Here is a 72,089-nt window from a genome sequence, read left to right on the forward strand (position 1 = left end):
CAATCTTTTCCAATGAATATTCCAAAAAAAATATTTCAAAAACTTTAGAGTTAAATTTTTCAACATATCCAAAGTTATCTTTGAGCACAAAGCATTTGCTTCCAAATACATATAGATGCTTGACAGTAGGCTTCCTTTTTGAAAAAACTGAGTAATGTGACTTCCCAAGATTTTTGTTGATGAGATATCTATTTTGAGTGTAGCATGCAGTGTTGACAGCTTCTTCCCAAAAACTTGTTAGCAAATTGGCATTTTGCAGCATTGTTCTAGCAGCCTCAACTAGAGTTCTATTCTTCCTTTCAACTACCCCATTTTTCGGAGGTATCCTTGCAGCTGAGAACTCTTGAACAATACCCTTATCTTTGCAGAATTCATTTAAAATTGCATTTCTGAATTCTGTACCATTGTCACTTCTCAATCTTTTCACACAATTATGATCTTCAGCCTGCTTTTCAATCTTCTTGATGTGTTCAATGATAATGTGTGGAGTTGCATCCTTTGAATACATAAATTCCACCTAAGTGTATCTTGAGTAGTCATCCACCATTACCAATGCATATTTCTTCCTTGAGATAGACAAGACATTGACTGGTCCAAACAGATCTATGTGAATAAGTTGCCATGGTGCACTGTTTGAATCTGCAGTCTTGCTCTTGTGATTGGACCTTTTCATTTTGCCTTTTTGACAAGCTTCAAAGACTTCATCTTGAGCAAATACCAGAGTTGGCATATCCCTCACTAATTCCCTTTTCACCAGGGTATTGATTTCCTTGAAATTCAGGTGAGAGAGTTTTTTGTGCCACAATTTGCTTTGCTCAATGGATGCTTTGGTGTAGGAGCAAAATATACCATCCTTATTTGTTGAGTATAGATCTGCAACAAATAAGCTTCCTTTCCTTGCTCTTTTTAAAGCAACTTCACCAGTCTTTTTGCTGATAATTGAGCAGTCTTCTTTGTCAAATGAAACATTAAATTCTCTATATGTGAATAGACTGACACTTAGGAGATTCACCTCAAGACCAACTACCAGTGCTACATCTTCAATGACAACATTCCCAGAAATTAATTTGCTATATCCCATTGTAAGTCATATGTCATAGGCCTATTTGTATATTCGAGGATTCAACTCAACTCAAATAAGAATGTAATAAGTAAATAGTGGATCGACCGTCAGAGAGATCTCGCAAAGTAATATCTGTCAAAGGATTCAGAAACAAGGTTCATCTATAGACTTGAGGAGTTAATTCACTGGAAGAAGTTCAAGAAGTTGATCATGCCTCAGTGATATAAATCAAGATCGTGGATTTAATCAAGTGACAGAGATCTCATCAGAATATCATTAATTACAAGGATTTAATCTGAAGAAAATCAGAGTATCAAAGTCAACACATGAAGAAACGTCACGGAAGTTAGTCACTCATGAACCAGACAGTACATCGAGTGTCAACGTTGAAGTGGTGAAATTGATTCATAATTGACTGTGATTATCAGAAGATTTTCAGAAGAATGGTTGCTGCTTAAGATTAGTTTTAATTCTCTATTAATTAATTAAGTCATATAATTTAATTAAGAAAATAAATTATATCTGCAAAGATTAATTTATTGATTAATTGAATTAATTGATTAATTAATTCTGAATTAATATTAATGATTTTCAAGATTTTAATTGGTTTAAAATCTGCTTAAATTCAAAACAAGACAATTCATTTGAACTAGTATGACAATCAGTATGACAATTGATAGTCATACCGAAAGTCATGCCAATACATTTAATTGTCTTATTAGAATTTCTGTTTAGATTAAAATCTGTTATTAATTCAGCAAGACAATTTATTTGAACTAATATGACAATCGGTATGACAATCAATAGTCATACCGAAAGTCTTGCTAGTTCATTCTGATTGTCTTGCTAGCTCTAAAGATAGTCCTACCGAAAGTCTTTCTGAGCATAAGAGATTGTCATTCCAGTTCTTTTCTCTCGGTTGGATTGTTTAAAAAGAAGCACAAGCAGCAATTCAAAAAAGCAGAACACAGAAGTCAAGAAAAAAAAGCAGAAAAGAAAAACAAGAAGAAATATTTCATCTTTTCATCTGCATACTTCAAGATTAAATTTCTAGATTGTAAAGTTAAATCCAATCCACTAGAAATCTTTATCTTGCTCTTGTGTAACAATCTAGCGGATTAAAATCCTTAGAACTTAATCTCAAATCGCGTTTAGCATTTGATTCTAATTATTGCAAAAATAGAAAAAGTTCATGTCGAATTTATTCTAAATTTGTGATAATTAATTTGAGATTAATTCCTTGTAATCGATACAGTTGTTGTAACACCTTTCAAGTTTAATAATATTCTTATTTAACTTGAATTTTGTTTCACATTTTTTATTCCGCATTTATTCGATTATTTGGTACTGTTTGTATTCAACCCCCCTTCTACAAACACATTGGGACCTAACAATTGGTATCAGAGCCTTCTGATTAACGAACAAATCAAGATCCTAGACTTTTGTGATTTTTCAACTCCTTGAATTTTTATTTATTCAAAAATTCATAATGACTTCACATAAAGTTGGAACCGTTAAAATTCCACAATTTGATAAAGAGAATTATATCATGTGGAAGAAGAAGATGCTATTATTTTTACAAGTTGCAAATCCCAAATATTCAAACTTGTTAAAGAAGGGTATAAAAACTCCGATGGTTATTGAACCGGAGGTAATAATAGATGGTGTGGTGACTACTGAAGCTAGAACCTATCCAAAAGAGCCTGAAGATTTTTCTCCTGCTGAGAAGGAAGAAGCCTCCTTGGATGCCAGCCTTCAATTAATATTAATTGATTCCCTTGATCCCTTGATGAACAGACATGTGATGAACTGTAAAAATTCCAAACACATGTGGGAAACTATTGAGGTGATTAAGAAGGCACAGAGGAAGTTAGGGAGAACAAGTTGGAAATCCTAACCTCTGAATATGAACATTTCAAATCAAATCCAGGAGAAGGAATTACTGAAGTGTTTGAGAGGTACAATGCGTTGATCAACAACCTGAACATCAATGGAAAGTATTATTCAATCAGGGAGGTCAACAAAAAGTTCCTTTTAACACTGCCAGCTCATCTTGAACATAGAATCACTGCCATTAGAGAAGCTAGAGATCTGAGTGAGATTTCTTTGGACAGGCTCTATGGAGTGTTAAAAACCTATGAGTTGGAGCAGATTCAACAGAAGGAAGTCTACGGGAAGGATAGAATGGTCAGCACATCTACTGCACTTGTAGCTGAAGGTCAACAACAACAACAATCTCAACAGTTAGAAAGAATGGTACAGTTTTCCAAGGGTGAGGAAAATGAGTTAGTAGCAGAATATGATCCTCCTACTACAAATCAATCAAGTGATGATTTTTATTTCTTGGAAGAGCTGGAGCAATTGGAAGATGAATCAATGGCCCAAATTGTCAAGAGATTCTCCCATGTCAGATTCAGTAGGAATCCCAAGCTTAAGTACAAGTCCAACTACAACAAATTCCAGAAAGGTGGATCTTCATCCTCTAACACCAGCAGTGGTGGATACAAAACAGGGATGGTTGATCGGAGCACCACTAAATGCTATAACTGCAATGAGTTGGGACACTTTGCCACAGAATGTAGGAAGACAAAGCAAGTAAGAAAGAACTCTGAAAGGGCTTATCTGGCAAAGGGAAGAAGCTGGGATGATACTGATAGTGAAGATGAAGAAGAAGGAAATCTTGCTCTTATGGCTGTTGATGGAAAAGCTTCATCGTCAAGAATAGAGGTAAAACTTTCTGATGCTGAAATGGTTTATCATCTAAGAGGTAACTTAGATTGTGCACGTCGTGATAATGAACTGTTAAGTTTACAGATCGCAGACCTTGAGAAAGAGGTCAATGAATTAAGACTTGTGCACATTAATCAAGACAAATTAAAAGAACAGGTATCTTTTCTAGAGAATAGAGTTGACTGTTATAGAAAACTCAAAACTATTCTCAAAGACAAGATCACCGGTCTTGAGACTAAGGTTAGAGCCTACTTCAATTCTTGTTCGAAGGCTAAAGAGTTCTACAGTAAGCAAGCTGTTAATCAAACATCTGGAATAGGTTATGATTACAATGCTGCTATTGGAGAATTAGGCATAAACTCCCCTCCTCATGTCTGTGCTAAAGGGAGGGAAGTACCATATGTGCTTAAGGGTGTTGATGAACCCCTCTATAAAGCATCAATTGCTGAACCATTTGATGCGACCTCTTCTGTTATTCAAGAAGAAATACGTGCTGAGGATCATGCTAATGAGAAGATTGTTTCCAAGTCAAGTGAGTCGAAAGTTCCAGTCAAAGTTGTGAAAGCAACTGAGACTAACTCAGACACACATGAGTTGGATAACAATAATGCCATATCTACCATGCATAAATTGCCTGCTGTTAATCACTCTCATAAAGCATGTGGTGTTTCTAATTGTATGTCTTGTGCTTTTAATATGATGTATGCTTATTTTAATGGTAAGCATGTATCTAATGATAAGACTACTCCTCGTCAGCATGTGAATAACAAGAAGCATGATAGGTCTAAGACTGCTAGTCCTTCTAAGGCTAGAAAGGAGACATTTGTGCCTAAGCTTAAACATAAATTTGTTAAGGCTGTTTACAAGGTCAAATGTTCAGTCATTGAGAAAGTTGAGACAATTAAAATTAAAAATGTTGTTTTGCCTGACAAAGGACAGTTCTACAAGTATGCCGGGCCCAACCAAGTTTGGGTTCCGAAGAAGGTCTAATCCATTTGAAGTGCAGGGCATTAAACAGGTGTAACCGGTAGTGTGGATTCTTGACAGTGGATCATCAAGACATATGACCGGAGATAGAGCCCTGCTATCAAATGCGGATTGAGAAAGCTGGCCCCCTGGTTACCTTTGGAGATAACAGCAAAGGTTTATCTGAGGGATATGGCTGTTTACAAGCTGGGAATGTTATCATTGTAATTTTGTATATTGTGCTAGGTTATTATCAGGAAGCAGTATCTAACATATAGCACTAGTGACGAGACTTGAGAATATTACGACATATCAGGCACCTGATGCACATTACACTTGGAATTGGACTCTAGTAAGATGTGTACAAGTGTACTCCTGGTTGGTGAGTCAAAAGAGGAAGTCAATGCACCACAGTTCATGGACTTTGCAGCTGCAGATCTATTGGACTATACAATCTCTTCTTCACAGTCTCACTTCAGGTTGGTATGAACTAGTATACTGCTCAAGCAATCGTCAAGGACATGGTATGGCACTCTAACTGCAGTTACAGTTTTATATGAATAAGTAGAGTCGTCATATTTATAACTATCTTATCACTAGGCACAATCATATTGTTTTATATGTGCAGTGGTATATTGATTATGCAACATAACAATTAGTATCTAAAGTACTTGACAAGTATCGGTCAATGATATATTGTTAACATTATGTTGCAGATATTTGTAAGCTTTTGACATGAATGAGAATTACTTAGACTTTACACTAAGTGATCAATGTTTTATCAAAAACTCATTCATATTGAAAAACAAAATCAAACTTCTTTCTACATTAGTGATTTCTTATTTCGTGTAAAATCTTTTGAAATCACTATTGTAAATCATTTTCTCTCTATCACCATATGTTCTGTGTTACAGGTTCAGTCTCCAATGACTTTCTTTCATTGACAGTCATGAGGTTGAAAACCCACAACGTCTATCCCAGACTGTAAAGACAAACATAAAAACAGAACCAACCAACACTCTTTTACCACTAAAAGTAGTATGAATGAGCGTGAGGGAGATAGTGCCTAGTGCACCACATAAGGAAGGTTCTGTAGTCAACCAAGTAGCTCTGTCTCCTACATAGATGAGTAGTATTTAAACCGAGACAACTGCTAGCCCCCATACATCTTCTCAAAAAGATATAATGGCTGAAAAGGCACAAAAACAGTTACTAGATTCATTCTCTCAACAGGGTGAGTCTATTGAATTTTGCCTGTCGGCCAAGGTATCCGATGTAGTGTCACCACTTCAAACATAAACAATTCTTGATGCACAAGGAGAGGTTACACACACAAAGGATGAGTTGACGGAAACAAGAGTTTCGACCATTTTAAGGTCAGATTCGATTGTTCAAGGTTCGTTAGTGGACCAATTGCCTTTACAGGTGTTAGGAGAGGATACTGATCCAAAAGCCATATATCAGTGGTCAGTGTCTACCTCCCCAGGCTTAAATCCCCTGGATGCATCTGCGGATAGTGGATCTGACATAGGCGCAGATCGGCAACTTGTTGACAATGATTCAGATATTACCTGATGAGTCACAAGGAAATGTCTTCACAGACATTAGAAGGGAACTTTGATCTTTATGCTAAATTCGTTGGATCATTGTTTACCTTCCCAGAATTCAAATCTGGAACCCTAAAAGGGAAACTAGCAACTTGTAAATTATGACTCAGATTCATCTGACGAGTTTAACAAGGATGGGGATTTGTGAACTCCCATTGCACCACCTGTGACCTCCTTAAGGATGGCTAAGGTGATTTTCCTTGCAGGTACAACTGGATTATGGAGCTATGAGAGAAGAGTGATACACTTGTGAGAATGAGTGTAAACACGAGTGGAGAGAAGAGTGAAACACATGTGAGGTACACTAAACAGAATCACACACTCACAGTGAGGTAGAAAAAGAAACTACTTGTTATTTCTTTTCCAACCAAGTGAAATATGAGAACTCCTTCAGACGACGGCATACATTCCTTCTTTAAGGGGGAGATAAAAGCTTAAGTAATAGTTTGGAGGATTCCTCAACTAAGGGGGAGAAATAGCAGGGAGGAAGAAAAAGATCCTAAAAATGTATACTACACCACACCATTATTGTTTGTAACTACGGATCCTATTGTACGGGAGAGGTGGTAAACACAGGGTGATTTCCTAGTAAGGGAAGAAGCTGTTAGGGGAGTACCATTGGTTTTTATCTGCGGATCCTATTGTACGGGAGATGTGGTAAAACGAAGGTGATCTTCTTTAATCAGTTGATTCTCATAGGGGGAGAAGCAAGAGAGATATGGGCTTCTCAACAGGAAATGTGGTTGTACAAATGAAGATGGAACTACTTGAAGATATGTTCAGTCCATAGGAACATCTACTTGGAATCTGGAAAATGTTAAATCTAGTCCAGAACTTTTCTACTATTTACTTTGCATGTATGTTTATATCTTTTTCTTATTTGTTAGTTGAGTTATCCTCTAGGTATTTGTGTGTTATTGTCTAACAAACAAATAGGGGGAGATTGTAAGTCATATGTCATAGGCCTATTTGTATATTCGAGGATTCAACTCAACTCAAATAAGAATGTAATAAGTAAATAGTGGATCGACCGTCAGAGAGATCTCGCAAAGTAATATCTGTCAAAGGATTCAGAAACAAGGTTCATCTACAGACTTGAGGAGTTAATTCACTGGAAGAAGTTCAAGAAGTTGATCATGCCTCAGTGATATAAATCAAGATCGTGGATTTAATCAAGTGACAGAGATCTCGTCAGATTATCATTAATTACAAGGATTTAATCTGAAGAAAATCAGAGTATCAAAGTCAACACATGAAGAAACGTCACGGAAGTTAGTCACTCATGAATCAGACAGTACATCGAGTGTCAACGTTGAAGTGGTGAAATTGATTCATAATTGACTGTGATTATCAGAAGATTTTCAGAAGAATGGTTGCTGCTTAAGATTAGTTTTAATTCTCTATTAATTAATTAAGTCATATAATTTAATTAAGAAAATAAATTATATCTGCAAAGATTAATTTATTGATTAATTGAATTAATTGATTAATTAATTCTGAATTAATATTAATGATTTTCAAGATTTTAATTGGTTTAAAATCTGCTTAAATTCAAAACAAGACAATTCATTTGAACTAGTATGACAATCGGTATGACAATTGATAGTCATACCGAAAGTCATGCCAATACATTTAATTGTCTTATTAGAATTTCTGTTTAGATTAAAATCTGTTATTAATTCAGCAAGACAATTTATTTGAACTAATATGACAATCGGTATGACAATCAATAGTCATACCGAAAGTCTTGCTAGTTCATTCTGATTGTCTTGCTAGCTCTAAAGATAGTCCTACCGAAAGTCTTTCTGAGCATAAGAGATTGTCATTCCAGTTCTTTTCTCTCGGTTGGATTGTTTAAAAAGAAGCAGAAGCAGCAATTCAAAAAAGCAGAACACAGAAGTCAAGAAAAAAAAGCAGAAAAGAAAAACAAGAAGAAATATTTCATCTTTTCATCTGCATACTTCAAGATTAAATTTCTAGATTGTAAAGTTAAATCCAATCCACTAGAAATCTTTATCTTGCTCTTGTGTAACAATCTAGCGGATTAAAATCCCTAGAACTTAATCTCAAATCGCGTTTAGCATTTGATTCTAATTATTGCAAAAATAGAAAAAGTTCATGTCGAATTTATTCTAAATTTGTGATAATTAATTTGAGATTAATTCCTTGTAATCGATACAGTTGTTGTAACACCTTTCAAGTTTAATAATATTCTTATTTAACTTGAATTTTGTTTCACATTTTTTATTCCGCATTTATTCGATTATTTGGTACTGTTTGTATTCAACCCCCCTTCTACAAACACATTGGGACCTAACACCCATTGTGAACCCTTTGTTGTTGTCTCCAAAAGTCACCAATGGGTCAGCCATCTCCTCAAATTGTGATTGCGGGGCTTTATCACCTGTCATATGCCTAGAGCATCCACTTTCTATGATCCATATGACTTTATTCTTCTTGCCCTGCACACAATGAGGATTAAATGTGTTTAGCTACCCAAGCAGTGTTGGGTACTTTCTTCTTGTTAAAAGAAGTTGCAAAAGTAGAATTTGATGATTAAAAAAGAACGGTGTTTAATGATTGATTTGCATTTTCCTTTTTAGTTGTAGATCCAAGATTGATTTCTTTGAGATCTACTCTCAATTTATGACAGCTTGTCATAACCTTCATGTTACATAGAATGCAATCAAATTTTTCAGAATAGGAATAGGGATCTTCAGCCTTTGCTTTATTGTATTTGCATGCTCCCACTTTTGGTTCACTAACAGCCTTTTTACAAAGGTGAGTTAGGTGATTGGTTGAACCATACTTTTGACATTGTTTCCTGGGAGCATCTGCAATAAATGCAAAGTTATTTCTCTTGTTCACTCCAATTTTCCCATTTATGTTCTTCATCTTTTTACAAGCATTTTCAGTTTTTATTTCCTTGGTTGGTGTCTTTGCATTTTTATTGACTATGGGCTTCTTCTTAATTTCAGCAGTAGGAGTGGTTTCTTCATTCTTCTTTTCACTATCTTCATCTTTAAGTTCTTGTTTGATGACCAACTCAACCTCACATGCCTTGAACAAAAGTGCATATATTTTTCTCAGCATAACTGAGACATCTTGATCTGCAATTGCCTTACCTTTGTCACCTTCATTTTTCTTGTTACCGTTCAACACATCATAGTCCAAACCAATAGCTATATTAGTCCATGGTTTGTTCTTCTCATGGTATTGTCCAACCAACTGAGATGCATTTATGAAAGACTTCAATTTCACCTCATTCTTTTCCAATTTTCCCTCAACACAGCTTCAATTTCACTTGCACACTTGAGCTTGTTTTTCAGATATTCATTTTCTTGCTTGACTGTTTCAAGTTCAACAAGCTGCAGCTCCAATTATTGCTTTTCAATCTCAAGATTCTCATTAATCTTTGACAGCCTACTAACTTCCTCAGTAGATGCTACCATGCTTGTGTAGATATGAAACATCTCTACACTCATCTTTTCAACAGTTTTTTTTTATATTGGCTTGTATTTAAATCAATGGTAGTTGGAACTGGTACATCTGATTTTGATGAGGATGATTCTCTTTGCTCAAGAGCCATAAGTGCATAATTTCTAAATTCTTCATTATTATCATCTTCATCAGTATCATCCCAACTCTTGCCTTCAGCTATATAAGCCTTTCCATGTTGTTTCATCAAGAGAGCTTCATACTTTGCTTCTAATTCCAAATAGGCTTTATCCTTTTTTACGTTCTTTGGCTTCCCGCACTCAGTTGCAAAGTGGCACAACTCATCACAGTTAAAGCACCTTATTTTTGATCTGTCAACAAATCCAGTTTTGTAACCACCTTTGCTAGCTGAGTTGAACTGAGTTTTTGATTTCCAGTTGTTGTATGAGGACTATCCCTTATTCTTGAAAAACCTTGGCTTTTTAACCCTAATGTTAGAGAATTTTCTAGCCAGGTAAACCATTGATTGATCCATCTCATCTAGCTCACCAAGGGTGTAGTATTTATCTTCCTCTAGCTCCAAAAAACTTGTTTCTGTGGTCCCTTGTTCTTGTGCTCATCAGTATGAATGACTGGAATTTGAGCATCTTGTTCATTTTCACTAGCTACACTGTCATTGACCATTAAGGCACCGGATCCATCAACCACATATTCTTGGTTTGCCTTCAATGACTTCCTTTGTAACATCTCAAGCTCATATGTTTTCAAAATCCCATACAAGACTTCCAGTGTCATTCTACTCAAGTCTCTTCCTTCTCTAATAGCTGATATTTTCTGTTCAAGGTGGTCAGGAAGTGTGAGGAAAACTTCAGGTTTACCTCCTCAGCTTCATAATACTTATCATGATGTTACAAGTCATTTATCAACTTATTAAATCTCTCAAAAACTTCAGTAATCCCTTCCTTTGGTCCAGCCATGAAACCCTCATACTGAGACACCAGTATTCTCCTTTAGTTAGATCTTACTTCCTCTGTACCCTCACATGGAATTTTAATTTTCTCCTAAATTTGTTTGGATGTGTCACAGTTGACAATATTGTTGTACATAACATTGTCAAGTGACTCTATTAGTATTAGTTGCAGGCCACTGTCCAGAAAAACCTTTTCTTTTTCAGGATCTGTGTATTTTGAGGGGTCTTTAGGGGCAAAATGAGCTGGTATGACCATGTCTCCATCAGTAGACTCATCAACCCTTTATATGGGAATAAAAGGTCCATTCTTGAGAATCTGAATGTACATAGGATTGGCCATCCTTATGAACAACATCACTTTTTTCTTCCATAGTGTATAGTTGATTTTATCAAAGGCTGGTATTTTGATACTGCTTATCTTTTGTGCACTCATTCTTCCAAGATTTTATCTGTTTACTTTTAGAGTTTGCTCTGATACCACTTATTAAACATTGAATGCAACACAGAAGGGGGGTTGAATATGTTTCTTAGATCTTTAGCCTTTTTAAAACTTGTTTGGATTGTATGTGAATAAAGCAATTAAGATATTGTAGAGATATTGTGTTTACAGAATTAATCAACAAGCACAATATTTTCAAAACTCACTTAATTTATATTAATTAAGTTTATCTTACTACAAATTCCGTGTTCTTAAGAAAATAAGAACTCAGCTTCTATTTTGAGAGACTACAAGAAAATCTATATCCGTTTGTTACTTCTGAACTAAGGACCCGTGCACTAGCAGCACGGGTTCACAAGACTTGCACTAAAACGTACTAAACTATTTTTAAAGCAACCTTTTTCTATTTCCATTTCTAGCTTAGCAAATCTCTGCAAAATCTTGCAGGTCTGTGACCACCCTTTGTCCAGTTAATCTTAGCCCTTGATCCTGTATTCTTTCATCTACTTTGTAGGCTTTTCAATCTAGTGAGTAGATCGTTTGTTGACTGATAATATTGAATCTTGAACTTGTATGCATTCAGAATTTGAGAAGTATGTCGAGATCTCTAATTTGTTCTATAATGACTTATCGAGATCTCTGAGTTCTCTATAGGTACACTTGACTTGTCGAGGTCTCTAGATCCTTGTATGCAAAATGACTTGTCGATGTGTCTGAGATCTCTACATGTAGAAATGACTTGTCGATATCTCTGAGATCTCTATATACATATTTTGACTTATCGATAGCTCTGAGATCTCTATATGAGAAATTGACTTGTCGATATCTCCAATTCTTCACATCTTCATTTGATTTGTCATTATCTCTGAGTTCTCTATATGTAAAAATGACTTGTCGATATCTCCAGTTCTCTACATCTTCATTTGACTTGTCGATATCTCTGAGACTTCTCTATAAGCCATTTTGGACTTCTCTACAAGTCATTCTCGACTTCTCAAATGACTTCTCGATATAACTTGATCTGCGACTTGTCGATATCTTGACTTAGAACATTTTTCATCGAACAGCTTTATTCAACTCCAAGCTTCTATATCTTTTATTTGAGGCATGATCATGGCCTTATCTTCTTTCAGAGTTTATTCCTTAGCTTGAATATGTTCACAGAAAAACCCCCCAGTCTAATCTTCTAACCATTTTTACAGAATCAAGAAATACAATACAGAATACAGATTTAGATTATCATACAACTTAATCTTAGTGTTGTCAACGTGACTTAGTCTTTTTATTATACAGGCATGTCTTGCACAACAGAAATTAAATCTTGAAAAAGCGGTAATTGCCAAATTGAAGGAATCTATGGATGTAGCACGTAAATTCACAGATCTTAAAAGTATGGAAATATTCTGTGAAAGTACTGGAATATGGAGAAAAATAAATTTGAACAACATGCTTCTACTGATAACTATTCATCAGTAAGGCTCTGTTTGGGATTGCTGTTAAAAAGTGCTGTAGCTGTGAGAAAAAGTGCTGTTAGAAAAAGTGTTGTTTCAAAAAGTTGTTGACTGTTTGGTAAATTTTATATCACATCTGTTGTTGAACAAAAAGCAAATAAATAGGTGTTTGGTAAATAATTTTTATAAGTGCTGCTTAGCAATGTGAGACATGTTAAGATAAACTAACTAGTTTTGATCATCAATTATATTTAACTATTGAGATTTGTCACTAACAAAATCAAAAACAAAAAAGATGAACACTTTATCAAAATTAATGTTATTCAGTTTGATGAAGTAAATTACAATAAAATTATCTAATAAACTACGCCATCATCAAGCTGGAAGCAATTTGATTTCGAAGTAAGTCCACCTCACTTGTTCTATTGTTTGTTTGACTTTGGTCCAGTGATATTGGTATATGATCCGAAAAAATATCTCTTGGCACAAAGTCTGGATTTGCATCAATCCCTTTAAAAATTATATCTCCGCTAGAATTTAGTCTAATGTAATTATGCAGTGCCATTGTTGCGACAACGATATTCCTTTGAGCACCAAACCAGTAGGAAGGCATATTTGATAAAATCTTCCACAGTTTTTTCCAAACTCCAAAAGTTCTTTCGATGCAACTTCTAAGTGATGAATGTGCTTTATTAAAAATTTCTTTGTATCCTTGTGCTGGTTGACCACGCCGAAATTCAGGAAGATGATATCTAACTGCTTTATATGGGCCAACATATTTCACTGATTGATGATATCCTGCATCACCCAAGTAGTATTTACTTGTATCATTCATTAAAATATTAGTTCACATATATAACTTCAAATGTATTAACGTGATAAATCTTACCATGTGGTGGAGATGGAAAATTGGAATTTGGCATATTAATGGCTGCATTAAAAATACGAGCGCCGTGAGCTGTGCCTTCCCAACCTGCTAGAACATATGTAAAACGCATGTCAAAACTATAGGCCGTCATAAAATTTTGCGTTGGTTACAACGCAAACATAACATCATTCTTGGTTACAAGATCAGGTTCCAATCCCTTCTTGCGAAATTTAGCATACTCCTTGTTAATTTGCAAATTAATTAAATATAGAAAAATATATAAATTATATATGAATCAGAATTCCAAACAAGTTCTAATAAGAATCAAAATTAATAAATACTCGAATGAAATTGGATATAATGATGTAGAATACCTTGATTTTATCGTCCCACCAATCAGTAGATGCATCTATCATTTTCAATCTAGGATCCCAACCTAATCCAGTTTCTTTACCGATTAATCCTTTCCACAATTTCCATTATGTCTTTAACAAATCCCACTTATTTTTTAACTTGCCTTTGTCATATTTCAAGCTAGTAATGTTCTGGAAATTAGAAACAACAAATTGCCATCCTTCGACACTGAAATGCGTAGAAGGGCGCATTCCTTTCTGAATAGCTTGTATACAAATATCACAGAATGTGTGTGTAGTACTCATGGTCCATTTTGCTTTAGAAGACCTCCTAGGTTCTTGTATCGACTTTTGGGTTGTGTTCTTTTCATTATTATTTGCCATCTTGTATAGTTACAACCAAGAGAAATTATATATAATAATTTACTATGTGAAAAGTTAGAAAATCATTGGCAGGATGTAAGATAAAACAAATATACCACATGCATAAATTGATAAATTTTATAGCATATAAAAAATTAAAAAAGAAGCAAATTAAAAAACAAGCAAAAAAATAAGTAAATTTCAGAAGGTAACCGCTAACAAATTTAAAAAACAGTATAACTAGCTAACAAAGTGGTTTATCAAAAATAAGCGCACATAAATAAGCACAACATACAAAATGAAAGTGGTTTATCAAAAATAAAGGATTATGCATATTTTTCTTAGGGAAATAATTGTTGCTTGTTTGCACTAATATAATAAAAACTAAACATATGTTACACACTCTAAAAGTGAAAACAAGGAAATGCAGTGTGTAAAGCCAAGTGCAGTGGAGGTGTATTGTATTGTACTCTTACATAATTCTACACGTGCTCTTGCCCCTGCATACATGATGTAGCATTCTGTGCATAACATGCTAAACAATCACTTGAATAAAAATTGAAGCTCAAATCGCACAATTCTTGTATTCTCTGTAATTTTTGTTTTAACAATCTAGCTTGACTACTTACGCCAAGACACCAGAAATGAGTTTGACCCTCTCCGCTTCAATGTTCTAGTCAATACACTAGTTTACGCCCTCTCGCTCATCTCATGCTGTCACATAGCCAACACAACCCACTTGATAACATGTGTTTTTAAACTACTTTATTATTTTAAATAAGTCATGCATTATTTAAGTCTAGGAAAACTGGTGTTTTTAAGTCTGCAGACTCAACTCTCTCTGTTTTTGGCTAAATGATGAAGCAACCATACTAGCTAAGAGTACAATATTTAGATTTTCTAACAAAGTTGTAAACGAATCAAAAATTTTGGTAGGGGTATTGATATTATTTATATATAATATGTTATGATGTAAGGATTGGATGGTCTTTAGATTCTTACAAAGTGATTTAACTGTATAAATTGGCAGAATCAATCTTAGTAAAAGGTAAAGAAAAAAGAAGTATTAACTACCAAACTTTGAGTGTAGTAGAAAATGTCCGTTCATTGTGTTGTGGGGTTTCTGGCATGCCTTTTCAAGTCCGAGTGTGAGCCCATTCAGTCATGAATACTACTAAATTCTTCTTCTTATTCGATTAGAGTGTGATATATATAGACAATTAAGGGCATGTGTTTATGGCTCTATGCATGTAGAGAGAGATCAAAGGGATGGAAGCACCCACACTCCAGTCCATGGACAACAAAGTGAATACTCTCTTTGTGGACTATGCATACATGCATGGTACCACATAAATTATAGATATAGTACAAACTACACATCAAGATATCACATACAAAAATAAAGTCAACAAACATGTTATAATATAGGTGTTTGTATTAACATATAAAAGTAAGAGATGAGCTTGTAATTGTACCTGGAGATAGGCTAATGTTTATCTCTGCTTGTGAACTCTCTGAACACTGTTGTACACCCACTTGATAATCCTAATAAACCATACGCTCATATATGAATATATATATATATAAAGATGTTAGTTGTTTTATATTTATATGTTACTAGTAATTGTTTTTAATGATAATACGTTATATTATTGTACATGTATTTGATAAATCTGTAAGTTGGAACAATTATCTTTTAAAATGTTAATATATAAGTGTTTGCTGGGGTTTGATGGGTGATCTGTTTCTGCTGCCCACACTAGCTGCTGTTTCTAAAAGCATTACCTGCCTGCTTTCCTAAAAAGCGGCTTTTTAATAAAAAACACGGTTACAAAAAACTGCTTTTAAATTTACCAAACACTTCTCAAACCCGCTTTTCAGGAAAAAGCTGCTATTACTTTCTGCAACAGTAATCCCAAACACAGCCTAAATAATATTCATCCTTTGGAGAAAGAGAAATTAAGAGATGAAACTTATTTGTTAAAAGAAAGTATCAGTACTTGCAAACTGGACATGTTAATTGAAGATGATAAACCAGTGAGCACGATCTCTTTAAGGAGAAAAGGCAGCAAAACCAAGAGAATTGAGTAAAGAAACATAGGACACTTATCCAATAGAAGATTAAAAGGTGAACTTAAATCTCATATTTGATTTAGAAGAAGGAACAATATGAATGAAAAAGTAGGGATTAACAAGCATAACAATCACATACCTGACATATTTGTACTAAGAAAATATGTGTCAAGTGTGTCGGTGTTAATCACTTATCTATCAATGTAAAATCATCGTCATTCATGTCATGTATATTCCCTTCATACGTATAGATACCTCACTAAACATGCCTAGAGTGTTTATTCAGAATAAAAGTATCATGCCAACTAATTCTAGTCCTTATCACTCTTCACAGAGTATACAAGGAAAGAACAACATGTTTACATCTTCATTCAATAAGATGAACTCTCTAACTTGTTCATCTGACTTTAACACCATCTCTTTTGCTCAAAGACCATCACCTAAAGTGAAAATGGACCTTAAACCTTCCAATTCTAGAGTAGCAGAGGGGTTCAAGGAAAAAAGGCAATTAATATGATTGGTATAAAAAATATTTGGGGCACCTAAATCAGTTTAAAATGATTTTGATGTGTACAGGGAAAAAGGAAGAATGTTTGGTATATAGACAGTGGTTGTTCATGTCATATGATTGGAGATTTATCCATGCTCATCTAGTTTGAAGAAAAAGCTGGGAGTAAAAAGCATAAAGGTGGCTAAAGTTTTCATAAATTAGCAAAATGTTGGCCCAACTTTAAAAATAACAAATTGGTGGCCACATTTGCCTCCCGCTTTTTAAAATAGTGGTGTCCGTCAAGTGTCGTTAACCAAAATAAAAATACATTAAATTACAGTTTAGTGGCTAACTTTTACCCCACTTTTCAAATTATTGGCAGGACAAAAAAATTATAGAAAAATTAAAAAATACTGTTTATTTTCCTTTTTTAGCAAGGATTCTATTAGGGTTTGAATTCTTCATATTTTTCTTTTTTTCCAATTCATATTATATAAATTTGATTATTAAAAAATAATTTTTTTGTCCCGCCAATAATTTGAAAAGTGGAGTAAAACTTAGCCACCAAACTGTAAATTAATATGTTTTTATTTAGTTAACGGCGCACGGTTAACGGTACTTGACGGTAGCCACCTATTTTAAATGCGGAAGATAAATTTGGCCACCTACTTATCATTTTTACACGAGGGCCAACATATTGCTAATTTATGAAAACTTTAGCCACGTTTATGTTTTTTACTCAAAAAGCTGGCCAAGAATCATCTTTGGAGATTATAGCAAAGGTCGCACTGTGGGATATGGCTTAATCTCACTTGGAAATGTCATCATTGATGATGTAGCACTAGTTAGGGGACTCAAGCATAATCTGCTAAGTGTCAGCCAGCTATATGATAATGACTCTAAAGCCATTTTTGATAAAGAAGCTGTGTTATCATTAATCAAAATGACAACAAGGTCCTTTTATCTGGAAAGAGAAAGAAATATGTATGTAGCCGATCTTATCTTAACCAATGTTGAATCAATGATTTATCTACTCAACAAGACAAACATGGATGAAGAATGGCTAGAACACATAGAGTTGTCTCAATTGAATCTCTCAATCAAAAGAAATTCTACAGAAGAATTTTCAGAATTGAGAGTGTCTAAGAAGGGTCTCAATAATGCTTATTAATATGTTACGAAGAAGAAGATCCTACATAAGAAGAAGACCGAGTCATTATTTGACAATCACCTGCAATTCTTATATGTGAATCAACTAGGATCAATTCATGTCTTGTACCTAAAGAATTTCCACTCTATATGATCACTTATGTTATTTCAATGCTTACTTGGATATTCTTAGAACTCTCAAAGATAAGGGCCAATGAAGTTAACATATGTAACATTAAGGAATTTTATGCAAGGAAATGAATAACTCATGAGTTCTCTACTTCAAGGACTTCATTACAGAATGAAGGAGCTAAAATAAATAAGGGATTACTTTAAAATGCAGGAAGAACAATAGTTGGAGAATCAAATATAGTCACATATCTCTGGAATGAAGCTGTTTGCTACATAGGCTCAACTCAGAATATGTCTTTGATCAATAAAGCATTTGAAAAGAAAATAATCTGGAGATTTCTTCATGGATTTGGCTACAAATTATTCATCTTGAATTGAGGAGTGATTCATGTTAATCTTGAAGTGAATGCAGTGGAAGGAACTTTAGTTACTTGCTCAACAAGAAGATTTTACAAGATCTACAGTCTGACGATTAAAAGGAGAATTGTTATGGAATCAATTCATGATGCATTTGATAACAGGAAGACTGAAGAATTGATAGATCAAATTCTTGAAGATGTTCTCAACATAAAGGATAAGAAGAATGACTGGCAAACTATTGGCTATAATATGTATAGATAATTTAATTTGTCAACGGCTAATCTAAGACATGTGGAAATAGCAGTTGAACAACAGAACAAAATAGCCATTGATTACTTCATCATGACAGCCATTGATCAAAAAGAGCTAGCCATTAATGAGCCTTCAGTCAACAGAAAAGCTGGGATGACATTAACTGCTGGTGGAACTAATGTCTTTAACTAAGGGGGATCTTCAAGAGAATGTGACTTTGTGTAGCTCATAAATGGCTCAATACCAATAGAAAGATTGCCTTATCAAAGAAAAGTGACAATCAGTCACTTAATCAACTTATCCTCCAAACATACATCTATCAGAGAAGAAACTAGGATAATCACTTCAAAAATATGCAGGCACAACAACCTTTTACCCAAGGAAGAACTCGAGAAAGTAAAAAAAATCTTATGGAATTAACTTGATTGCATTCAAGCAGGAAATGTCAAATCAACTTGGAACAAACAAAGTCAAGGAGATGGTGCTTAGATCAGAAGACAATTCAGTTAGAAGAATCGTTTGAGCACTTAGAATCAGGATACATGAAAATGGCATAATTTCAAGGAGTTATTCCAATCTAGCAGAGAATATCTCCAGAAATGAATGATTGGCAGTGATACCTTCATTGATAACCAAAGCAGAAGCAATCAAGATCTTTCATGTATGCTTAGCTCATGTCAATTTCAAAATCTGTCAAACTGCAATGTAAAGTGCTTTCCTAACTGAACATCTTAAGGAAGAAGCTTTTGTACCTCAATCTCAGGATCTAGATGATTCAAGAAATAGATTGGATGGGAACTAGCTTCTAAAAATACTATATGAATATCTTCCTCTGAAAGTCCTCTCTCAGATAAGAGGGAGCAAAGGAAATCAAGGATTAGAGTTCAATAGAAGGATAACAGTGCATCAACAAGGGGGTAACAGATTCAAAGAAAATCTTTCCAAAACTTAGAGGCTATGAACTGGGCTAGGCTAAAGTCTTATAAATTTATTGAGTTCGGTGACATTTAAGTCTTAAATCAATTATTAAAGCTAGCTAAAAGGATAGAGTTACAACTGAAAGATGAGAAGCGGTCAAGAAGTCCAAGGGAAAGAGAACAGATATAGCTGTAAGGAAGAAAATAAATTCAGTTTTTGCAATTAAAACTTCTACTGGATTTAATAAGGATTCAATTATGTCCAATGAAGAGTCTTTCAATTGTATAAAAAGTTTACAATAAACTTCTTTTCATAAAGGGACTTGAAAGCCATAAAAAAACAAGAAAGATCCAGAGAAATCAATCCTCAAGAAATCAAATCTTCTAATTCAGAGAAGGGGCTGAGGAAAATGACTCAATCATACATTGAGCCAACATGGATGAGCATTCTCCTACACAAACTTCATCCGAACAAGATCCAGGAAGTTAGTAGGTTGCATTTCATCTCAAACTGTCTATAAAGTTAGTGTTTGACTTCAAGAAAAGGAATTAGCACCTTCTAACTTCTGCTTTAATTCCCGAAAGGAGGATAATATCCTAGACATAAAGACATGCCCAGACTCAATAAGAGCTGGAAACTGTCAGAAGTATAATACTTTATAAAATTAATGAAGATTCAATAATTTTCTAAAGAGACTAAACTGTCTGGGTGAATGGATATTTTATAAAAAAGACAAATTGAAATATCAAATAGCAAAAGAATCTGGTAGAAATCATTCTCTCACATGCTCAGGATGAAAGAGCTACTTTCAGAGTAACATCTTTGCCTTAAAATTATTTACTTGTACAACACACTTATATGTAGCTTAACATAACACAATTATGCACTCTCAATTTCTATGTGTAAGAGTGTGTTTTGTTATCATCAATGCTTTAATTTATGGCTATTATTCCATCAGTCATAAATTGGAAGAGATTGTTATGAATCAAGCCCAAACCCTGATGATAAATAAATCACATTATATAATTATGTTAAGGCAATCTGTAATATTCTAGTGACTAACCGTCCTAAAGGATATTCATTGAAGGAGTAGCCCATCGAGTGATAGGATTTATGTAAAATTTTCTATGAGACTCTTGTAAACAGATAGAAATATAGTTATTCATTCAGAAGTCATGTTGACTCATTGGATAATTTAGAATAGGGTGGCTAAGTGTACATATTTGATTCCGTAGAATTCGGATTAAGTGAAGTGAGCCTTCGATTGCTAAATGAGGGAATAACATCGATTGCTATCAGGGTCTGCCCATCAAATGCTAAGCATGCATGCACCTATCAATGGCTAGCGAAGCTGCAACAAGGAACTTCCAATGGCTAAGGATGTGTAGCTGGTAACTTCGAATGGATAAGGAATTTTGTAACTTGTAACTTTCAATGGCTAAGAATATACACAATTATTGATAGTGACATGAAAGTGGTCAAAACCTAGGACTGTCACAACACATGGGTTGATGGGAATCTCGGGAAAAAAATGAGAAGCCAAGACAAACTTTGCATGTGATCTTAGATGTTGAAAGAGAAGAAATATTCCATTTTCGTGCAAGACGGATTGGAGGGATATTCAAAGCAACATATCAGGATGCAATCTAGCATAAATTGTCAAGTGTCACAAGAAAGAGAATGAAGAAGTAATTTTCCTGGACCTCGAAGACTGTAATATGCATTGTCTAGCAAATATTATAACTTGGTGATATATAAATCAAGTAGGAGCAGATGTTTCACTCAAAAAATAGGTTTTACATTCTCAGAGAGCTTTAGAGAGAGATATCTTCCTCTGAGTGAAACACTGTAAACCACAGCTGTGAGATTACACTTGTAATTGTAACAGATTATTTCTTAAAAAATAAACCTCAGGTGGCAAGTCAAAAAATAAACCACCTGAAACTATAAATATATGTGTTCATATTTCATCTCTCAAATATGAATTAACTTGAAACTTTTAATTTGTATTCAACCCCCTTCTACAAATTAACCTAAGTTGATTGTTAGTGAATAACACCTATATGCTGACAGGCAGGATGAAGAGCCCTTTTACCAACGATACACGCATTAATAATATGTATATCACTAGAAGCGCATGAGACTCATGTGTGTCTTTAATATTTGTTCTTCATCTAATTTTCCTTACACCGGAAGACAATCACATCGAAGGTTACACATCCGTGGATGACGTATCAGAAATACGTCACTGGCAACCGTATCTCTGGACATGCATCCCTACACATCGTGTTGTTCAACTCTGCAAATCATTTGTTCTTCAGCTCCACAAATCAATGTTGCGGTCTCAAATTAAAACTACTAATATGAAACTGAAAATTAAAATTAATATTAATTGTGATTGATTTGAAAAAGATTATATAAGCATCAACATCTATTGAACTAACATACAACTAAAAGATCCTAAATTTAGCATTAACTCTAGATAATATAGTATATATGAAGTCTAGACGTATGTATTATAAATAAGTATTATCACAAGGTGCATCCTAAAATAGATGAAGAATTGATGAAGAGAACAACAGTAATGAACCAGTAGCAAAAATAGTGAGTGAATGAAAAGATAGTAAAAATGTAGATGCAGAGTATGGTGTGTATAATGTATCGAACTGTGTGTCTCAAGAGAGAAAGTATACGTTTATGTCCAAAATCGGATATGCATTTGTCACTAGCGCATGTGATGGTTATTTAGGTCAAATCCAACAATGATCCAAAGATCCAAATTTGGGGCAGATTATCCCAAATTCTCCTCCAACAGTGATCCAAATTTGGATCACTTGGTTTAATATAAAATAATGGTTTTGTTATTTGTAGTTTATGAGATGTTAAATTAATTTTTAATTTTTTAATTATATAATTAACAACAGAATATAATTAATAGTTAACAAAATTTATTTTTAAACTAAAACTTAAAACAATGAGAAAACATAATTTTATTAAAATTTAAATAGAAGTACACTGATGAGTCAGAAGTGCCAGATCCATAAGTTGATACTATTCAAATCGATGAAAATACTCGATTCCAAATATTCCTCGACCGCTCTAGAAAATTAAAAATAAAGAAGCACATGTTGCACTTAGAGATGCATTAATTGAGCATTTGTGGGAAGAATATACTAATTCGGAAAATTAGTATGTATCAATAATATTGGGTGCTGATATATGCACACCCTTAATGATTGTTGCACACCCTAGATAATTTTAAGACAAAAATACCCTTAAACAATACATCAGCCTTTTCTTTTAACATTCATTCTTAACCAACATTACAGCTGAGGACAATAAGAAAGCAATGTATACCGCAAATAAAACACAGACCCATTAAATCTTGAACGAGCAATTCTTTTACAAACTCAAATGTCAGAGCTTATAAACTTTTACAAAAATTACTTCAACAAAATTAGATAAATATTAAACAAAATATTATCACTGAGTTATAATTACATCATTATCAGCGACCAGTTGATCAACAAAATCTCAGGAAATACTAAATAATGACCTTCATAATTATTTTAGTCATAAATCTCACAAATACTTTTTCCATAGTCTATTATCTGCAATATTGGTCATCATCAAATTGGCCAGAACATCAGACACCATCACCATCATCAGAGAGTAATTTTTAATCTACATTAAAACATAACAGAACACACTAATTAAAAAGTATTAAGATAGAAAAGATTACATTAAGACAAGATAAAATATACTAAGTAAACCTATTATATTAATTAATATTAAATGTTAACTTACTATATTTTTTATGCATATTCTGAGTTTTCTCCATAATTTCGAAGAGCGAAGGATCACGAGTGGTAGAACTCTCATTTCTTCTTTTCAATGAATCCAATGGTCTTCTTTTGTGAGGTAAAATCCTAGGTTCATTAGTTAATGGGACTGAAAGATCAATAATTCTTGAAATTTGTTCATGAATAACATTCTTCTAGGTTAGAGGTATTTTTTGATAATTATCATAAACTTTCTTAAGCAAACCTTCTATCTGATCTTCCTCACCATCGCGGCTCGTAAATGACCTTATGTCAAGTCTCCACTGAGGATGGACATCAGCAAGTTGTATAGGCTGTACTCTTTTTCTAATATTGTGAGCACAAGCAAGACCAATGGAGCTTGTGAAGTTACCTTTACATGTCAATAAGGTATCAGATTTTGCCAACTCGGACTATTTTAAATGTTCTCCAAGTGCAAAAATGGAGACATGACCGACAATTTCCTTGAGTAAAAATATCTGAAATTTGTGTGGTACACGTATCTTCTTAGCTGAACGTTGTGTTTTTATTTCTTGAAATTCATTTTCTATGAGAAGACAAAGCTTATCTTTTATCCCACGAAAATCACCCGTAGAGACTTGAAGATATTTTTTGAGTTTAGAATGAGCACCTTCTACTCTTGAAGTAACATGATTTCCAAAATGCATAACTTTGTTCGTCCATGCATAGAAAAGTTTTTCTTTAAACGAAAACCAATTATTCTCAACATAGGAAATAACAATTGCTTTGTGGCTATACTTTTCCTTAAGCAGGCCCCAAGGACTAAAAAATGACACTTCATCAGGCGATTTCATCACGTTTGTCCAATCTATAATAAATTCTTCCAACTCTTCTTTTTTATCAAAAATTTTCTTGCACTTTGCCATTATATTTTTTTCAATGTGCCATGAACATAAAAGATGAGAGCAATCTAGAAAGACCACTTTAGTTGCATTCATTAGTGCCAACTCCCTATCAGTAACAATTGTCAAGGGCTGTCGTTGGAGTCATAAGATTTTTACAAAACATTCTAGTGCCCACACATAATCTCCAACTTCTTCCTTTTGTAAAAATATAACAGCAGAGAAGAATGTAGTGTTAAAACTTGTTACTCCAACGATATTGAGAAGAGGCATCTTATACTTATTTGTTTTATAAGTGCAATCCATGACAAAAATGGAAGAATAATTTTTGTAAGTGTGATCGATGAAGGATGTTCAATAAACAAATGAGTCAGGTGACCTTCATCGTCATGTTTTACATCATAAAGAAACTCACCTTGTCCTAGTTCTTCAAATAGTGCTTGTATCATCAGACGTCCTTGCAAGCTCTCTTTTCGAATTTTAGCCCTCACATTGTATATGCTTCTTGAAATAGCCTGGATATTTGTGTTGTTTTGTCAAAGAGAAGTTAGTATTTATCGAGGAGCAATTACAGACAGCGTCATCTCACGAATGCGAGCAAACTCTTCCCTTGAAAATCGACGATGAGATGGATGCCCTAACATGTCACTAGAAGCATCATGATTATGTGTCAGGTTTTTTATTTCAACCTCCCAGAATCAGTTGTTTTTCCTTCTTCCCCAAATTTCAAATGGGCATTGAATCAATCGAGTTCATGTTGTTCTTCTAACTATAGTATCTCATTTCTTTATTGGCAATTTATTAATGTTATAGTCCCCTCCTAGATCATAACCAATTCAAACGTAACGATCTTTTTTTGATTGTTTGATCACAGTTGCCAATCCAGGTGTTGAAGCTACTTCACGGATGCTGGATAAAAGTTTCTCGCGGTCTGACTATTGATCTGATGTTACAGGCAACAACCTATTGAAACTAAATGTTGTATGTTATCTTCTTGACCTGTCATAAATTTGCAACATGTTATATATTTTTTCAAATACAGAAAAAAGGTCGAGAAGTCAGTTAGATCACCGATATTTAAGAATAAAGGGCAAAATGACAGGCTAATCAAAAGAAATACTAAAATTTTATTTTGGACCTTTTGTCAAACAGTTAAGGTACAAGGTTAAATATACCCATAGAGTCCAAAAACGTGCTTCATGTCATCCTTTTTAGTAATCATGTATCCAATCCAAGAAACAATAGTAAGATAATGATGAATGAAGAATGTGAACTGAACTACCTGAACAATGGGTGTTGCTTGAAATAGATTGGGTAGAGTTGTTGGGATGAAATATTTATGTAATATGCTTAACATTGTTTGATTTAATCAAATTGATCACTTCATTAAGCTCTAGTAGTTCTCTTTCCATTTTTTCAGATTGTGGTTTTTTACAATTGCATGGTTTGGGTATTTTCTGGGAATGCTCTCCATTTGTACCCTCCGTTAATTCTAACAACAAATGCTAGAAAAATGAGATACTATTACTAAGTATTATTTTGCAATGCTATAATGGGTAAAAGAATTAAAAATGAAAGTCATTTTAGACAAAACATAATTACAGGGTGTACAATAATCAACTCAGGTTGTGCATATATCAGCACCCATAATATTTTATATGTTAATTATTGCAATGAATGTATTTTTCGTGAATTAAGTGCACAATTATAATATTTATATGTGTTTTTTTATTTAATTAATTTATGAAGTGTTAAATAAATTGTTAATAATGATTAAGCAATAAATTTAAGAAAAATTGTTTTATATGATATTTATATATTATTTGTTATTCCCAAACAATACAACAAGAATTACAGAAGGGGAGTTGAATGTAACTATGGCGGGGAGTTGAATGTAACTATGGCTCCTTTTTATAATTTTAAGAATGTTTTTACTTAATATATATAGCAGTGTTTGATTTTGCAAGAAGTGCGGAATGAAAGTTGAATAGAAATCAAAACACAAAGTAATAAAACACAAAGCTTTAAAACTTTCTGGTGGATTTGAACTTATCCACCAGAGATATTGTTAGATATATTTGATAATGTCATGGCTAATATGTTTTATATTTAGCTTTCAGATCTTACGTGAACATGATAAATCAGTACTTAACTGTTGATCAGTACTTATACTGGAAGTCAGGACTTAAGGATATCAGTACTTATATTATCAGGAGATAATCATCAGAAGATAGATATCAGAACTTAAGTGTTGAAGGACAATCAGATAAGGACAGTAGCTGATTAAAGGAAAGAAGATCGAGATAAACATAAGAAGAGATATGCATGAAGAAGGAATTCCGTGAAGAATGGAATACTTGGAAGAAAAGATATCTGATTGATATATTTTAGGAAGCAGAATTATATTCCATATCAATTAGCGATTATCTTGTAACTGTGTAGTATATAAACACAGACATAGGGTTTACACTATAAGTGTTATCATTATTAGAAAAGATTATTCATTGTAACCCTAGCAGCTCTCGTGATATTTGTTCATCACTGAGAGGTAACAGTTCCATACTGTAACAGAGTTTATTGTTTCAATAAAGTTTGTTTTCTGTTACTTAAATTCTTAAAGTTCGATTTGAGTGTACTATACACTGTATTCACCCCCTCTACAGTGTGTGTGTGACCTAACAGATATATATAAAGTTGACGAAATCTATGGAATGCTCAAGACTCATGAGCTGGAGATGGAACAAATAAGCAAGAGGAAAGGAGGAAAGTCAAGGATAGTTGCTCTTAAGGCTGAAGAAGAATTCTCCAAAGCAGCTTCCTCAAAGAAAGACAAGGGTAAAGCTCTTTTCATAAAGTCTGATACTGAGTCATCAAGTTCTGAGAGTGATGATGACTCAGATTCTAAAAGCTTGCCTGAGACTGATGCTGATGAGGAGATGATGAAGCTGTGTGCTCTTATGGTGAAAGGAATCACCAAGATTGCATACAGGAAGTTCAGGAAGGGAAAGAAGTTTTCCAGAAAAAGCATAAGTTCTGATAAGAAGAATTTCAGAAGATCTGAAAGCAGAGGAGGAAAGTCTGACAGAGGAGATTACACCAATGTTAAATGCTATAACTGTGGTGAGAAAGGCCACATATCTCCTGACTGCAAGAAGGTAAAGGGTGACAGAGGCAAGGCTCTTGTCACAAAGCAGAAAAGCTGGACAGACACTTCAGACTCTGAAAGTGAGGAGAACTATGCATTGATGGCAAATGCTGATAAAGAAAGTGCTGAGAGCAGTTCTGAAGCTGCTGAAACAAAGGTACCTCAGACTACTTATGCTTTTCATACTGATGATATTAATGAGTTGAGAAGATATCTTAAAACCATGTTTGTTAGTTATAAAGATCAAACCTTAACATGTGAAAGATTAACTTCTGAAAATCTTGCTTTTAAGAAAAGAAATGATTTCTTAGAAAAAGAGTTAGTTATATTCCATCAAACTCAGAAGGATAGAGATGATGCTTTTTATGTTAGGGATGAAGTGCTAAAAATGAATGAATCTCTAAAAACTGAGTTAGAAAAGGAAAGAGAGATAATCAGGACTTGGACTAACTCTGGCAGAACAACTCAAAATTTGCTAAGTAGTGAAAATTGGAAAGAGGGCTTAGGTTATGGAGATAATAAGAATGATAAAGGAACTGAAGAAATTAAGCCTGTTGTTAAGAAAAAGCCAAAGTTAAAACCTGTCAAGTTTGTAACTGTAAAGTCTGATAATGAGAAATCAAAAGTTAAAGAGGAATTAACTTCTGACAAACTAAAACAGGAAAAGACAGCTGAAGTAAACATAGGCTTAATGACAAAGAAGCAGCTTAAGCATAAGCTGAAAGATGTCAAGAATGCAAACAAGGTAAAATCACCTAGGAAAAATAGGAATGGAAAGGAAGGTGTGAATAAAAGCAATGATTATAAACCTGTTCCTGATGCTCCTAGGAAAACATGTCATAACTGTGGAAGTTCTAACCATCTGGCTTCTTTTTGCAGGAAAAATAAGAATATTAACTCCTTACCTTCAAAATCAGGAGTTAAGAGTCAGTCTGTTAGATACAAACCACAAAATCCTTGTTTTCATTGTGGTAGTTTATGGCATTCCATTTATACTTGTAAGGAATATCATAGTTTATACTATGATTATTATCAAATAAAACCTTCTTTGAAGAAAGTTTCCATTGTTCCTTCTAGTGTAAATTCTGATTCAAAGTCTGATAATGTAAATTCTGATAAGAAAAATGTTAACATAAACTCTGATGCTAAATCCGCTGCAAATGTTAACAAACTTAATAAGGCCAAAGGATCCAAGCAAGTCTGGGTCCTTAAAACTAATAATTAGTGGTCTTTGTGATTGCAGGGCAACAGGAAAAATATTCTAGTTCTGGACAGTGGATGTTCAGGACATATGACTGGAAATAAGGCCCTGCTATCAGACTTTGTGGAGAAAGCTGGCCCAAGTGTTTCTTATGGAGATGGCAACATTGGAAAAACATTGGGATATGGCAATATCAATCTTGGAAATGTCATAATTAAAGAAGTAGCTCTGGTCTCAGGACTTAAACACAACCTACTGAGTATAAGTCAAATCTGTGACAGAGGTTATCATGTTGATTTCTTTGAAGAACACTGTGAAATTGTGAGTAAATCTAAAGGCAAAGTTGTTCTGAAAGGATACAGACGTGGTAACATTTATGAAGCAAAGCTTTCAACAAGTACTGATGGTTCTGTAATCTGTCTGTTAAGTAGAGCATCAATTGAAGAAAGCTGGAATTGGCATAAGAAACTTCTCATTTAAATTTCAACAATATAAATGAACTGGTCAAGAAAGATCTTGTGAGAGGATTACCAAACACAGTATTTGCTCCTGATGGTCTTTGTGATTTATGTCAGAAAGCCAAACAAAGAAAATCTTCATTCAAGAGCAAGACTGAATCATCAATTCTTGAGCCTTATCATCTTATACATGTTGATCTCTTTGGTCCAGTAATTGTCATGTCTATTGCAAAGAAGAAATATGCGTTGGTCATAGTGGATGAGTTCACCAAATACACATGGGTATATTTCTTGCACACAAAAAGTGAAACTGCATCTATCTTGATTGATCATGTCAAACAGCTGGATAAAATGGTCAAAGATTCTGTGAAAATTTTAAGGAGTGATAATGGCACTGAGTTCAAGAATTTGATAATGGAAGAGTTCTGCAAAAGCCATGGAATAAAGCAGGAATTTTCTGCTCCTGGTACTCCACAGCAAAATGGAGTTGTTGAAAGGAAGAATAGAACTCTCATTGAAGCTGCACGTATAATGCTTGAAGAAGCAAAGCTTCCAACCTATTTCTGGGCTGAAGCTGTGCAGACTGCTTGTTTTACTCAAAATGCAACACTCATTAACAGGCATGGACAAACACCATATGAGATGGTGAAGAAAAAGAAGCCAAATCTGAAATATTTTCATGTATTTGGATGCAAGTGTTTTGTTCTCAAGACTCATCTTGAACAGCTTTCAAAGTTTGATCTAAAAGCTGATGAAGGAATCTTTGTTGGATATCCACTTTCCATAAAAGCCTTCAAAGTCTATAATTTGAGAACAAAAGTGGTCATGGAATCTATTAATGTCTCTTTTGATGACAAGAAGATCACTGGTCTTAAAAATTTCGTTGACCATGATCAGCTGAGATTTGAAAATGAAGACTCATATTCTGATACTGAAAATCCTGACAGTCTAAGTCCTGATACTTCAAATTCTGATGGATTAAACTCTGATGTTATTGAAACTGTGGTGACTACGTTAAAGGAAGATGCACCTATGTAGTGGGAGCATACTCAAGATCCTACCACATCTCAAGAAACATCCGAACATGCATCTGGCTCTTTAAGTTCTGATTCGTCAAGTTCTGATAAGCCAAGTTCTGATAGTGCTGAAAATCTAAATACTGAAGAATCCAAATCAGAGAGCATAGTTTCAGGGGGAGCATCAGAAAATGAAAATGAAGATAACATGGATCATGGGGGAGCATCCAGTTCTAGAGAAAACCTTCCATCTGCAAGGAAGTGGACAAAATCACTTACACCTGATTTGATAATTGGAAATCCTGATGCAGGTGTCAGAACTAGAATAGGTACTTCAAATGAGTGTCTTTACAATTCTTTTCTCTCTCAGACTGAGCCAAAGAAAGTGGAAGAAGCTCTTCAAGATGCTGATTGGGTGCAAGCAATGCAGGAAGAGTTGAATGAATTTGAAAGAAACAAAGTCTGGACCCTAGTACCAAGACCAAAGAATAGATCTGTTATTGGTACAAAGTGGGTATTCAGAAACAAAACTGATAGTGATGGCATAATTACAAGGAATAAGGCAAGGCTGGTTGCAAAAGGATATTCTCAACAGGAGGGAATTGATTATGATGAAACATTTGCACCAGTTGCTAGGTTAGAAGCCATAAGGATATTTTTGGCTTATGCTGCTCACAAAAAGTTTACTGTCTTTCAAATGGATGTGAAAAGTGCTTTTCTCAATGGAGAATTGGAGGAAGAGGTATATGTTGAACAACCTCCAGGTTTTGTAGATACCAAACATCCAGATTATATCTACAGACTTGACAAAGCACTTTATGGACTTAAGCAAGCTCCTAGAGCATGGTATGAGACTTTAGCTCAGTTTCTTCTGGAAAGTGGATTCAACAGAGGGACAATAGACAAAACACTGTTCTACCTCAACCATGGAAAGGACTTACTTCTGGTCCAGATTTATGTTGATGATATCATTTTTGGATCTACAAATGACAAACTTTGCAAGAAGTTTGCCAACCTAATGCAGTCAAGATATCAGATGAGTATGATGGGGGAACTTAGCTATTTTATGGGCCTTCAAGTCAAGCAGAATGAGGAAGGCACTTTTATTTGTCAAACCAAGTACACCAGAAACTTGCTAAAGAAATTTGGAATGCAAGATTGTTCAAGTGCATCCACTCCAATGGCCACTGCAACAAAACTGGATAAGGATACCGGTAAATCAGTAGATATTACTGACTACAGAGGTATGATTGGCTCTCTACTCTATCTAACTGCTAGTAGACCTGATATCATATATGCTACCTATCTTTGTGCAAGATTTCAAGCAGATCCAAGAGAACCTCACTTAACAGCTGTAAAAAGAATCTTTAAGTATCTTAAAGGGACAGCTGCTCTGGGATTATGGTATCCTAGAGAATCAGATTTTAAACTAATAGGTTACTCAGATGCAGATTTTGCAGGTTGCAAAATTGAAAGGAAAGGCACAAGTGGAAGCTGCCAATTTCTTGGAGGCAGATTGGTTTCTTGGTACAGCAAGAAACAAAAGTCAATTTCCACATCAACTGCAGAAGCAGAGTATATTGCTGCAGGAAGCTGTTGTGCACAGATTCTTTGGATGAAGAATCAGTTACTGGATTATGGGTTAACATATTTCAAAATCCCTATTTACTGTGATAATCAAAGTGCTATTGCTATGACAGGTAATCCAGTTCAACATTCAATGACAAAGCACATCAGCATCAGGTACCATTTCATCAGGGAACATGTGGATGAAGGTACAGTGGAATTGCATTTTATTCCCACAGATCAACAGTTGGCAGATATCTTCACAAAATCATTATGTGAAGCTACTTTTACAAGATTGGTAAATGAACTTGGAATGGTTTCAGGTTCTTTCTCTAAATCTGCTTAGACTTATTCTGTGTTATCAGACTTTATGCTCAGTATTTACAGAATTAATCTCAGTGTATATTTTGTGCTTAATTGATACATGTCTTTAAGTACTGACTGTTGTCTGATATATGTTTCTAAACTCTGATAAGTGATATGTTTGTTCTAGTCCCTATTCAATCCTATGAGGATAACTGTGCTAGATACTGACCTAGTAGTCTTCAAAAACAAATGATTCCATGGAAGAAGTAATTATTTCAGTGGAAATCTTATGACACTAGCAAATTCTGATAACTGAGCTTAGTTAAGTTCACTTTGTATATCTTATTACTAAGTCACAAATTAGAATAATGCTACTCATCTGTTAAGTTCTGATACTAGTAAAACTGCTGAATGTACTAAGTGCTGATAGACCTCTCTTATCAAAAGAAAAAGCAAAAATATCAAAGATTAAAATCAGGTACTCCTTTGAGATCTAGAGTCAAAATGTGGAAGGGACGACCCAAGTGCATTGCTGGTATTAAGTAAATATGCATCAGAAAAGCAAAATATTTTCTTGGTGACTTTTCACACTCTATGATTACTGGAGAAATACTCTGAAAATAGCATAAATTCTGATAAACAGTCATGACTCACTTACACTGAGAAGCCACTGTAAAATAGAATTTCAAAAGATGCATAAAATTAGCACAAAACAGTTGAGATGGACTCTAGCATGAACTCATTCATCAGTAGGTTTCAGGACAATGACAGATCTTTAGCAAAATTTTAGTTATGCCTTATTTCTAAGATGTACTAAAGTGAATCAGACTTTGCTCTTTGTCTGTTTTTAGCTTAATGCACACACTAATCACTCCATCTGAATGATGAAAATTTCTGTGGTGGTCTATGTTATTTTAGATAAACAGTCATTGTGTCATTTTTGCACAAATTCTGAGGACAAGTTCTAAGTTACACGTTCTGATGATTAAGTTCTGACGTCCATAACTCAGAACTTGTATGAGTATTTACTAAGCTGGGCATTCCTTTTTCGAGTTAAGAAATTATGTTCTGATGACTGTTAAGTTCTGGTATAGGTCTAAGTTCTGATTTCTCGGTCTAATCCTTTACTTGGCTTATCTTTGAATAAAATTTGATAACAGTCTCAGTTCGTACTCGAATATGTTGAAGTGGAAGATTAATAGTCACTGTGATTAGGATTAATGGTATTTGTACTTGAACAGTTCACTGTTTCTTGTGTCTTGTGCGGTCTAGACCATGCTTCCTCTTTCCAATGACTGTTATTCTTTTTCAAAGTCTAGGGAGACGAGGTAGAATTAATTCTACCTGTCAGCATTAAATATCTTTGCGTCTCTTGGCATTCTCTTGCCTATATAAGCAACCACTTCACATCAGTCTTTCCATCACATTCTTCTCACACACTTATCCTCCTTCTTCTATCAAAAACATAATGGTTCGATACAACATGTTTTTGAACAACCAAACCTTCACAATGGAGCTAAGTTGTGCCGACTGGCAGCAGGAGTGGCATGTAACAGCCATTCCTGAGGAGATCTGGGATTCTGTCCCACAGGAGGTGCTAACTCACCTTCTATTCTTCTATATGGATTACCATCGCCATCTGGAGCGATTGGAGGAGGAAAGGCGGGAAGCTATCCGTCAGCAAGAGCGAATCATACGACTCGCCATCTTGTTTGTCGAAGATAGGAAGAGGAAGATGACTTAATCTTGTCTTCTTTCTGTTCTTCTTCATCCTCAGCTTTGTCAGGCTTCTTAGCTAGGACTAAAGCTGTTGATGTTAGGATTAGAAGCTTAGGGAAAATCTTGTATTGATGTAATTTCCATTTCATAAATGTATTGACTTGATATATTAATGAAAATTGTTTTTACTTCAAGATTTTGTCTCTGAGTTATTTTATCTTCTGTTGATAAATCCTGATTGATATTCTGATGACCATTTAAATTTTGTTTTTATTTAAGTTCTGATTCTCTGTCAGCACTTATTCATCGAAATTATCTCGGTCATTTTTAACATGATTTATTTTCAGAATATTAATGTTGCAGTGAAAAATAATTCAATCAGTGCTAACGGTTTAAATTTTGAATTAAAACTGTTTCTCTTGATTAATGGAACGGTTTTTCCTTGAAACTCGGCAAATGGGTAAGTCATGATTACTATTTTCTCGAGCCCAGTAACTATCCGTTATTACTGCATGTCTGACAGGTGTCCAATGGTAATATTTTTTGTATAAGTACAGCAGAGAGAAGATTTCTTTAATCTTTTTAATTTCTTCATCTTTTATCTCTCTTCTTACTTTTACTCTCCTTCACTTACTTTTTCCGTTGTTTTCATACAGACATTATATCAAACACCTAACAGGCATACTTAATTCTCAATTTTTTCACATGGCACCAAAGGATTTAATCATTGATAGAGCAAAGTTTGTTCCAAACAACTATGCTGTAATTCTTGATCATGCTGAAGCTCCATCTGAATTGCACTTTGTGCAAGATCTTCTTGCACATAGTGAGGTTGGGTACGCCTTAACTCAGCCTGAATTATTTTCAAGTCAACAAGTTCTGAGGTTCTGGAGGACTGGAGTTTTTGATGATGGTGGTAACCGTGGAACTCCCAGTATTATCTTCCAAGTGGGTGATTCATCTTTTGTAGTCACTCCTGGTACAGTACGCAGGGCTTTACATCTTCCAGAGCATTGTACTTTCTCAGTTCCAGAGGACTCAGCCCTTCGGGAGTTAATGGCTGAATTGGGATATGAAAAGAGTCTGACGAAACTTGGACAGTTGAAACGGGCTCATATCAGAAGAGAATGGAGTTTCTTCTTTGATTGCATCACCAAAGCTTTTGGGAACAAATGTTCAAATTTTGATGCTATCCCAATTCTGAGTCAGCACATAGGGTATGCTATTATCCATCAAACTCATTTTGATTTTGCAACCGGAATAATTGGTTTTATTGGGGATAGGATGACAGAGGATCGAGATGTTGTTTATTTTGCTAGATTCTGTCAACTTATTTACACTTACTGTACTGATGAACCTCATTTAGTCAGCACTCAAACCCCACCTTTTAAGGTTGCAAAAAGGTACTTTAATGATCTGGTAAATGCTGATATTAAGAAGAAAATGGTTAGACCATTACAGATTCCTAAGTCTGTAAAACAGATCCTGGTAAATGCTGATCCTGATACCTATAGATCTGTTTACTCTGATGTCCAACCATCTCCAACCACCCAAAATCCATCAACCTCAGTACCTACCTCTCATTCTACTCAACCTACCCTCAGAACTTATCTCCAATCCTATCTCTCCACTTCACAGACTGCTCAACCTTCTTCTTCAGCACCTACTGTGAAGCCTACATCCTCTAAGCCAAAGAGAACAAAGACTGTTCCTCAAACACCTCAAAAGAGGAGGAGATTTACTTTGAGAGATGAATCAGATTCTGAGGAACAGATTCCTTCTTCAGAACCTGTGGTGGTTGAAGCTGAGAAAGCAACTTCTCAGAAGGATTCTGAAATTGGGGGTTCTAGGCTTCTCAAGAGGCTTAGACGTATGATAGTTCCTGAAACTCCCAAGGAATCCAAATCAACAAGGAAGTACAAGAAACAGAGGGCACAAAGGCCAGTTTCAGATGATGAGGAGGAAGCAGCTAAGGAAGGGGATCAGGAATCTCTGATCTCACAAGGCAAGGAATTTGCTCCAGTCACTTCTTCTCCATCAACTCCATCTCAGGAAGCTGTATCTGACAAGGCTAACTCACCATCTGTGTCTCTTGTTGATCCAGGCACAAGTGCTGAAATTGATATTCAGAACCTGGTTGTGCCTGCAATACTTTTCTTAGAAGCTCCAACAGCAAATAATCCTTCCACAACACCTGTTACTGATGCTGTTCAAACTCCAGAGTTATCAACAACACCTTCTCTGCATCAAGATGCTGATGATCAGATTTTAGGTGAGCATCAGGATATGGCTGTTGATCAGAACTTAGTATCAGATCAGCAATTAGAGGATGCTGAAGCTTCCATTGCTACTCACACTGTTGTCTTATCAGAAGATACTGATTTTTTAAGTTCTGATGCTGCAAATGTTGGAGATACTGGTGAAGCTGCTACAACTGTAGATGCTGATGAAGCAGGTCCTTCAGGACATACTCCTCCACTGACTCTTCCTAAGTCTGAACTGGTAAAGGAGTTTGTTATCAGGGATGCACCAGTGCCTTGGAGTGAAACTCCTGTAGGTCAGGAGTGGACTAAGGAATGGAAATCAGTTTCATGTGTTCCAAATGCTTTACATCTTGCTGAGCATTTGACTAAAGCTGATGAAATGTTAAATTCTGATGATTTTAAAACCCAGCTTAGAGTCACTGCATTGAGTACTAAACATCTACAAGGTCTTCATTCCAATACTCATGCAGAGCTACACAAGATTCAGGAGAACTTTATCAAACAGGACCAAGTTTGGAAAATTGATAAGAAAAAGTTCTTCCAACCTACCATTGACAGGGTTGCTTATATTGAGAAAACTCAAGAGAAACAACAAGCTCAGATTGATCAAATTTTAACAAATCAAGTTTCTCAGCAATCACAACTTACTGAAATCCAGACCTCAGTGGAACTACTTATCTCTCTTTTATTACCTGCTGATGCCAAAAAGGGGGAGAAGGTAATTAAGTCCAAATGCACAACCAACAAGACACTGCAAGGAAAGGATGATGGAAAAGATGACCAAGGAACCTCTGGAATGGGTAGTGGTCATAGTCAAGGTAGAAGGTTTACATCAAGACAAGCTAGTCACAGAACAAGTTCTGATACTGGGAAAAGAATAAGTTCTGCTGCTGGTAAAAGGATAAGTTCTGATGAACTTCTAGATCTTGATGAGGAAATGTCAAGACAGTTATTTCTTCAAGAAAATCCAGGAATGGACTTGGAAAGTTTAAAGGAAGAAAAAGCCAGACTTAAATCAGAGAAAGTCACATCTAAATCTGAAGCTTCTGGTAAAAAGTTACTTCCAAAACCTAAAGGCATTGTGATCAAAGAAAGGACACATACTAAGCAACTTTGGCTAGATCACAACCACAGATAGATCCAAGATCCAAGGGTAAAGAAAAGGTTGGTGAACCTATCAAGCCTTATGTACCTCCTGAGGAAGAAGAAATTACTAATGGAAAAGATGATCTTGCTCTGACTTCAAGAAAAGTTCTTAAAACAACCTCTGACATGGCTCAAGTTGTTCAGAGTCAAGAAATTGTAAGTTCTGATATTCAGAAGAAGCAAGTAACCTCTGACAGAGCTCAAGTTAACTTGATATCAGAAAATAGATCAAAGACACTCCTACCAGGATTCACTAAAGCAAAACAGACTCAATCTTTGAAGACTACTGCAAGTGGTTTTGAAGCAAGAGTAGTTACTGGAAAGGAAGCTAGAGATAAAACTGGATTGGGAAGTGCTGATGAAAGAAGAGTACACAACACTACCAATGATCCAACTTCCTTGAGTGAACCAGGTATTGGAGCAACTCCTGAGAGATTGAATCAACTGGAATCTGTACAGATGGTTTACCATACCTACTTGAAAGAATACATCATGTTGTATTTCATGACAGATGGTAGGGTTTATCATATAAGACAAAATGCCATTCCTTTGAAGTATTTTGAAGAATTGGAGCATGTACTTTTCTTACTTCAAGTGGATGACAGAATAACAGAGACTGCTGCAAACTACTTAAAAGAACAGATTCAGAGACAGAAAAGGCTTTATTCTGTTAAGTCTGACAGCATATATGTTCCAAAGTACAGAGATCACAATGGTGATATTGTTGATATGAAGCCTAATACTGCACAGATCAGAACGTATCTTGGTATTAAGGGACTTGAATTCAATCTTGAGTCTGACAAAGCTTATGTCATAAGACTAGATCAGGAGTTGAGAAAAGCAAAGATTAATGATCTCAGAGCTGCAATCTTTCAAGCTGGTGAAGATACTGCAGAGCTTAAAGGTGTTAAAAGGAGAATGATTGATGAACTAAGATATGCTGAGAAATGTTTGTTGAAGAACTATCTCAGAACAACTCCTGACATCAGAGAGATCAGAAAATGAAGAAGCCAAGTCGAAGATCTACAACTGCTTAAATTCTGATATTTATATAGATTGAAGTTGTTATCAGAAGTTGAAATTGGTAAAAACTTTAAGGACTGTAAGTTGTAGTTATCTAGTCTATTTCTCATGCATTTGTACTTAATGTTTTTGACATCATCAAATATCTGTTAAACTTGTATATTTTGTTAATTTACAAGTTGGGGGAGATTGTTATATATATTTGATAATGTCATGGCTAATATGTTTTATGTTTAGCTTTCAGATCTTACGTGAACAGGATAAATCAGTACTTAACTGTTGATCAGTACTTATACTGGAAGTCAGGACTTAAGGATATCAGTACTTATATTATCAGGAGATAATCATCAGAAGATAGATATCAGAACTTAAGTGCTGAAGGACAATTAGATAAGGACAGTAGCTGATTAAAGAAAAGAAGATCGAGATAAACATAAGAAGAGATATGCATGAAGAAGGAATTCCATGAAGAATGGAATACTTGGAAGAAAAGATATCTGATTGATATATTTTAGGAAGCAGAATTATATTCTATATCAATTAGCGATTATCTTGTAACTGTGTAGTATATAAACACAGACATAGGGTTTACACTATAAGTGTTATCATTATTAGAAAAGATTATTCATTGTAACCCTAGCAGCTCTCGTGATATTTGTTCATCACTGAGAGGTAACAGTTCCATACTGTAACAGAGTTTATTGTTTCAATAAAGTTTGTTTTCTGTTACTTAAATTCTTAAAGTTCGATTTGAGTGTACTATACACTGTATTCACCCCCTCTACAGTGTGTGTGTGACCTAACAGATATATATAAAGTTGAGAACTCTGTGATGCTTGAATAGCACACAGCTGCTTACAAGAGAACTTACAGAATTACAAAGAGATTCTTAACAGATACAATATTTTTTATCTCTCTGAAAATAATTCTTACTTAGTTAGTTTGTTCTACTTGCTACACTTGGTTTATATATTACCAAGTTACATGATAGTAAGACAAGACAATAAGACAAACTAAATCTAGTCTAACTTCATGTTGCTACATTACTCTATCCAGCATCTTTGAATATCTTCATAATTGTATGGAAATGGTAATGCTTCTTTGTTCTCTAAATCCTGTAATTAGGCTTCCACATTCCATTTGCAAACACCCGACGCATGTGACTGTGTTGTCACTGTCAACTTCTAATTTGAATATTATCAGCCGTCGGGACTGTGTTGATCATCCGTCGGGAGCCTTGTTAATTATTAGTCAGGAGTCTTTGTAGATCATCCGTCAGGATTCTTTCTTTCACTTGATTCTATTTCACTTATGTTGAATTATAAGACATCTTATATTTATAATTAGCCAACCTATTTTGCATATCAATCTAGTAGTCAACATGACTTTAAGAATCCTACAGTGTCTACTCAACTAAAACATTGTTGTTTACAGAAATGTGTTACAATACTTATTGTTACATAAGTTACACTCTCTATGGATGTCAAATTGTCATCCGTCGGGACTATAAAGTTCATCCGTCGGGACTATACTAAAACATCCGTCCAGAGCTACAAAAACACTAAGTTAAATCTACTAAGGTGTTTTGTTCACTTTATCATCAAGTTCACAACATATTCCTAACAATCTCCCCCAATTTATATCTACTGGAATTGCAGCCATAAATTAAGAGAAATTTGATGATAACAAAACACCCTAAGTGTACAGATTGAATTATGGTAGATAAAACTAGTAAGTGCTATAGTTTATTTTAAAATTGAACAAGGTAATGTGTACAAAGAGTTCTCACAATTATTATCAAGGTGCTCCTTTATCCTGGGCAGATGTTTTCTATTTCCTTGATTTTCTTGATTTTTTCCCAAGCTTCCAGTTGTTTTCTTCTATTTGATTTTGGAGTTGTCTGTGAAATTCAAATTCTTCAACATTTGATAGATCCAACTTTGCTTGCATTTCCAACAGAGTCTCATTGCTTGAGATGCTCAATTGGTCATCCAATCTGAAGAATCTTCTAACTCCTTTGTCATCCATGAATTCCATCAGCCAGTAAGGCCTCAAATATACTGTATTTCATGTGAAGAGAATGGATAGAGTTTTTGGAAGTGCATTTGAGGCTTTTCTGCTCCTGAGTTCTTCTATCTTCTTTAGAACCAATTTCTTGGCTGTCACATTGAATCTAAAAATTTTCTTGAAGGATGAGAAGATCTTTATCAAAACAGAACAACTTTCTTGAAGAATTCTGTGAAGGGGCCATATGATCTCTTTCCCACCTTTATATTTGAACACCAGTCATTCAGGGAGATTCCTGTGAGCATCAATTCCCCTCACTTCTTCTAATTCATCCATGTAGAGATTGATATCTAAAAATTCCTTAATATCACAGATGTATAGAAGATCTCCCTTGTTGAGAGTTGGTTGAACTTTGGTTAAGGTTTTGGTTCTGAGTTTCACAGGCTTGACCTTCTTGATTGCTATTATCTTTGTCTTCTTTATCTTGTTGAAGATTGGTAAGTTGAGTTCAGGAAGAGGCAAATTATCCCAGTCTATAGGCTCATCCTTGGGAACTATTGGCTAACCATGAAAGTTTTTTGTAGGATCTACCTTAAATATATCCTGCACTTCTGAGGGCTTGGATGTTTGAGTTGAAGTTGTAGACTGTTTGGGAAAGTAGTCTTCCATCTTGTCATCATCAAAGTCCAACATTCTTTTGGGAAGAATTTTGTATATGAACTTTCTTTTCTATTGAGGTTCCTTGTGCATTTTCTGATCTTGATTTTCAGCTACCACAGATGGTTTCTTAGAAATCTCAGTTTCAGTATTCACAGCTTGAAGTTTGGCTACTATAGCAGCTTGCTTCTTCTTCTGTTTGAAGCAGCCTGCTTCTTTTCTAGCTTGATTCTTTCTTTTTCTTCCTTCTTAGCTTCTACAAACTAAAGGTGTCCAGCCATCAAACAGATTTCTTTCCCATTCATGTAGATCTTAGCAATTCTTCTTTTTAACACTGAGTTAGTTGGATCTTTAAAAAATTCAATGGACCTTGCTAACAGCTTCTTTTCATCTGGTCTTGGAGTCTCAAACATAAGATCCAAAGGAATTTTGTCAGATGACTTTGGATAATTCTTTTTGGGCTTCAAAACCAAGTTGGCTTTTGGAGACTTTATGCATGAAGGTTGGCCCTTCTCCAGATTACCTAGACTCATGTCATTCACAGAAATTTGCTTGACTTGAGAAAAGTGATGAAAGGTCTTGTTTAGTTTCTCAATTGGACCAAATTTCTTTATGATTTCTTCATCAATATTTCTCCATTTGTCATCCAATTCCTTCTCAACTGCTGCAACATCAAGCTTCTTGAAATTTGTCTTTGAATCCAACTTAGCAGCTGCTACCTAGATCAGATCAATGTTGTCCAAAACTGGTGGCTTAGGATAAGTAATTTCTGGAACAATTACTTGACTAACCTGTATGTTTAGCACATTCTCCCCCTCACTGATTGGCTCTCCTTGACTAACTGGGACAAATGAATCATTCTCCCCCATTTTGTTAGCAACAAGTTGAGTGGAGGTAGAAGTTTGTGCAACCACTAACTTTTAAAGCAACTGAGTTTGATGGGCTTGATGTAAATGAATTACAGTGAGAGAAGCTTTCACTGCTTTATTCTTGTATCCAGGAAGTCTAGCTTTATGGTTAGATCAATAATTTTCCTGAGCTGTCTCTGTATGTCAAGCATGGTCGTATTTGGAAACTTGGAATCCAATCTGTCAGAAACAGCCTGCTTGACTTGATTTATTTCAGTTTTAATGGTAGTGACATCCTGATTATGTTGAAGAGACTGGATTTTGTGCAGTTGGAGAGAGTTGATATGTGCTTGTAAAAGTTTCTTGGTGTTAGCATTGGTGGTGGCTTGAAGAGTTGTATGTGTTTGTTGAATGATGTGGAAGAGGGTAGACTTGAAGTGCTGCTCATCACATTCCTTGGAAAACACCCAAGATGGAGTGTTTAAAGTGGAGCTAGGGCCTGCTTCTCTCCCTATGTCCATAAACTCTTCTTCATCACCATCTTCATCCCTAAAAAGATCTTCAGAACCACCAGTTTCATAGTAAACATCATCACTAGCTGGGGCTGGCATGGCTATAATGGCATCTTTAGCTCTCTGCATTGAAGCTGTAGTATGCACCAAGTTTATTAGCTTCTCAGCCTCCTCATTGCCCTGTCCAGCCAAAATTTGATATGCTATAACCAGATGAGTAAATGTCTCAGCATCCAAAGAGATAAAATCAATTACAGCTTGATATTCTTGCTGAAATAGTTTCTCTTTTTTTGCATCACTGACATTCATTGACTCATTAGCAATGGATTATATCCTTATCTCTCATGTACCTGCTTTTCTCTCATTTTCTCTCTCTTTTTTGCATCAAAGGCTCCCCTTGGCTCACCACCCTCACACCCTCACCTTCACCTATTAAGGTGGAACTCCCCTCACTCACTTTTGCCAGGCTGAAAAAAACATCCTACATAATTTCTCTCTTTTCCTCTCCTTTTTCCTGAGAGCAGTTCAACCTCTCACTCTGTTCACTCTCTTCCCTCAATCCTAGGAATGATTGTACAACTACTAACTCATCTACACTTGTAACAATTGTTAAGAAAACAGCTTATGTAGTGAGTACTGACGGATGAGAAACATCCATCGGGGTAGTAGTTAGGATAGCGGACGGATGACTGCTATTAGGCACATCTGTCGGGATACAATCACTAGCCAACGGATGAACAATATCCACCGGAATAGAAGAAATGATAGAGTTTGGAGTTGAAACTATTGTGGACTCTGTGCAGATGATTTAGGCACAGGAGTCTCAATAGTTCCTGAAAGAATTGGCAAGTGAGACAACAAATCATCTAGAAGATGATGCTCACTTGCACTAAATTTTGGCTTCTCAAACAGAGGTAAAGAAGGAGAATCAGGGATTGATGTGTGTATCATATCCACATCCAGGGAATTGGTGGGAGAGTTTTGTGTGTTTGGTGTTTCTATTGTTAAAGATTTTGGTTGTGACTCCACATTTATTGGAGCCACGTCAAACTGAATTTGAGATGATGCAGTGACTGAGTCTTTAGCTTCAGTTTGTCCTGTGTGTGATCCCTGTACATCCCCCAGTTTTCTAGATTTCTTCTTTCTTGTAAAAGTTTGGGGTGAATCTGTGTCCCTAAACCTTTTGACTTGTGCTCCTGGTTGGGAGCTTGTTTCAATAGTAGCATCCTTTTGGGAGGATGAAACTAGAGATGTGCTAATTTCCTTATTAAGCACCACAGTTTGTTGGGAAACTGTGGTGTGGCTAGGTCTGGGTACACTCACCTCTCCATCCTTATTTTTATGGTTTCTTTGATTTTCACCCTATCCTTCACCAATCTTACCCACCTTCACACTCCCCTATTTGGTTTTGGTGGATTTTGAAACTGACATCTTTTGAGAGACACCAGAGTGTGGTTTCTTTGATTTGGATTTTGAAGGTTTGGATTTTGTGACTTTGGTAGGCATCTGTTGGGTCATTGACACAGATGTCATAACCACAGTCAATGGAAAAGAAATTTGGGAGGTAGAAGGAGTAGAGACAGTAGTATTTACCTCACTTACCTGTGGACCCTCCATGACAGGCAAGTAAACCAGAGGCACCTCCTTGTAGTGATTAGCTCTATTTAAATCTACAATAATTCTCCTTTCTTGAACCCAACAATCCAGTTTGTTGGTTGGGTTCTCAATCTCAAGATTCTCACAAAGATGATTAGCAATAATCATAAAGAATCTAGCATAATAGACATTTCTAGGTCTCTTCTTAATCTCCCCTAACTTATAGCCTAACTCAAACATGACAACATCACTAAAGTTGTAGTAATTATCAGTAACTAGCATGTAGAGCATATTAAGCATGGCAGTATTGACAGAATCAAAGTTACTTATCTTACTAGAAAATACCTTGGTAACTACATCACACGGATAACTCCACTCTTTCCTAAGACCTAGCCTTCTAATATCACTTAACTTAGTTGTAAGAAGTGCACAGCCAATAGAATTAAGCAAGTTAACTAAATCAGCATATGTGTGTGGTTTAGTAGTAGTGTTTTCAGGAATTTTAAAGCATGCTTGAATAATATCACTGTTAATGTAGAATTCCTTACCTTTAACAGAGAGAGTTATGGTCTTGTCAGTTGCCTGATACACAGCAGTTGTCCACATTTCTTCCACAACTTCACAGTAGATTGTGGGTGATTCCAGCATGGCATAGCTAAGCTTCTATCCTTTCACAAAATCCATCATTTTGTGATAATCCTCAGATGCTGGAATCTCTTTGTTCACTAGTGCCACAAGGTTGTTCTTCTCATATATGAATCCTGACTGAGACATGATCTTTACTACAGGTACCATTGTTAAAGCAAGGAAATTTACGGAAAGAAAGAGGTTTTGCTTTGAGAGAGAAGAGAATAGTTAATTGCAGTAGAGAGAGATAAAGCAAAAATAAACTAAAGTTAGGCTTTTATGTATTCTCAATTAAAATGGGATAAAAATTAAAGGTAAAAATTAAAGACCCAATGAGAATTGCTCAAAATAGCCATTTAAAATAAAATAAACTATCAAATTTCTGTCAATTATCCGTCGTAATATACTTACAAACTGTAAGTATATCTAATGGATAATGTTCAGAACTTTAACGGCTAAGATGTAGACAATTCGACGGATGAGAATAAAGCACTTATCCGTCGGGTTTAAAATAATCCAGAAAAGTAACTAATTTTTACCAAGCTATTCTATTTCGAAGGATGATTAAATTCGATGGATAAGGAACATCCGTCGAGATGTAAAATTTGACTTAGCCAAATTTTCATCCAAAACAAAAAAATCAATTAAATTTATGGCTGCATTACAACTTGCAAAATTATCAGAAATTATTTAAGAATAATTAAGCATACCTAACTCACTTACCAACCTAGTAAAGGTGGATTCATCAAGTGGCTTGGTAAAGATATCTTCAAGTTGCTTCTCACTTGGAACAAAATGCAGTTCCATAATACCATTCATCACATGTTCTCTAATGAAATGGTACTTAATGTCTATGTGCTTTATTCTTGAATGCTGTACTGGATTTTCAGTGATGGCAATTGCACTTGTGTTATCACAGAAAATAGGAATTATGTCCACTTGCAGACCATAGTCCAATAATTGGTTTTTCATCTATAGAATCTGTGCCCAGCAACTGTCAGCAGCAATATATTCAGCTTCAGCTGTAGAACTAGAAACTGAATTTTGCTTTTTACTGAACTAGGATTGTTGTGTATATGTTATGTACTTGATGATTTCATGAACAAAACACCTTGGTAGATTTTACTTAGTGAAAATGTAGCACTCGACGGATAAGAATTATAGTCCCAACGGATAACTCATTTTAGTCCCGACGGATGATGACTTATTATCCATCGAGTGAGTAGCTTATGTAACAATAAGTCTGTAGCATATTTCTGCATACACATTGTTTAAATTCTGTAGTAGTACCTAAGTCATGTTGACTGTAACCACATATGCAGAATAGGTTGATTAATTGTACATAGATGATGTCTTGTAATTCTGCATAAATGAAATGAAGTCAAGTGCATGATTGCTACCCGAGGGATAAATAACAATGAATTCGACGGATGATCAACAACCCGACGGATGATCATTAACTCGACGGATGATCATAAACCCGACGGATAAAGAATTCAAATATATGTTGACAGTGACAACACAGTCACATGCGTCGAGTGTATGCAAATGGCATGTGGTAGCCTATTCAACTGGGTTTTCGAGAATAAAGAAGCATTGCCATATTCATGCTATTATGAAGATATTCAAAGATGCTGGAATAGAGTAATGAAGTAGCATTGTATTAGACTTGATAGTTTTTGTTTTATTATCCTGTCTTATTACTTTGTAATATTGGTGATATATAATAAATCAAGAAGTAGCAAATAGAATATAAACTAAGGAACTAAGCAACCAAGAGAGAAACATTTGTAAGTTGCACTGTTAGCATTTCTCTCATTCTTAGTTGTTATCATTTTGTAAGCAGCTGTGAGCTTTTTGCACACAGAGTTCTCTCGATATATATTATATATCTCTGGTGGAATCATTCAAATCCACCAAAAAAAATTTAAAGACTCTTGTTTTTAATTACTTGTGTTTTGATTCATTTCAAGTAACTATTCCGCATTCTGCTAATCAATTCACATTTATATATATATTCGAGTTAGAACATTTTTATTCAAGAAAAAGTTTCAAGAATTCCATTCAACCCCCCTTCTGTAATTCTTGTTACATTGTTAAGGGACTAACAATTGGTATCAGAGAAAGCTCTTGAAAAACAAAGAGTTTAAAGATCAAAACAATACATCAAGATGAACAAGAAGGATGTTGGAGTCAAGATTCCTTTTCTGGATAAAGACAATTACCATAATTGGAAGGTAAAGATGCATCTTCATCTACTTTCTCAAGATGAGGCCTATGTGGACTGTATAGAAAGAGGCCCTCATGTACCAATGAGAGCTGCAACTGGAAATGAGCCATCTGTCCCCAAGCCAAGGCATGAATGGTCTGATCCTGATATTGAACAAGTCAGGAAGGATAAAAAGGCCATGAATATCCTGTTTAATGGAGTTGATGGTGATATGTTTGACAACATTATCAACTGCAAAACTACCAAGGATGTTTGGGATACAATGCAGATCATATGTGATGGCACTGAGCAAGTTAGAGAAAAAAAGATGCAGCTACTGATTCAGCAATATGAGCATTTTTATAATGAAGAAAGTGAGTCTCTCACTGACATTTTTAGTAGGTTTCAAAAACTGCTAAATGCTTTAAAGTTGCATGGAAGGGTCTATCAGACAAAAGATTCCAATCTGAAATTCCTTAGATCTCTTTCAAAGGAATGGAAACCAATGACAATCTCATTGAGAAACTCACAAGATTATATGGAGTTTATTTTGGAGAGACTGTATGGCATCCTGAAAACTTATGAGCTTGAAATAGAGCAAGATGAGAGGATGGAGAAAGGAAAGAAGAAAGGAGGGTCCATTGCACTAGTTGCTGAGTTAGAGAAAGAGAAGGAGATGAAGATGGAAGCTGTTGAGTCAACTTCAAGGGTCTGTGAACGCAAGGACAAGGGGCTTGCAGTAGAAAATGAAGATTCGTTGAGCCAAGATGACATGGAAGACATTGATGAACATTTAGCATTTCTTTCCAGAAGATTTGCCAAGCTCAAGTTCAAAAAGAGCTTTGGAGCAGCCAAGCCAAATAGAAACATGGTGGATAAATCAAAACTCAAATGTTTCAAATGTGGCTTGGCAGGGCACTTTGCCAGTGAGTGTAGAAAGTCAGATTCCAGCAAGAAAAAGTTTGAGCCTGTGGATTATAAGTAAAAATACTTTGAGCTGCTCAAACAAAAGGAAAGGGCTTTCATTACACAAGAAAATGACTGGGCAGCAGATGGTCTGGATGAAGATGAAGATGTCAGCTATGTCAATCTAGCCCTAATGGCCAAGTCTGATGAAACAGAAATAAGTTCTTCAAGTAATCAGGTAATTACTACAAACCTTGCATATTTATCTAAAGCTGAGTGTAATGATGCTATAAATGACATGTTTACAGAGTTATATCATTTGCCTGTTACACTTAAGTCTCTTACTAAAGAAAATGCTAAAATCAAAGAAAAAAATTTGTTTTTGAGTGAGAGAAACAATGTGCTAGAGTCTCAGTTCATTGATTTTGAAAAATTAAGAATTGAGTGTAAGATTGCCAAGGAGGAATTAACTGATTCCTTGAAGAAAGAAGAAATTTTGAAGAAGCAGCTCGAGCGTGAACAAGAGGTGATTAAGGCATAGAAAACATCTAGAGATGTCCATGCTCAAATCACCAAAGTTCAAGGAATCGAGTCCTTCTGTGATGCAGCCTGGAAAAAGAACAAGGAGAAACTAGAACCAAATTTGGTGGATGGAGTGCTAACAGATGTAGACTCGACGGATGATGAAGATCATCCGTCGGATAACAAAAGGGTTATCCATCGACTGATGAAAATCCTCATCCGTCGGCTGTAAGCAAGCCTATCAGTAAAGCCAAACTTGTTAAGTTGAATGAAAAGTATGGATCTGTTTTCAAGAACTTTGTTTCAGGAGAATCGAGTCAAGTTAAGAAAGGGAAAAAGGCTAATGTTGGTCACATGACTGTCAAACAGTTAAGTGACATACTTGAAAAGATTGAGGTGAAAACAGAGGCTAAAAAATAATAGAAATGGTAAAGTAGGGATTAACAAACACAATAACTACATACCTGATAAATATGCTCCCAGAAAAATCTGTGTCAAGTGTGGTAGTGTAAATCATTTGTCTGTTAATTGAAAATCTGTCATGCCTACTTCCATGTCTGTGCCACCTCACTTTCCTAACATGAATGCCATGCCTCCCATGCCTATGAATGCTATGTCTACACATAATATGAATGCATAGTTTGCTAATATGCCATTTGCACCTAATCTTTATTATGCTGCATTTAGTATGCCACAAATGTCATTTAGCATGCCTTACTGGAATAACATGTTCACTAATAGCATGCCATTCCCTGTTGATTATAATGTGCATGATAATTCTGTTGCAATGAATGGTTTCAAAGGCCCAACTCAAATGACTAAGGATGCATCTGATATCCCTAAATCAAATGAGGTAAAGCCTAAGAAACAAAAAAAGAAAGCTAACAAGGCAGGACCCAAGGAAACTTGGGTAACAAAATCAACTTGATTTGATTTTGATGTGTGCAGGGAAACAGAAAGAATCTTTGGTACTTGGATAGTGGTTGTTCAAGACACATGACTGGTGATTCCACCCTGCTCACAGAGTTCAAGGAGAGAGTTGGCCCAAGTATTACTTTTAGATATGATAGCAAGGGTTATACTGTGGGATATGGCTTGATTTCAAAGGACAATATCATCATTGAGGAAGTTGCCTTAGTGGATGGTCTCAAACATAACTTGTTGAGTATCAGCCAGCTTTGTGATAAAGGCAACTCAGTAATTTTCAACTCAGAAGCCTGTGTTGTGACTAACAAAAGAAGCAACAAAGTGGTTCTCACTGGTGTGAGAAAAGGAAATGTGTATCTAGCTGATTTTAACTCATCTAATGCAAAATCTGTTACTTGTCTTCTCAGTAAAGCAAGTCAGGATGAAAGTTGGTTATGGCACAAGAAGCTATCCCATTTAAACTTCAAGACCATGAATGAGCTAGTAAAGAAAGAACTGGTTAGAGGCATTCCTCTTGTGGAGTTTTCTAAGGATGGACTGTGTGATGCCTGTCAAAAAGGGGAAGCAGATTAAAGCATCATTCGGGAAGAAACTTGATTCAACAATTGAAGAACCTTTGCAACTGCTACACATGGATTTGTTTGGACCAGTCAATGTGTTGTCCATCTCAAGGAAAAAAAATTCCTAGTAATTGTAGATGATTTCTCAAAGTTCTCTTGGACATATTTCCAAAAGTCTAAAGATGAGGCTAGTGAAATCATCATCAATCACATAAGGCAAGCCAATAATCATCCTGATTTCAAGGTTAGAAGAATCAGGAGTGACAATGGAACTGAGTTCAAGAATTCAGTCATGAGAGCATTCTGTGAGGAAAATGGGATTCTGCATGAGTTTTCAGCAGCAAGAACTCCACAACAGAATGGAGTAGTGGAAAGGAAGAACATATCACTTATTGAAGCTGCAAGGACAATGCTTGAAGAATCTAAACTGCCAACATATTTCTGGGCTGAAGCTGTAAATACTACATGCTACACTCAGAATATTTCCCTGGTTAATCAAGCAAGATGCATGACTCCCTATCAATTGTTCAAGAACAAGAAACCAAATTTAATTTTCTTCATGTCTTTGGCTGCAAATGCTATATTCTGAGAAATCAAACTGATCAAAATGGGAAGTTTGATGCTAAAGCAGATGAAGGAATTTTTGTTGCATATGCTGTAGGTAAAGCATATAGAGTCTACAATCTAATAACCAACATTGTTGTGGAATCAATACATGTTGTGTTTGATAATAATAAGATTGAAGGACTTCAAGATGGAGATTACCATGAGAGCCTCAAATTCAACAATGTGGAGATGGTTAGTGATGACAATGATGATGAAAGTGATCAAGAAACAGTATCAAAGGATAATGCAGAAAAATCTACTACCAATGAAGCACAAAACTCAATATCTGTCGAGTTGCATAATGCTTCATCCATCGGGAGGCAATCTGCGTTATCCGTCGGGAGACAACCAGCTCCATCCGTCGGTACTCAAAATTCACCATCCGTCGGGTTATCAAAAGGAGCAGGAAGTCAGGATAGATCACGTGTAGAAAGTTCCCCTTTCTCAAATCAAAGATCCACAAACTCAGGGGGAGTTTCTAACAATCAAAATTCAATCACACATCAAGACAACAATGAGGCATCTTCATCTAGAGCTAATCCACCTCAACAAATAAAATGGACAAAAGATCACCCCTTTGACCTCATAATTGGTGATGTTTCATCTAGAGTTCAAACCAGGAGAGCAACTCAAGAAGAATGTCTATACATCAGCTTTCTTTCCAAGGAAGAACCAAAGAAGGTAGTAGAAGCTTTGTTGGATCCTGATTGGATTTTAGCTATGCAGGAGGAGCTAAACCAATTTAAAAGGAATAATGTATGGAAGCTGGTGCCCAAGCTTAAAGGAAAGAATTCAATAGATACCAAAAGGGTATTCAGAAACAAGATGGATAAAAATGGCATAGTAGTCGGGAACAAAGCTAGATTGGTTGCTAAGGGCTATTGTCAACAAGAAGGAATAGATTTTGTTAAAACATTTGCTCCTGTTGCAAGAATTGAAGCCATCAGAATTTTCTTAGCCTATGCAGCCCATGCCAATTTCAAGGTCTATCAAATGGATGTCAAAAGTGCTTTTCTGAATGGAGATTTGGAGGGGGAAGTATATGTCAGTCAACCTCCTAGTTTTGAAGATCCAAATTTTCCAGAACATGTCTATTATCTTTTGAAAGCACTTTATGGATTGAAGCAAGCACCTAGAGCCTGGTATGACACTTTATCAAAGTTCCTTTTGGAAAATCATTTCACAAGAGATACTGTAGATAAAACTTTATTCTTTAGAAACGTTAATGGCTCTAGTATACTTGTTCAAATTTATGTAGATGATATTATTTTTTTCTCTACAGATGAGAAACTTTGCAAAAAGTTTGCCAAATTGATGCAAAGTAAGTATGAAATGAGTATGATGGGAGAACTAACTTACTTTCTTAGTTTGCAAGTTAAGCAAGTTAGTGATGGAATATTCATTAGTCAAACTAAATATATTTTTGATCTTTTAAAGAAGTTTGATCTAATGGATTGCACATCTGCAAAAACTCCCATGGCTACTGCAACTAAGCTTGAATTAAACACTACTGAAAAGTCTGTGGATATTTCAAGTTATAGGGGCATGGTTGGCTCACTTCTGTACTTAACAGCTAGTAGGCCAGATATAATGTTTGCTACATGTTTATGTGCTAGATTTCAGGCTGATCCTAGAGAATCTCACTTAATAGCTATTAAGAGAATTTTCAGATATCTCAAGGGAACACCAAAACTTGGCATTTGGTACCCTAGAGATTCTGGTATTGATCTAACTGGTTATTCGGATGCAGATTATGCAGGTTTTAGAATTGATAGAAAAAGTACAACAGGAACCTGTCAATTTCTAGGAAACAAGCTTGTATCCTGGTTCAGTAAAAAGCAAAATTCAGTTTCTACTTCTACAGCTGAAGCTGAATATATTGCTGCTGGCAGTTGCTGTGCACAGATTTTATGGATGAAAAATCAATTTCTAGACTATGGTTTGCAAGTTGAGAGGATTCCTATTTTCTGTGATAACACAAGTGCAATTGCCATCACTGAAAATCCAGTATAACATTCAAGGACAAAGCACATAGACATCAAGTACCACTTCATAAGGGAACATATAATGAATGGTACTGTGGAACTATATTTTATTCCAAGTGAGAAGCAGCTTGCAGATATCTTTACCAAGCCACTGGATGAATCCACCTTCTCAAGGTTGGTAAGTAAGTTAGGTATGTTTAATTATTCTTAAATCTATATGAGATAATTTGCAAGTTGATATGTGGCCAGAAATTTAATTCATTTTTCAATCTTGGATGAAATTTTGGCTAAGTCAAAATTGACATCTCGACGGATGATCTTTATCCATCAAGTTTGATCATCCGTCGGTATACTATTTGCTAATAAAAATCAATTATTTTTCTGGAATATTTTATGACTCGACGGATAACAGTCTATCCTCATCCGTCGAATTGTCTTAATCTCAGCCGTTAATTCCATGAACATTATCCATTGAGTATACTTACAGTTTGTAAGCATAACACGACGGATAATGGGTGGAATTTTTACAGTTTATTTTTAAATGGCTATTTTAGGCAATTTTAATTGGTTACTTTATTTTAGTTTATTATTTTTAGCAGTTATTTTGAGATAGTATAAAAGCTTATTTCATTTCAATTGCTTTTCTTTTATCATTCTCAAATCAACTGCTCAAATTTCTTTCTCTTTCAAAGCACTTACTCTCTCTCTCTTCAAGCTCTCATTCTCTAACAATGGTGTCCGTTGTCAAGATTATGTCTCAAACTGGGTTTATTTATGAGAAGAACAATTTCACTATACTAGCAAACAAGGGTATTCAACAATCTGGTGACTATCACAAGATGATGGACTTTGTGAAGAATTGCAAGCTTAACTATGTCATGCTGGAATCTCCCATAATCTTCTGTGAAGTTGTTGAAGAGATGTGGACCACTGCTACATACAACTCAACAGATAAGACCGTCACTCTAACCATTAAAGGTAAAGAATTCTGTATCAATAGTGATGTTATAAAAGCATGTTTCAAGATTCCTGATAACATTGTGACCTCACCACACACTGACACTGATATAATCAATATGCTTAATTCCATGAACTATGCTCTTTCTACTTCTAAGTTAAGTGACATTAGGAGATTGGGTCTTAGGAAGGAATGGAGTTGTATGTGTGATGTAGTGACAAAGGTATTTTCAGGTAAAGTCAGTAATTTTGATTCAATCAATATCTCCATGCTTAACATGCTCTACATGCTAGTTACAGATAAGTTCTATAATTTCAGTGACCTTGTTTTGTTTGAGTTAGGTTTCAAACTAGGAGAGTTAAATAAGAGAGGTAAGAATGTGTATTATGCTAGATTCTTTATGATGTTAGCTAACAATCTCTCTGAGGGTATTGTGCTTGAGAATCCTAACAACAAATTAGATTGTTGTGTTCAAGAGAGAAGGCTCATTACAGATTTGAACAGGGCCAATCATCACAAGGAGGTGCCAATGTTCTATTTCCCTGTAATGGAAGCACCTCAGGTAAGTGAGGTAAGTTCATCTATTCCTACCAATATTCCAACCTCACTAATTTCTTTGAATTCTAGTGTGGCTATGGAAACTGTGTCAATGACCCAACAGTTGCCTACCCAAGCTACCAAACCTGCAAATATTTCAAAATCCAAATCAAAGAAAGCCCCCTCTGGTATCTCTCAAAAGATGCCAGTTGCAAAATCCACCAAAACCAAAGAGGGGAGTGTGCAGGTGGGTATGACAGGTGAGGGAAGGGGTGAACATAAAAGAAACCCTAAGGATAAGGATGGAAAGTTGAGTGATTCCCAGCCTAGGCACACCGCAGTTTCTCAACAAACTGCAGTGCTTAAAAAGGATAAAAATTCATTTCTAGCTGCATCCTCCCAAAATGATGTAGTTATTGAACAAAGCTCTCAACCAAGAGCACAGGCCAAAAGGGTTGGGGACACAAGCTCACCCCAAACTTATGCTAGAAAGAAGAAATCTAAAACTCTTGGGGATGCACAGGATACACACACTATGCAAACTGGTGCTAAAGACACAGTCACTGCACCTTCACAAATTCAGTTTGATGTTACTCCAATAAATGTGAAGTCACAGCCAAAATCTCTAGTAATAGAAGCACCTCAAACATCAAACTCACCCACAAACTCACTGAATGTGGATATGATAAACACATCAATTCCTGATTCCCCTTTTTTTAACTTTGTTGGGGAAGCCAAAATCTAGTGCAAGTGAGCATCATCTTTTAGATTATTTGTTGGCTCACTTGCCCATTCTTTCAGGAACTGTTGAATCATCTGTGCCCAAAATATCTTCAATCAGCACAGAGTCCACAATAGTTTCCGTTCCTAGTTCATTCATTTCTATTCTCTCGATGGATATTGCTCATCCATCGAGTAGTGATTGTATCCCGACGGATAAGCTTAACAGCAGTTATCCGTCGGATAGCAAAACCACTCACCCGATGGATATCACTCATCCGTCGAGTATCTCTGCACAGCTTCAAACTTCATTTATTTCAAGTGCAGAAGAATTAGTGGTTGTACAGTCACTATTAGGGTTGAGAGAGAAGAGTGTTTTGAGTGAGAGTCTGGGTTGCTTCCAGGAAAAAGGAGAGGAAATAAGTGAAATTATGCAATCCATTTCTTCAGGATTGGCAAAAGAAAGTGAGAAGAGTCCCATCTTAGAAGGTGAAGGTGAGGGTGTGAGGGTGGGGAGCCAGGGTGAGACCCTGATGCAACAAAAGAGAGAAAACGAGAGAAATACATGTACTGGAGCTATAAGGATGGATGTCATTGCTAGTGAGTCAATGAATATCCAGGATACAGACAGGGAGGGACTATCTCAGCAACCTAATGCTGTTATAGATTCCACCTCCCTTGATGATGAGGCATTTACTCACCCTGTTCCAGCTTATCAACTTCTAGCTGAACAGGGCAATGATAATGCAGAAAGGATGCTCAATCTGGTGCATACCACACAGTTTATGATAAGAGCTAAGGATGCCATCACAGCTTTGCCCTCTACAGCTGGTGATGTGGATTATAAGACTGGTGGCTCAGCTGATTTCTTTGGTGATGAAAGTGGGGATAGTGAAAATGAAGCAATGGACATGGGGGGGAAGTAGGTTCCAGTTCAAGATCAGGTACGCCATTATGGGCATTTTCAAAGCACTGTGACGAGCACTACTTCAAGACAACCCTGATTCAACTAATCAATCAGACAAATACTGCTCTTCAAACTACTTCAAATGCCAGTACCAAGAAGCTCCTTCAGGCACATCTAGCCTCTCTGCAACTTCAACAAATCCAAGGCTTCCAACATGCTAGGGATGTAAACACCATCAAGGGTGATATTGAGGAGATGAAGAATGCCATTTCAGACAAGATGGATTCTAAGCTTCCAGAAGCTACAATGCTAGACATCAAGAGGCAATTAAGGAAAAATTTTGATCTTGCAACCAGGATAAATGCCTTGGATACAAGAATGTCATCCATGGAAGCATCTTTAACAACCATTCATCTTCATCAAGCCCAACAGACCGATTTACTTCAAAAACTGGTGGTTGCTCAAATCCCCTCCTCTACTCAACTTGATGATAACAAAAAGGGGGAGAAAGGACCAAGTGAGGGGGAGAAGCTTCAAATTCAAATCAATAAAATAATTGTGCCTTCAATTACTATCTCAAAGCCACCAGTTACAGATAGTATAGATCTGATAAATGCAGCAGCAGCCAACATTAGAACAGCTGAAATGAAGCAGTTGAAGCCAATCAACTGGGAGAAGATTGATGAGGATATACAAAAGAAGTTTGGACTAGTCAAGGAGCCAGTAAAGTCAGCCATCCATCACTCTCAAGTCAAGTAAATTTCTGTGAATGAGATGAGCATGAACTATCTGGAAAAGGGACAATCATCCTGCATCAAATCACCAAAGGCTGAAATAATTTTGAAACCAAGGGTGAATTATCCAAAATTATCATTGAAGAACCCTTTGGATACTGTGTATAAGACACCTAAGCCTGATGAAAAGAAGCTTTTGTCAAGGTCAATTGATTTCTATAAAAATCCAGCTTATTCAGCTTTGAAAAAGAGAATTGTTAAAGTTTTCAGAAATGGGAAAGAAATTTGTGTAGTGGCTGGACACCCTCAATTTGCTGAAGCAAAGAGAGAAGAAAAGGCTAGATTGAAGCAGGAAAAGAAGCAAGCTGCTCTAGATGCTAAAAAGGCTAAACAAAAGAAAGAGCAAATTGTTATCTTGGCCAAACTACATGCTGTAAATTCATCACAACAAATTCCTGCTCAACCATCTGAAATCACTGAATCTTAAGATCCAAAGAAGCAAGTTGAACAACAGAAGAAAGCTCCAAAAATCAAGGAATTGGCTAAAAGAACCAAAAGGAAACTGGACATTGTTGATAAGGAATTGGAGAATTAGTTTCCCAAGGAATCCACTTCAACTACAACTCAAGCATCAAAACTCTCTATGGTATTTGAAGATATCAAGGTAGTGGATCCTTACAGGAACATTCATGGTGAACCTATTGTGCCTAAGGATGAGCCAATAGAATGGGAGAACATACCAATTCCTGACTTCAATTTACCAATCCTCAGCAAGCCAAAAAGAACAAAGGCAAGAGCAGTCAAGAAAGTGAAGTTGTCACCTCTCAAATCTAAATTTCTAGTCAAAGCTCAATCTAAAGTCAACAAAGGAGATTATATTTACTTGTGTGACGTCAAGGAGTTTTCTGATCTAAACCTCTATCTAGATGAACTAGATGAAGTGAGAGAAATTGATGCATACAGAAACCTACCTGAAAGGTTAGTGTTCAAGTACAAGGGAGGAAAGGAGATTCAGTGGCCATTTCACAGGATCCTTCAAGAAAGCCAAGCTGTACTGATTAAGGTTTATTCATCTTTCAAGAAGAACTTTGGGTTCAATGTTACTGTAAGAAAATTGGTTCTGAAGAAGATTGAAGAACTAAGGAGTGTTAGAGCTAAAGATGCACTCCCAAAGACTCTAATCATCCCTTACACAGGGAGAAGAATGCATCTAAGGCCCTACTGGCTGATGGAGTTCATGGATGACAAAGGAGTGAGAAGATTTTTCAGATTAGAAGACCAATTGAGCATCTCTAGCAATGAGACTCTCTTGGAAATGCAAGAAAAGCTAAATCTCTCAAAATCTGATGAACTGGAACTCCACAGACAGCTTCAAAATCAGATTGAAGAAAACAACAAAAAGCTTGGAAAGAGATCCAGACCTTCAAGGAACTAGATAAACCTGCTCAGGCTAGAGGAGCATCTTGAAAATGACTGTGAGCAAAACTTTGTACATTTTGTTAATTGAAGCACTTCTCAGTATTATCTACTTTCTTTTAAAGTTGTATTTTTAGGGTGTTTTGTTATCATCAAGTATCTCTTAATTTATGGCTACAATTCCAGTAGACATAAATTGGGGGAGATTGTTGTGTATATGTTGTGTACTTGATGATTTCATGAACAAAACACCTTGGTAGATTTTACTTAGTGAAAATGTAGCACTCGACGGATAAGAATTATAGTCCCGATGGATAACTCATTTTAGTCCCGACGGATAATGACTTATTATCCATCGAGTGAGTAGCTTATGTAACAATAAGTCTGTAGCACATTATTGCATACACATTGTTTAAAATCTATAGTAGTACCTAAGTCATGTTGACTATAACTAGATATGCAGAATAGGTTGATTAATTGTACATAGATGATGTCTTGTAATTTTACATAAATGAAATAAATTCAAGTGCCTGATTGCTACCCGACGGATAAACAACAATAAATTCGATGAATGATCAACAACCCGACGGATGATCATTAACTCGACGGATGATCATAAACCCGACGGATAAAGAATTCAAATATCTATTGACAGTGACAACACAGTAACATGCGTCGAGTGTATGCAAATGGAATGTGGTAGCCTATTCAACTTGGTTTTCGAGAACAAAGAAGCATTGCCATTTCCATGCTATTATGAAGATATTCAAAGATGCTGGAATAGAGTAATGAAGTAGCATTGTATTAGACTTGATAGTTTTTGTTTTATTATCCTGTCTTATTACTTTGTAATCTTGGTGATATATTATAAACCAAGAAGCATCAAATAGAATATAAACTAAGGAACTAAGCAACCAAGAGAGAAACATTTGTAATCTGCACTCTTAGCATTTCTCTCATTCTTAGTTGTTATCATTTTGTAAGCAGTTGTAAGCTTTTTGCACACAGAGTTCTCTCGATATATATTATATATCTCTGGTGGAATCATTCAAATCCACCAGAAAGTTTTTAAAGACTCTTGTTTTTAATTACTTGTGTTTTGATTCATTTCAAGTAACTATTCCGCATTCTGCCAATCAATTCACATTTATATATATTTGGGTTAGAACATTTTTATTCAAGAAAAAGTTTCAAGAATTCCATTCAACCCCCCTTCTATAATTCTTGTTACATTGTTAAGGGACTAACAAGGATACTAGCTTGTTTCCTAGAAATTGACAGGTTCCTGTAGTGCTTTTTTCTATCAATCTTGCACCCTGCATAGTCTGCATCTGAATAACTAGTTAGATCAAAACCAGTATCTCTAGGGTATCAAATGCCAAGTTTTGGTGTTCCCTTGAGATATCTGAAAAATCTCTTTATAGCTATTAAATGAGATTCTCTAGGATCATTCTGAAATCTAGCACAAAGACAAGTGGCAAACATTATATCTGGCCTACTAGCTGTTAAATACAAAAGTGAGCCAACCATGCCTCTATAACTTGAAATATCCACAGACTTTTCAGGAGTGTTTAATTCAAGTTTAGTTGCAGTGGCCATGGGAGGTTTTGCAGATGTGCAATCCATTAGATCAAACTTCTTTAAAAGATTATAAATATATTTGGTTTGACTAATTAATATTCTATCACTAACTTGCTTAACTTATAAACCAAGAAAGTAAGTTAGTTCTCCCATCATACTCATTTCATACTTACTTTGCATTAATTTGGCAAACTTTTTACAAAGTTTTTCATCTGTAGAGCCCAATATAATATCATCTACATAAATTTGATCAAGTATACTAGAGCCATTAACATTTCTAAAGTATATAGTTTTGTCAACAGTACCTCTTGTGAAGTGATTTTCTAAGAGAAACTTTGACAAAGTATCATACCAGGCTATATGTGCTTGCTTCAGTCCATAAAGTGCTTTCAAAAGATAGTAGACATATTCTGGAAAGTTTGAATCTTCAAAACCAGGAGGTTAACTGACATAGACTTCCTCCTCCAAATCTTTATTTAGAAAAAGCACTTTTGGCATCCATTTGATAGACTTTGAAATTGGCATGGGCTGCATAGGCTAAGAAAATTCTGATGGCTTCAAGTCTTGCAATAGGAGAAAAATTTTCATCAAAATCTATTCCTTCGTATTGACAATAGCCCTTAGCAACCAATCTAGCTTTGTTCCTGACAACTATGCCATTTACATCCATCTTGTTTCTGAATACCCACTTGGTGTCAATTGAATTCTTTCCTTTAGGCTTGGGTACCAGCTTCCATACCTTATTTCTTTGAAATTGGTTTAGCTCCTCCTACATAGCTAGAACCCAGTCAGGATCCAATAGAGCTTCTTCTACCTTCTTTGGTTCTTCCTTTGAGAGAAAGCTGCTATATAGACATTCTTCTTGAGTTTCTTTTCTTGTTTGAACTTTAAAAGATGCATCACCAATTATGAGCTCAAAAGGGTGATCTCTAGTCCATTTTCTCTGTTGTGGTAGATTAGCTCTAGATGAAGAGGCCTCATCATTGTCTTGATGTGTGACTGAGTTTTGATTAGAAGAAACTCCCTAAGTATGTGAATATTTGATTTGAAAAAGGAGTTCTTTCTGTAAGTGATCTTCTTTGACTCTCAGCTTCTCTCATTGTTCCGACGGATGATGCACTTTGTATCTCGACAGATGAAGCTGATTGTCTACCGACGGATGATGCATTATGCAACTCGACTGATGCTGAATTTTGTGCATCATTGGAGATAGTCTTTTCTGCATTATCATCATCACTTTCTTCACAAATCATCTCTACATTGTCAAATTTGAGGCTCTCACGGAAATCTCCATCTTGTAGTCCTTCAATATTTTTATCATCAAACACAACATGTACAGATTCCATAACAATGTTGGTTCTTAGATTGTTGACTCTATATGCTTTTCCAACAGCATATCCAACAAAAATTTCTTCATCTACTTTGGCATCAAACTTTCCATGTTGATCAGTTTGATTCCTTAAGATATAGCATTTACATCCAAAGACATGTAGAAAGTTTAATGTTGGCTTCCTATTCTTGAATATTTGATATAAAGTCATGACTTTTGCTTGATTGATGAAGGAGATATTCTGAGTGTAACATGTTGTATTCATAGCTTCTGCCCAAAAGTAAGTTAGCAGCCTTGATTCTTCAAGCATAGTTCTTGCAGCTTCAATGAGTGATCTATTCTTCCTTTCCACTACACCATTTTGTTGTGGAGTTCTTGCTGTAGAAAACTCATGCATGATTCCATACTCTTCACAAAATACTCTCATCACAGAGTTCTTGAACTCAGTTCCATTGTCACTCCTGATTCTTCTAACCTTGAAGTCAGGATGATTGTTAACTTGCCTTATGTGATTGGTGGTGATTTCACTGGCCACATCTTTGGACTTATGAAAATATATCCAAGAGAACTTTGAAAAATCATCCACAATTACTAGACAATATCTCTTCTTTGAGATAGACAACACATTTACTGGTCCAAATAAGTCCATGTGAAGTAACTGTAAAGGTTCTTCAATAGATAATTCAAGCTTCTTTCTGAACAATGCTTTAAACTACTTTCCTTTCTGGCAGGCATCACATAATCCATCCTTTGTAAACTCCACTTGAGGAATTCCTCTAACTCTTTCTTGACTAGCTCATTCATGGTCTTGAAGTTTAGATGGGATAACTTCTTGAGCCATAGCCAACTTTCATCTTGACTTGCTTTACTGAGAAGGCAAGTTACAGATTTTACTTTTGTTGAGTTGAAGTCAGCTAAATAAACATTGCCTTTTCTCACTCCAGTGAGGACCACTTTGTTGCTCTTTTTGTTAGTTACAACACAGGCTTCTGAATTGAAAGTGATTGAGTTGCCCTTATCACAAAGCCGGCTGATACTCAACAGATTATGCTTGAGTCCATCCACTAGGGCAACCTCTTCAATGATGATATTATCCTTTAAGATCAAGCCAGCTCTTTCCTTGCTATCATCTCCAAAAGTGATACTTGGGTCGGCTCTTTCCTTGAACCCAGTGAGCAGGGTAGAATCTCCAGTCATGTGCCTTGAGCACCCACTATCCAAATACCAAAGATTCTTTATGTTTCCTTGTACACATCAAAATCAAATCAAGTTGATTTTGGTACCCAAGTTTCCTTGGGTCCTGCCTTGTTAGCCTTTTTCTTTGGTTTCTTAGGTATGATCTCATTTGACTTGGGTATATCAGATTCATCTTTTATCATTTGAGTTGGACCTTTGAAACCATTCATTGAAGCGGAATTATCATGCACATTTTGATTAACATGAAAAGGCATGCTTTGTGCAAACATGTTATTCCAGTAAGGCATGCCAAATGGCATTTGAGGCATACTAAATGCAGCATAATAAGGATTAGGTGCAAATGGTATATTAGCATATTGTGCATTCAAATTTTGTGCAGGCATTGTAGGCATGCTGGGAAATGAAGGAGGTGCAGACATAGGGGTAGGCATAGCAAGTTTGCAATTAACAGACAAATGATTAACACTACCACACTTAACACATATTTTTCTTGGAGCATATTTATCAGGTGTTTAGTTGTTATGTTTGTTAATTCCTACCTTCCTAGTTATTTTTCCTTTTTGATTCTACTTTAACCTCAATCTTGTCTAGTTTGTCATTCAATTGCTTGATAGATAGATGACCAACATTTACTCTCTTTTTTTTCTCACTTGACTTGATTCTCCTGGAATAAAGTTTTTAGAAACTGATCCATACTTATCATTCAACTTAGCTAGCTTAGTTTTGCTAACTGGCTTACTTACATTCGACGGATGTGGCTCATTGTCTTTCGACGAATAATCCTTTTAATTATTCGACGGATAATTTTCATCATCCGTCGAATCCACATCCGTTGAAAGTCCTTCAACTAGATTGGAATCAAGCTTCTCCTTCTTCTTTTTCCAGGCTGCATCACAAAAAGACTCTATTCCTTGAACCTTAGTAATTTGAGCATGGATATCTCTAGAAGATTTCCATGCCTCAATTACTTCCTGTTCTTGTTCAAGTTGCTTCCTTAAAATCTCTTATTTCTTTAAAGATTCAGTTAATTCATCCTTGGCAGTTTTATATTTAATTCTCAATTTTCTAAACTCAATGAATTGAGACTCTAGCACAATATTCCTCTCACTTAAAAATAAATTGTTTTCTTTAATTTTAGCATTTTCCTTAGTGAGAGACTTAAGAGTTACACGCAAATGATACAGCTTAGTAGACATGTCAATGATGGCATCATTACACTCAGACTTAGTTAAATGTGCTAGATTAGTGGTGATTACCTGATTATTGGATGAACTAACTTCTGTTTCATCTGATTTGGCAATTAGGGCTAAGTTGACATAGTTTGTTTCTTCATCTTCATCCAATCTATCTGCAACCCAGTCATTTTCTTGTGTAATGAAAGCCCTTTCATTTTGCTTGAGCAACTCAAAGTATTTTTGCTTGTAATCAACAGGATCAAACTTCTTTTTACCAGAATCAGGCTTTCTGCATTCACTTGCAAAATGACCTGCCAAGCCACACTTGAAACACTTGAATTTAGACTTATCAACCATGTTTCTATTTGACTTAGCTGCTTCAAAAAATTTCTTGAATTTGAGTTTGGCAAATCTCCAGAATAGAAAAGCAAGATGCTCATCTATGTCATCCATGTCATATTGGCTCAATTGTTTTTCATTTTCAGCTACCAGCCATTTACCCTTGCTTTCACAGACCCTTGAATTTGATGTAGATTCAACAGCTTCAACCTTCATCTCCTTTTCCTTTTCTTGTTCAGAAACCAGTGTAATGGATCCTCATTTCTTCCTTCCTTTCTCCATCTTTTCATCTTGCTCTATTTCAAGCTCATAAGTTCTTAGAATTCCATACAGTCTTTCCAAGGTGAATTTCTTGTAATCTTGAGAGTTTCTTAATGAGACTGTCATGGGATTCCATTCCTTTGGTAGAGATCTAAGGAATTTAAGATTTGAGTCTTTTGTTTGATAAACTCTTCCATGCAACTTGAGAGCATTCATTAGCTTTTGAAATCTACTAAATATATCAGTGAGTGACTCACTTTCTTCACAGTGAAAATGCTCATATTGCTGAATCAAGAGCTGTATTTTGTTATCACTTACTTGCTCATTTTTATCATAAATGATTTGAATTGTATCCCAAACCTCTTTTGCTATTTTGTAGTTAATGATGTTGTCAAACATATCACCATCAACACCATTAAATAGTATGTTCATGGCCATTTTATCTTTCCTGACTTGTTCAATGTCTGGATCAGATCATTCATGTCTGGGCTTTGGAACTGATGGCTCATTTCCTGTATCAGCTCTCATAGGAACATGAGGACCTCTCACAATACAGTCCACATAGGCTTCATCTTGAGAAAGAAGATTAAGTGCATTTTCACCTTCCAATGGTAATAGTTGTCTTTGTCCAGAAATGGAATCTTTACTCCAACATCCTTTTTGTTCATCTTGTTGATTGTTGTGATCTTTTTACTCTTTGTAATTCAAGAGCTTGCTCTGATACCAATTGTTATTCCCAAACAATGCAACAAGAATTACAGAAGGGGGGTTGAATGTAATTCTGGCTCCTTTTTTAATTTTAAGAATGTTCTTACTTAATATATATAGCAGTGTTTGATTTTGCAAGAAGTGCGGAATGAAAGTAGAATAGAAATCAAAACACAAAGTAATAAAACACAAAGTTTTAAAACTTTCTGGTGGATTTGAACTTATCCACCAAAGATATATATAAAGTTGAGAACTATGTGATGCTTGAATAGCACATAACTGCTTACAAGAGAACTTACAGAATTTTAAAGAGATTCTTAACATATACAGCCTTTTTTATCTCTCTGAAAATAATGCTTACTTAGTTAGTTTGTTCTACTTGCTACACTTGGTTTATATATTACCAAGTTACATGATAGTAAGACAAGACAATAAGACAAACTAAATCTAGTCTAATTTCATGCTGCTACATTACTCTATCCAGCATATTTGAATATCTTCATAATTGCATGGAAATGGTAATGCTTCTTTGTTCTATAAATCCTGCAATTAGGCTGCCACATTCCATTTGCAAACACCTGACGCATGTGACTATGTTGTCACTGTCAACTGCTTATATGAATATTATCATCCGTCGGGACTGTGTTGATCATCTGTCGGGAGCCTTGTTAATTATCTGGCAGGAGTCTTTGTAGATCATCTCTCGGGAACCTTTTTGTCACTTGATTCTATTCCACTTATGCAGAATTACAAGACATCTTATATTTACAATTAGCCAACATATTCTGCATATCAATCTAGTAGTCAACATGACTTAAAGAATCCTACAATGTCAACTCAACTAAAATATTGTTGTTTGCAGAAATGTGTTACAATAATTATTGTTACATAAACTACACTCTCGATGGATGTCAAATTGTCATCCGTCGGGATTATAAAGTTAATCCATCGGGACTATATTAAAACATTTGTCGAGAGCTAGAAAAACACTAAGTTAAATCAACTAAGGTGTTTTGTTCAACTTATCATCAAGTTCACAACATATTCCCAACATTATTATATGTAAAAAGTAATTTGGATCAAATAATTGGATTAAACTGCTGGAATTGGTCAGAAATCTGGATCAATATTTGAATCAGTTGGTGATCCAAATTTGAATTTTTGAATCATAACTGTTGGAGATGGTCTTAGGGCTCAAATACCGCACATAGGTATATCACGAGCTCCAAAGTATTGGTAAATTAGGCAATTTCTCTCATTTTGTTTAAAATTATTTTTAGGGACCCATTTATTTTAATACAGTATTTATATTTGTATACATAATGGAGAGTTTATCATATTAGGTTGGGTTCAAAATATGTTGTTTGTATTTGTTTCCTCGTTTTCTCGTTCAAATTAGTTTTAAATTTTTACTGAGTAATATTAGCTATAATTTCGTATAGTGAGTGTTAACTTTTCGATATCAGTTAAGAAGAACCTTTTTTTTTATTATAAATTTAACTTTCGGTTCACTTGTTTTAGTTTGATTTGATATTGTATTAATTTAAGTCACTTAGTAAATAATATGTTACTAGTATATAACTGTGCGATGGACGGTCATTTTTATTATTATATATTTTAAATTATAATTTTAATTATATGTTGGTTGTAGAATTCGATTTTATAGTAATTGAATAATAATTTTTAAATTATATCTAATGGTTCTCGTCAATTTGATCTGAGGGTTTTAAATTAAGTGACCAAGGACCAACAACCAAACGTTTAATATTTCGTATTTAATATAATAATATAGATATATTAATTAGACAATTTTATTATTAAACAGGTTTCTTTTAATATAATTTTATTTATTATTGATGAATATATTAACATTTCTCAATTATTGCAAACAATTTTATTTCCATAAAATCCCACCCTTTTTTTCTATCTCTACTTCACACTGAAAACATAGTATTTATAGTTTTATACTGTCAATATAAAAAAGAATTATTAAAGTAAATTAATTTATTTTGGAAAGCTTGAATATGTTGTAAAATAAAAAAAAAAAAAATTTCAATACTTACATATTTACATTAATGTGATTGAAATTTTTTATTAATTTGTATAAACAACTACAATGTAACATAAAAATCAAAATTCCAAGTACTATTCATCAAAATATATGTCACTACTAAATTATAATACTCTTTACATTTCAAAATACATGGCTACTTTTAAAAAAATCATTTATATTTTATTATGAAAAATTGAATATTAATAAATTAATTGCATTAATTGATTATGATATATGAATTAAGGTTGATGTTGAAAATATAAATAAGCCATACGTGACATGCGAGGGTAAAACCAATGAGCCTGCTAAAATAGGTGGAGCCTTGCTTGCTATAATTTATAACTAAAAAATAATGGTGCTACAAAATCTCATTGTTCAATTTTCATTTATTCTCAATTTCCCATTCTTATTTAACATTTCTGTGATGGGACAAATATAGTAGAATGCTATATACCTCATAACTTAACAAATGAATATAATTCTAAAGAATTTTGATAACATAAATAATAAATCCTTAACCACTGACAAATTATAAAATTGTGTTATTTATGTTATTTTTATACACATTTTATTCCACCATTGATTTAGCAAAATTATAAATTATAAAACTGTATTATTTTAATACACATTTTAAGAGTTAAGTTCTATGACTGTTTCATTGGAGTCCTTAGAGTCTATATATGTTCCGCAAGTAAAATATAGCTTAAAATATTGCAAAACATATTATTTTTCGACAAATATCACTATATTAAAAATCTTGTAAATTACATATATTTTACAAGCAGAACATTGCAAAATATATTGTTCTACAAAACATGTTTAGTTTGCAGAACATAAATGTTTATGTTGCAGAACATATTGCAGAACATACATATTGTACAGTAAACATATAAGAGATTTGTATAATTTTATTGAAGTTATGCTATTTGTATAACATGTTTTGCAAAATAACATATTTTACAAAATATTTTATTTGCAGAATATAAATGGACGAGAACTGCAACAAAAAGACGGACTCCCCCCAATTTAATCCACCGTTGAATCAGCAAATTTCATTATATGTGCATATAACACAGCACTTAGTACACCGCTGAACATACTCTAAAGCAAAATTAAATTGTGATATTATAAATGAGAAAGGAAAATTTCAAAGTGTGCCTGTATTGAAACGGAGGGAGAGTAGGGTTGTACGCTGTTCGGATGGATCGGTTTTGGGGTAAAAGTTGAACCAAACCGCGAAGAGCGGTTTTAGAAAATTGTCATCCGTAAATGCGGTTGCGGTTAACCGCGTCATTTGCGATTACGAATTTGCGGTTATTGCAGATCGGTTTGCGGTTCAACCACTTATTTTAAAATAATTAATAATTTGTAAAAAAATAAATTCGGAATATTAATAAATTCAAGTTTAAGTTAAGCAATAAATTTACATTCAAAAATAAAATACAAACTAATACTACGTGTGGAGTAAGAATATTAACAATATACAAAAATATGGAAGCGAGAGAAAAGAAAAAAAAAAGAAAAGTTTAAAATAAAATTACATGTTGATTATATTTTCCATTTGTTTCGTTATATATCTTATAATGATTGTGAATCTTATAAACGAAGTCTTAATATTAACCTAAGATTAGTTAATAAATGTGTAAACTTATTAATTTATATAATATCAACTATATTTTTGGAAATATATTTCGTTCTAAATATATGTTGCGAGTTGCGGTTACGATTTTGCGATTTTCAAAAATGTAAAACCGCATCCAAACCGCAAATGAGCGGTTTTTAAAATTTATTCACAACCATCCCGCGTTTTGCGATTATCCGCAAAATGCGATTCGGTTGCGAATGGTTGAGCGGTTAGATGCGGTTTAGCGGTTCGTCTATACACGAGGGAGGGTATGTTTTGGTGTGTACGTGGTTTGAAGCGCAAAAGTACGAGTACGGAGAAATCTTGCTAATTTGGAAGTGACATGACCATGCTGCCAAACATCTCCCCAGTTTGGTACAAACTGCGAGAGCCTGTGACCACATAGTACGTACTTTTGCAGTATCTTTATTATAATAAATCATTTATATAAGTTTTATACCTGTGTATTGAAAAGGACTTGGAACTTTTAATTATTAAGTAAAAAGGTAATGCGATCTGTTTTCTAGAAAATGTTAATCATATTTATTTACAGATAACAATTGAAAATAATGGAGGTTGTAGTTACAAAGATTATATTTGGATTTCTTTTTCTTGCAGCCGATATTTGGCTACGGGGATATGTTATTGTTCGAGTGTCGAACTATTTGTCTGTGGCATGATTTTTATGGGACTGCTCAATGGCTCATATCTTCTTTAGTTGAAGGTGCTTGTGTTAACTTATTCCATCGAATCTAAACATTTAACTGAGTGGTTGTGTTGGTAGATCTTCCGGTGTAAGCTACTGTCTTTATTTGATGGAAGTGAACTATTGGTTCTATTGTTTGTGGGGTCTTGGAGTATACCAGCAATATTGATAGATCTTTTTTCTAAAAAAAACTTTTAACAATTAATCTAGTAAAATTTGTGAGTACTAGATTAGGTTTTTAAGGTTTACCATTCATTTTTGCTAATAAAATTGAGTTTAAATTTCATGTTTTTATTCAACAATAAATTATTAAAAAATAATTATGAAAATACTCCATGTGGTCCATTATACAAAATGCTTGACTTTTTTACACGTGCAGCTTTGGTGCTTTGACTTCAAAGTAAAATTTACATTTTTAACTTTTTCTTTTTAATAAAAATTAAAACATAATAATTTAACTATATATTCAAAAAACATACGTTTATATATTTGATAACTTTCTAATAAAAAGATTTTACAGCGTGTATATATATACATATATGAATTAAAATATATCAGTGTTAAATATTTTGAGAATCAATTCCCAATAATTAGAGATACTTTTAATTAGAATTCAGATTAGTTTTTCCCTTAACTTATTATGCTCAAGTTTTAGATCCTGTTTGTTTCCACGACAAGGACTCCTGACTAGATATATGTTTGCTTTATCCAAATGTGCACGGACAGATTTTACGGGGGCATCATCGTATTCCGGTATAGATTAGGATCATAGGTAGGAAATAATCAGCATTTCAGTACATGTAGTTGTACTTTATCCATATAAAGTTTATATAGGTCACATGAATTAACGCCGATGCATCTACTATATTTGCTAGAATCCTAGTTTTGAGCAAATTGTTGTGGTTTAACCCCCCTATACCTATGTTTTACTTTTTAGAAGCGCTCCTGCAGGCTATCGATTTATTTTTGTAACCTAATTTTTTGGCCATTTCTGTGGTGGAAAACTTTAGGCTTACTTTTATATAAATAATAATGAATCGCTATGTTGTATACAGGTTTGCTAATACAACGTGATACATGTTGCACATATATAATTATTTTAAACATGAACTTTTTATTTATAACAAAAAAAGTTATTGCATTTATTACAGATCTTTAGAACACCGATGTGAAAAGTCCATCATGTCTATGTTCCAGCCTCATCAAAAAACGCGCGCCTAAGAGCATCGTACATTTGGATTTCATTAGCGTTTGCTAAATAGCCGGTTAAATAATATAAAATAATAATTATATTAAATATATCAAATTTATAAAATAAATTATTTTGGTAGAACTATAATAATTAATTTTATTTCAAAATAGGGATTTAAAAAAAAACAAGTCCAGAAATATTTTTACAAAAATACTGTAATTTTATAAAAAAATGCAAAAAGAAAATTCTATTTTTTTGTGAAAAATGGTTTTGTGCAACTGGATGCAACTTTCGATGAGATTCTGCAACTCAAATGTAATCAAAAAAACTCGATTCAACTAGTTGCATCTTTGTTTGATTTTGGTTGTTTCTGTTTTTTTGCAAAAAAAAACAGAATATAGTAAAATCGCAAAAAAATAGAAAATTAATATTTTCAGTAATTTCTCAAATAAATATATTATTTTGTTTTAAAATTATTATAAAATGGGTTTTCGATTGAGAGAATGTTAGAATAATAGTATATGATTGTGAAAACAGTCTTCGTTTAAAATCTCAAGGTGTTGGTTTCTACAAATATTATTTAGCAAAAAAAATACTGTAAATTTTCAACAAATATATCCAATTGAGAGGGGTTGACTCTAATTATAGCAAAGGATAATGAATTGGAGTGGACATCTTCTTTTACATAATTTCTATAAATTTTATTTATGACACATACTTCTGGCTAATATTTTTTACATATTAGAGATGTTTTAATATTTTACATAAGCTTTGGGATTGCTATTAAAAATTAATGTACTGTTAGAAAAAATGCTGGTAAAAATAAGTTGTTATAAAAATCAGAAAACTATTTGATAATATTATATATATATATATACTTTTTTATGTAATAAAAATAAAAATCATAATATTTTTGATAAGTTTTGATCATTAAATAAGTATCTTTTCCCGTAAAAATTTAAAAACAACTTTTTACAAAAATATGGGATGATTTGTTTTCCCTCACAACAGCTTTTAATTCAAAACATTTTTAAAAAAAAACAGTTTTTATATCTTATCAAATAATTTTTTAATTAATTTGTCAATGAAAATTGTTGTTAAGGAACAGAAATAACAAAAGAAGAGCTAAAGAATTATATTACCAAATAAATACATATGAGTAAGGCACTTCACAAACAATGAGTTTTAAACCAGAAACGTATCAAAAAATACAAGATGAAAAGGAAGAATTATCTGTTAAAAAGATATTTAAAACAGGATGGTTTGAAAGGCATAAAGAAATTAGATATATAGCACAAAAACATGAAAATATAATAGATACCACTAGCGTAAATGGAAGAGCAAAAATTAATTTAATAACTGATGAGATCATAAAAAGAGAATTAAGAAAATTATCTACTAAAGAAGCAAAAAAATATAGAAATATATACTTTGGGGCAGTAAAATTTACAATAAAAGCATATTTTCAAAGAAATATAGATACACCAATACAAATATACATAATAGATGATAGAATACTAGAAAATCTACAAGATGCCTTAATATCAGTAGTAAAAGGAAATTTAATATATCAAAATTTAAAATTTACTGTACAAGATTTTAGTATATCACTAAAAGATGAGCATAAAGATTTGACTTTAACTTTATATTATAAATTAGATTGTATAACAATACCAGCGGGAAGTAAAGTAATAAGTATTGAAACAAAGATGATATATGCATTAACAGGAAATCATCATGTAACTAAACAAAATGATTTAAATATTCTAGTACCAAAAATGTATCAAGAAATTTTAGAACAAATTGAAAATAAAGAAAATTCAAGAATAACAATACCAGAAGAAATTTATATGGATTTTAATAATAGAACAATACCCACGTCAAATAAAATAATTCCAAGAATAGATGGATCCAGATTAAGTTTTAGAAAAGAATCAATAATATCTAGATATTTAAGTTTTAGAGAACAACTAATTATGTCAAGACAATATAGTTTACCTAAAATTATAAATTTAATAGATGTGAAAACTGATAGATTAAAAATTAAAGTAATAATATTCAAAGAAATTATAGCAAAAGATTGTATAGCTGAAATAAATACAGGAGCTTTTAAAAGTTTTATACACGTAAGTAAAATTGATGAAAATAACTGCTCCATAATAGAACCACAAACTTATAATTATCCAGAAAATGAGAGAGAGATTATAATTACTAAAAGTATAATTTTTAATTTTTAAACTACAAGATTTAGAGTATAACATAAATAAAAGAGTTATAGAATATGATAGTTTTAATGAATTATTATTAGGAAGTGACTTTTTAACAATGATATATTATAAAATTAATAATAAAGGCATTGAAATAAATGATCAAGGAAAAATCCGATTTATTAATAAAATATGAATACACATGAAAAAATAGAAAACATAAAATATAAATTACAAAAAATAAAAGATGCTCTAAAAGAAGGTATATATTCACAAATAAAATATTTAGAATATAGTAAAAAAGAAATAAAATTAGAAAAAGATATAAAAGA

This window comes from Apium graveolens, chromosome 10 (assembly GCF_009905375.1).
Source record: "Apium graveolens cultivar Ventura chromosome 10, ASM990537v1, whole genome shotgun sequence".
NCBI lineage: Eukaryota > Viridiplantae > Streptophyta > Magnoliopsida > Apiales > Apiaceae > Apium > Apium graveolens.